This window comes from Eurosta solidaginis, unplaced genomic scaffold (assembly GCF_040869045.1).
Source record: "Eurosta solidaginis isolate ZX-2024a unplaced genomic scaffold, ASM4086904v1 ctg00001395.1, whole genome shotgun sequence".
Lineage (NCBI taxonomy): Eukaryota > Metazoa > Arthropoda > Insecta > Diptera > Tephritidae > Eurosta > Eurosta solidaginis.
In genome coordinates this window covers 54,851-126,939 of record NW_027137169.1, presented here as the reverse complement: position 1 = coordinate 126,939, position 72,089 = coordinate 54,851, and the positions used below count along the sequence as shown (strand labels likewise).

The 72,089-nt window shown below is 38.5% G+C and overlaps 1 long non-coding RNA gene and 2 pseudogenes across 1 annotated transcript; 2 read left to right on the top strand and 1 right to left on the bottom strand.

The window, feature by feature from the left end:
- Window positions 1-14,370: 14,370 nt before the first annotated feature.
- LOC137236260 (putative nuclease HARBI1) lies at window positions 14,371-15,714 on the top strand (annotated as a pseudogene).
- Window positions 15,715-17,811: 2,097 nt separating this feature from the next.
- LOC137236259 (putative nuclease HARBI1) lies at window positions 17,812-19,155 on the top strand (annotated as a pseudogene).
- A 16,391-nt stretch (window positions 19,156-35,546) lies between these two features.
- Window positions 35,547-43,832, bottom strand: LOC137236261 (uncharacterized). The gene is made up of 3 exons (XR_010948342.1): window positions 43,662-43,832; window positions 43,232-43,608; window positions 35,547-36,292 (listed from the first exon to the last, which is right to left on the bottom strand). It is a non-coding gene; the product is annotated as an uncharacterized lncRNA (long non-coding RNA).
- Between the last annotated feature and the right edge of the window lie 28,257 nt (window positions 43,833-72,089).

Below are 72,089 nucleotides of genomic sequence, written 5' to 3'. Positions count from 1 at the left end.
GTGGGTTGCTGAGCAGCAGAGCTACTGGAAGGTAGTGGGGGGCGCTAAGGCGTAGACTACGGGACGCCCTTGGGCGTGAACAGCAAGTAGCCACAAAAGATTTATAGAAGTTACGGGGACGTCGGGTTTTGGGATCTAGCCTAGAACAACCTTTCCGATGCAACCATCCATTGCACGTGACACACTGACAAGAGTATGACCGTCCTAAAAAGATTATTTTCCGACAAACGCAGCAGACCAACTTCTCAGGACCGGGTTCACGAGTCGGACCCGGATTGGGTTTGATACCTTCCGGGAGCAGGAGAATGGAGCAGTCCCGCTGCACTGAGCTGCTGGGAGGATGACAATTTGTGGGAGGGACACAACAAATTAAATGGGGTTACACTGAAATGACAGTCCTTGGTCGGGAAAAATACCGAGTCGCTCCGGTACATAGAACCGACTGCCTTGGAAAAGTTCTCCAAACCCAATTGTCAACCTCACCTACCCGTGGCGAATCCTGTTTCATTAACAGCCGATGGTCTGGCGATCCCGAACTCCTCGCGGATCTAGGGGGTGGGATGAAGGTCGCATTTGGTCATAACAAATCGCGTCCTAGATGGTACCGGATCTGCATCCGGCAAAGGACGATCACCATCGATAACGCTCCCCAAGGCTGAACAGGCAGGACACCCTGACAAACAACTAGCCCCACTTTACGGGGGTTTGGGAAATCTCCTTAAGCACTATGCTGATATCCGGCACCTGAAAAGACAGCCGTTTGATCCAGACAAGCATAAGAAGGCCCTAGCAAATTTCCAACAGAATCCGTAAACGCCTTTGCCAGGAATTTCGCAAAAAGTATAAACTGACGTCTCTTTTTATCTTTACCCTGTCTGCTGTTTTTTTAAAGTTGAGGCAACAATGGAAAATTTGAACATAAAGCTTAATCTCATACATGCTACTGCTAACCAAAATAAAGTGGCCAAATTGGCAGGATTATTAGTTAACGTTTATAGTTCATACTTAAACTCAAAAGACAGGTCTTACACAATAATCCGGAACAATGACATGTTGTGCATGCGATCCCTGAAAATGCAACGGAACAACGCCCCAAACTCTGTCACCAACAGTCAGCCTTTTATTGACATCTATTCCACATTGAATAACTTCGCCACAAAACTCTCGACCAAGGATTATAGGAAACTCGATAGAATTAGAAAGTTTACAGCGCATCATGTTGAGAATTGTAGCTCCATACCCTCCTAAAGCGAATAACACAATTTATTATAGAATTTTTCAAAGTTAATTTTCTATACCGAGCATTGCAACATCTATAGGATTAACAGTTGTCGCACGAACACGTACCAAACAAGCAGATGCGTTTTGGATACATGGAGACCTCAGGTCAGTAGCAACCTGCAGCTCCTCAATGTTTCCATAATTATGAATTTGCCACGCAGACATTTTTAATTTATAATTTGCTTTAGACGCATTACTTGTGTTCGCAGCTTTGCTTACTCCCCTATTTAAATTGGAGGTATTAATGTAAACTGCCGACGGCAAAAAGCTGCATCGTTTCCAAGTTATGTATCGTGTTTGCATTTTATCTAGTGTTGGGAACTATCGAATGAAAACTATCGAGTTATTCGATAGTTCACTAATTTTCATTCATTCGATAGTCATTTGAAATTCGTTCATTACTATTTTTTCGAATTACTAGTTTTAGGTATGAATGATTCGTTCACTACTATTTTTTCGAGTTACTAGTTTTAGGTATGAATGATTCGTTCACTACTATTTTTTCGAGTTACTAGTTTTAGTTATGAATGATTCGTTTACTACTATTTTTTCGAGTTACTAGTTTTAGTTATGAATGATTCGTTCATTACTATTTTTTCGAATTACTAGTTTTTGGTATGAATGATTCGCTCATTACTATTTCTTCGAATCGTTCGTTCTATTTAAATTTTTGCTGTGCATATATCAGTGTTAAAAAGATATTAAAATAAATTTAGCATACGTCAACCTAATCGACAAACGTTTTAAGCGTGGTAATTATTAAATATTTTTAACTGAGGAAGTGATTTTAACGATTTCATTTGTGTAGATATTTATAATACGGCCTGAATTGAAGAGATCTTCCGTTTGGGAGTTTTTACCAAAAATGGCAATGAAGTTAAATGCCATATATGCAAAAAAAATTTTAAATTTTCTGGCAACACATCAAATTTAAATGACCATCTACGCCGTAAGCATCCGTCTTCCTCAGAACCATGGTGGAATAACCAGGTAAAGTAAGCCGTCAATTGTCTCGCTCTAAATTCTTCTTTGTTCTATCATTCGGCTATCTGAAAATTTTTCACCAATGTTGTCCCCGAAAAATGTGGTTTTTTTGCATTTTTCAGGAGTGAAATATGGTAGTTTTAGTCATTTTTTCATCTAAACCAGTAGGTGAATATCGATGGACCTTTACCGGATTTAATTACAGAGATTCATATTTGGGTATCTTTGGCGTGGGCTTCCATAAGTAAGGTCGTGCTTAACTATTGCGTTTATATTATTGATGTTTCCATCATATAAGTATGTTTAATTTGTTCCAAAAAAATTGGAAACAGGTCTTTGTTAAAACAAACTATTTGAATTCGCGTCATATCCAACAAGGATTTTCGCCTGTGCAGCGCTACTGAAGACTTTCGAAAAATGTGCAAGAACAACAAAACTATCGTATTACACCTTATTTATGTAAACACTTCGCTAAAACAATGGATTTCTAAATACAATTACGAAAAATTGTTACTCACTATGTTTGTTTTGGCCTAAAAATTAGACCACTATGATAAGAAGAATGTTGCTGTTATGGATTGTAAATTAGAATATATGAATCCGGCTCGCTTGGATTAGCACCTTCTGGTTCTAGGCCGACTCCTATTATATCCCCTGACATATTTTAGTAAATAATAACTTGGGTACATTAGTAATACATCATGAATTAACTGTCAAGAGCTTATGGGAGATCTTCTTATCAAGTTTGTATGATATATTAAAAGGTCATATGTTTTACTTCCAACTCTCAATGTCAAATCAACAGAGCAGATGGAAAGAACAATGAAATTTTAGAGATCGAAACACATTTAAAAGTATTACGATCACTTCCAAGTGTGACTGTAAAACTTTTCATCAAACTCGAAACCCATTTAAGTGCGCAAAGTTCCTACAGTTCAACTATATAATGGATAACACCTCTCCCACTTATGTCCGGTTTTTCGATAAAAGCTTCAACTGAAGTTGAAGTTGAGGTCAGTTTACTTTAGACGCATTCTTGAATTTTACTACTCATCGCAGTTTAAGTTTTTAATTTTATTCGATGCCTAAAGTAATATAAGTTCGCACTGGTCTTGTGTATCCCTTTTGTATTGGCATTAGGTTGCACTGATATTCTGAAAAAGAAACAGTCTGTAATGGCTTTCGTATCGTTATCAACAAAGGAAATCTTAGGAAATCATACCTCCCAAAATATAGCTACAGAATTGAAGTTAATATTTGATGAGTGGTCCGTTTTTGACAAAATAGTTACTGTAGTAAGTGATAACGGGGCTAATATTAAAAAGACTATAATTGAAATGCTACAGAAGCACCACCACCCATGTGTAGCGCACACATTAAATTTATGTGTAATTGATGCCATCAAAGCTGTTCCACAAGTTACTGCCAAGTGTCGTGCCATAGTCACTTACTTTAACCATAGTTCTCAAGCGACGGAAAAATTAAAAAATATGCAAAAGCAAATGGGCGTTACTGAACTGAGGTTAAAACAAGATGTCCCTACCCGGTGGAATTCCACCCTTATAATGATGGAGCGCATATGCTTGGTAAAAAAACCACTCTCTGCCATAATAACTTCTTTACCAAATGCTCCTGATTTCATCAGAATGGGAAACATTGTTGGACTACACTAATCTGTTCAAGCCCGTAGAGGCTATGACAACCGAATTGTCAGGAGAAAATTATTCCACGATGTCACTGGTAGTGCCCCCTGATCAGAGGTCTTCAATACGCAGTACGAAATCGCAAAATGAAAACTGTAGAGGGAGAAAGTTTGAAGAGCAGATTGTTAGAGGTAGTTTGGATACGATTAGGGCAGTTGGAGTCTGACAAAATGTGCGCCAAATCAACATTCCTAGATCCTAGGTTTAAAAAAATTGCGTTCGGTAATGAAATTAATGCAAATAATACAACAAAATGGCTAGTGGAGGAGTAACTTCCCTAATACGGAAACAAAACACAAGTGTTTCTACCAACACCCCAAGAGAAGCATCGGTCGATAAAAGCGAAGTATCTCTCTGGGACCTTCTCGATGTAAGAGTTGCTGAAGCAAAAACAATTTGTCAAAACGCGCCCAATGTCAATGCAAATATTCAGTTGGAGCAATATCTAAGGCAAAATTTTGTTGATCGCTCAAATAATCCCCTAGACTATTGGAATCGTAGCCAGTCAACATTTCCGGAACTATATATGCTTTCGAAAAAATATTTATGTATACCCGCAACATCGGTTCCGTCAGAACGAGTTTTCTCGAAAGCAGGGCAAATAATTAACGACAGGAGAAACCGACTTAAAGGAGATAAACTAGATATGATAATATTTTTGAACAGCAATTTAAACATTGAAGGTATTTTTCATGTCAACTCGATGTACATACTTGTGTTATTTACTTTACAATCAATTTTTTTAGGGGTTTAATAACGCAATCAGTTGCCATCTCTGCGGCGAAAATTTAATATAGACCCTCATGCACTATCCGATTTTGGCTAGAATAACTATAGCGACTTTTAGTATTTAAGTGCTTGAAATATTTGTTTTATGTTTCTTTTATAAGTGAAATTTAATGTGCAATTTTTATATTAATTAAACGTGACCTGAATTTTGAAAAAAAAAAAAAAACAGTAGCTTATGTATAAGTTAAGGCAATCAATAATGCCTCTGAAACAGATTTGAATAATACAGATAAAAAACCATCTTAAGTAACCCTCTTTCCTGTTGTTGTTGTTGTAGAGGCATAAAATCTCCCCACAGGTTTGGGGAGACCAAAAAACTCAGTGGGTTGCGAACCAAGGTCATTTGCATATCATTCATGCGCTTTGCATAACATGTAACAAAGGCATTTAAATTGAATATTTTCATTATTTACTTGAAGCAAAATTTACACCATTTTAGTCATATTTAACGTTTTTGTTACGTTCCAATGTAGCGTGATCCAGATACGGATAGAAATTTAACATACAAATGCAACAACAAATTGATCCATATGGTTCACATTGTTGTCGCATTTGCATGTTAAATCTCTAGCCGTATCTGGATCACGTTTCATTGGAACACGACGTTTTTTGTCTTATATAGGTTTGTTCTTTAGCTACCCCGAGGGGTAACTAAAACAATCCAGAGATTGTTCTTTTGGCTTCTGGCAAGCTAAAGAACAAATCAAATGAATGAATGAATGAATGAAAAAATTCGTTCGATAGTTAAAATCATTCAGTAACTAACTATCGATAGTTGAATTCATTCGATAGTTCCCAACACTAATTTTATCATTGTGATTAGGGATGCAAACGATACATCGATGTTTTCGAAACATCGATGTTTCCCTATTAATGTCGATGTTAACATCGATGTTTTGCTAGACGATACATCGTCGATACATCGGATAAAAAATCGAGAAACATCGCCATCGTCCATTCCTAACTATTTATAGAGAAAAACGCGCGGTAAATCTTTTCGATAGAATGACACTGCTAATACTTGTAAAAAAATATCGAGAGAGGTATCAAACTTTCTGATTTTGGACACGAGTCTGTGCGGTCTCGAGCGCGCATTATTTTTGTGATTAAAAATTTTAGTGTTCTGTGCAAATTTATTGTGCTAATCTAACTGTAATTTTGATATTAGATATAAACGCATTAATGCAATTTCCATAAATAACAAAAGCTGCAATCATGTGAGTGATTTTGGCGTCCCTTAAAGAATTTTTGTAAATTTTTGTGCTTAATAAAACGGCATTAAGTGCTTTAAGCACTACTGACAAATCATTTCAAAAGTGTTGTGGAAAAAAAGGCTGCATATTGCCTTCAAAAAAGAGGAATAAAGTGCGTTTAGCACTGCCGAGAAGTACAAGACCGAAAATGGCGTCGCCGGCAAAAAAGTCGGTGGCGTCACTTTCTAGTGAAGATAAAGACAAAGCCACTACGGCAAAAAAGTCTAAAATATTGGAGAACACCAATATTACAGGTTTTTATGAATTATCACCAAATGGTTTAGTGGAAATGAAAAAAATGGAAAATGATCAATTCGCAACCGATGTAACTGTACAAAGCAGCGACATGGAGACAAAATACTTCCCAAGAAATACAAATCGTTTTGATATATTAAGTGAAGATGAAGAAGTGTTTCCTGTTTTAGTGCAGGATAATGACATTTTAGACACAAATAAATATATAAATAGGCATTTAACTAAAAAATAATATAGCTCTATAGTAAAGAAGACTAGTCCGGCTAAACCAAAAAGGGAAAATTACAAAACGGTAAATCCAAAACCACAAATCATTCCAGTTTTTAACTCTTTTCATTACCAAAAAAACTTGGTAACACAATATGAAAAACTAATGAGTGAAATTATCAATATCACTCAAAAACTCTCACAACAACACTTTCGAGGCTCTAAACTATTCTTACTCTAATCATGATGATGATGCAATATAATTGTCAAAGCCCTAAGGCAAATATAGATACAATAGATTATTATATAAACACGTATAATATAGAAATTGCAGCTTTTAGAGAAATTTTCTTTTCAACAAAATCAACACATAGAAAACTTAAATTTTAATATTATTAAAAAACTTAGAAACGATGGGTACGGTGGCGTTGCCATTGCCCTTAGGAAATATATCAAATTCAAAAAAATAACTTACAATACTGACTATGATATTTTAATGATAACAACATCAAATCTTCAACCTAATATCACAATAGTTTCAATTTACCTTCCTCCTAATATCACTATAGGAAATTTTAAATCAGAAATTCACAGACTTGGAATTTCTGGAACCTTTTTCAAACACCTTCATTCTTGGAGATTTCAATACAAGAACTACCTTGTTTGGTGATAGAATTGGCAACTATAAGGGTAAACATTTGGTTAGTATGATTCAAGAATCCAATTTTCATCATTTAAATAATGGCAATCATACCTTCTTAATAGATCCACGCATCATGAACACATCAGTGCTAGATCTTTCTTTTACCAACTGCACCTTACTACACGAATAGGAGGCAGTCACCATCTACCTATCTTAATTGAAACTGACCATTGTGCAATCAAAAAATCGGTATTTCTAGCTAGAAATAAACTTTTACAATCTCTAGAAGTTATTGGAAATTATACTACAATCACGGACTTAGAAAGCAAAATCCAAGATGAAATTAGAAAAGCAACTTACACGATTGATAACACCATAAAACCAAAACGAAAGTCTTGACAAGAGCTACCGCTTCCTCAGAATAGCAAGTCCGAAAGTAAAAGCTTTACCGAGTCTGGAAAATATGGATAATATGATAGCTGAGAGAAAGAAATGGAAAAAGGCATTTAAAAAGGCCAAAAAAGAAAATTTCAAGAAAAAAATAGAAGAAATAAATACCAATATGGGAAGGAAATCTTGGCGCTTTGTCAAGTCATTAAGGGGAGATTTTAATCAAATAGAAGTAGGCATGTGGAATGAAGCCAGCAACCAAAATTTTTTAAATATGCTTAATCAACAAGTACCAGTTCTGGTTCAAAGACTATCTCTTAACAATGAAGTAGAACCAAATACCAATCTCACGTTTTCATTTTTTTTAAAAAGAACATAAACTCAGAAGCCGGTGCTGATAAAATATCGTACAGGATGTTAAGATTACTTACTGATATAACCCTAAACAACATCAAAACATGTTTGAATGACATGTTTATTTCTAATACCATTCCAGAACACTGGAGACAAATTAAAGTAGTACCTATACCCAAAAAAGGTAAAGATCTCAACAATTTTGAAAATTTCAGGCCAATAGCCTTAATAACAGTTTTTCTTAAAATAATAAATTCTTGTCTTAAAGATAGAATTAACTTATACATTGAAAACAACAAAATATTCCCATCCACAACCTTTGCCTACAGGAAAAACATGTACATCAACCTGTTTAAATCACATAATACATCAAATCACTCTACTCAAAAGTGATAATAAACATGTAATTTTTTGCACAACTGACATTTTAAATGCATATAACTGTGCGAATATAAATATTTTAAAAGATCAACTTTTTGATATCGGCTTAGAAAATTTGTATACTGAATGGATAATAAACTTCCTTAGCTATAGGACTCTCATAATTGGCGATAAAACAACTGAAATTTTCAATGGTATTCCTCAAGGCAGCTGCCTTTCACCACTTTTATTTAATATATACACTGCCAAACTCCATGATGTTCAAGATGAAAATATTCAAGTATACCAATTTGCTGACGATTTCTTTTTCATATCCTCAGGATTTGCATTAAAGTCATGCATATAACCAAAGGTCCAACGAAGGAAGTCAATGTAACATAAATGGTTCAACACTTGAACAAACAAAATCAGCAACAATTTTAGGTAGAGTCATAAACAGTTTCTTAACTGCAAAAGCACACTATCAAAAAGTAATAGAATCATCTTCAAACAACTTAAAACTTTTTAAATACATTACCAATATCAAATCAGGTTTACACCCACAAAAGGCATTAAATATCTACAAAGCAATGGTCAGATCAAAGATTGAATATTGCAGTACCACACTTGCAAATAGTGCCAATGCATCATTTCGTAGTATACAAGTCTTACAAAACAAAATCTTGAGAAGATGTTTAGGTCTAACACCATCAACACCAATACCATTAATATATGCTTTAGCTAATGAACTACTTCCCAATGAACGAGCCCTATGGCTAGTTGCCAAAGAAGTAGTGAAACTAATTGCATTTAACAATACAATAGCAGAAACTATAAAATCTAACTCACACCTCAATACCAGTTACGCAATTGCATACAACACTTTCTCCAACGTCCTTGATGACATTGATGCGCTTCACCCCTATCCCCCGATCTCCAACCTTGTCATTTTTGAAAAAACTACCAATACTAAAAAATCTAACATGACACAAGAAAAAATTCTTGCCCAGCACTCATCAATGCTGGCAGAATACAGAAGTACAAGTTTTAATATAATATATACAGATGCCTCAGTAGGAGAAGATAAAACAGGCTGTGGAATTTATTTACTAAACACAGACACCGAACACTCTTTCCATATTCCATTTAAATCATCCTCAGCTTTTGGAGAATTACTCACAATAGAAGAAGCCATCGACATTTCAATACGAAACAATTACTCATGCGTCGTTATTTTTACAGATAGCCTAATAGCATGCCAAACACTTAAAAAACATACATCTACGAATAGCATTGCAGCCAAAATTCTTAATATAATTTCAAATCACAACTTCAACAATGTACATGTCAGATGGATACCCAGTCACAAAAACATATTTGGCAACGAAAAAGCGGATGCTATAGCCAAATCAGCTATTATAAACAGCTCTTGTAAAACAGTAAAACTTACGATAGATGAAGCTTGCAAACGCATCAAGAATTATATATACGACCAGTCTTTTCAAAATTTTTTAAATTACTCCAATACAAGCCAAAATCTGTATGCCACCATCTTCCCTTCTAGGAGGAATTTTGCGTGGTTCAAAAATCTTAAATTTAACCCAAAAGATATCAAAACCTTAAACCGTATACTAACCGGACATACATATGATAGGAAATATTTAGTCAAGATCAAAGCTACAAACTCGTCTCTATGTCGCTGCGGTGATACAGATTGCTATGAGCATCAAACCTGTCACTGTCCACTTTTGAACAACATTAGAGTCACCTTCAATGTCTTTAATGAAGCACATAATTTTAAGGAAGTCTTTAAAGACAAAAACAACGCCAAAATCACTCAATTAGTAAATTTTCTCCAAAACGCCGATCTTAAATATTGAAAAATAAATTAATATAAATAAAAAATTTATAACAATAATAATAAAAGCAGCTATCATAAATACACATTAAAACTTTTACTTTTTTTATATTTTTGCGTTCGTCTTATATGTTTTTATGTTTTTTGTACACAAATCTCGATTCCACCTTACTCATAATTTTTTTTTTTATGAATAAAACTATTCGAAACAATTTTACATAAATTTCAAACTGCAATCTTCATTGCATTCATCATTAACTGCAATTCACATTGCATTCATCAAAATGCAATTTTTCTTTGCAATCATTAAATAACTGCAATTGTCATTGCAATCATCAAAGAACGCAAAGGGTCATTGCACCTTTCATACAAACTGCAATCCTCATTGCATTCATCATAAAACTAACAGCTGAATTCAAACAAGTACATGAAGGAGAAAACACATATATAAATCACCAAGCAATACATTTTGCATTCATTTCATCTACAACGCCCTGTGGATCTCAAAATCAATACATTTTACATTGTTTTTAATCATCAACACACTCATTGTGAAATAGTACAAATAGCAAGCTGCTACACAGGGTTCTGGCCTCGATGGTATTACCATTGTGTACTAGTGGAGCCTAAGTACACATACACATTGGAAAGTTAATCCAGTAATTAGTCATTACATACTTTGGACAATAACCTGGAACTGGGACTTTCAAATATAAGAAGGGCCTCTTCCATGCAACCAAATCTCGAAAAAAAGAGGTATCAAACGACGCGTCTTCACATCAGTATTAATAATCCGAAGGCGGAAATAAACATTTTAACTCGTTCAAAAGATATTAACGAAAATCCGAAAAAAGACCCGCGGGTACCTCCGAAACCGGGGGTGGTATCCATAGTATTTTTACGCAGAACACCTTTCTGCGTCCGGAGATATTTACAGTTGAAGTTGGCGATTTTCATGTGGTTGTTGTTGTGTCGTACCCACAAAAAAAATTGTGCATCACCGTGGCGGTAGCCACGGTTATACCACACACCCGGACATGGCATGGCGTACCCCAGGGTTATTTTTTATAAGCGCGGCCGGGTTGGATTTTACATAAGGTGCCACGATTTTCAAACTTTTGATGATTTGTAGGGGTAGAGGGGGTCCTAAAATTCACTAAAATCGAATCCGCAGCTCTAGGAAACTAATAGTTTATGAAATATAAGCTTTTTAATTTCCAAATTGGGTAATAGTATAGTTGAGGGGTCGAATGCTAATACGCGTCAAAAAATACTATTTCGCTTTTTTCGTTGTTGCAGTTAAACAAACGAAAACATATGAATGTGGTGAATAGTGCCAGCTCCGCAACAATGTCTTTTTATCTTGGTAGAACATTATGAGGTAGGGGCACGTCGACATAAATGCAAACAAACATACACTATCAATGTATTTAGTTTTTGTAAAACTCTTTGAATATTTTGTAGTCTAATATTATTTGGGGTGTTGACATTGCTCGGGTTTTCAGATTCAGTTGTATGCGTAAAACTGCTTGCAATTAATTGATTCACTCACTGTATTGACCAATGAAATGTCACTAAAAATGAACTTCTTTTCCTTTCTCTTCTCTTCTTTTCTTTTCTTTTCTTTTGTTTTCTTTTCTTTTCTCTTCTCTTCTCTTCCTTCTCTTCTCTTCTGCAGAAGGTTGTACTACGCAGAAGGACATCACCGTGGCGGTAGCCACTGTTATACCACACACCCGGACTTGGCATGGCGTACCCCAGGGTTATTTTTTATAAGTGCGGCCGAAGGCCGCCTATGCAGAAAGGTGTTCTACGCAGAATTACTGTGCATGGTGGATCGGCTAGCATAAAAATAAACAAGAGTTATAAGGCTCGTTCACGAATACAAAAAAGAGCTTTTTCAAATTTTTGGTAAATAAAGGCTAGAAAAGTTAAAGATATATATACATCAAATGAAAGGTTTTTATAAGTTATTTTTCGATTTTTTAATTTTTGAAATGCATCCACTAGTTTCGGAGATATTCACCCTTATTGTCATTGTCGTCGTTTTTCAGTCGACGTCATATCGCATCGACGTCGTCGTCACTTCGACACCAAATCGATATTGGCTAAGCTTGTTGAGACGACGTCGACAGTTTATCGATAAAACGAAAGGAAAATATACCATCTCTGCCATTTCTGGATCAGCTGTTCGATATTTCATACTATTTCTGAAACTTTTTTCGCGATTTAAGCTTTGTTTAAATATTTTATTTCAAGATTTTACAAAAATGTTTTTTTATGACAGTAGTGCGAGCTCTAGTGACGAAAATATTAAAGAGGAGCTTATAGTCTAAGAGCTGGTAAGCATTTTTGAGCAGGTATTTGAGGCACAATGAAAATTATGTACAATGCTTTTTTAATGGTATCTAAGTATAGAAATGGAGAACTGGCTAAGGGGTGGTGGGCCTGAGACTGCCCTTGAATTTAACAAAAAAATTAATTTTTGCATTCTAAAAATGTTTTTGAGGCACTTTGAAAATTAGATATGTTAAAATTTAATATTTGAAAAATATAAAAGAAATAAGCCAGATTATTAGGTTGGGTCTAAAACTTTGCCAGGTCATTGCAAAATATTTTTTTTTTTTTAATTGGAAAAAATATTCTTAAGGCACTTTGAAAATTAAATATGTTAAAATTTAATATTTGAAAAATATAAAAAGAAATAAGCCAGATTATTAGGTTGTGTCTAAAACTTTGCCAGGTCATTGCAAAAAAAGACAAAACCGTTGAAAATCTTACAGAAAAATCAGGATAATCAAACAGTATTAATAAATCTTGGAGTTGCCCATATATCCGGTTCGCGAGAGGAAGTATTTGAATTTCTAGAAAAATACGTTTGTGAAATCTATGGCTTCCAGAACTGCACAAACATAAATGAAGCAAGGTTTAAACAATTTTGTGCTGTTTTCAAAGCCAATAAAAAAGACGAGCCGTTCAAAAAATTATTAAAAAACTGTGAACCTTCTGGATTGCCTCCGTGTAAATCCGAATTATGTGAACACCTATTAAGATCACAATACATAACTAGTATTTGGCGTACTGTGTATTTACGTTTTCCTACTTCTTTAACACCAGACAGAAACGGATGGGAACAGAATGCCGATTCACTGGAATTTCATTGGTTTGATGGAGATTGTGCTCCAAATTCAATAATTAATGCTATTATAGACGAAGCGAATACTGTCGATGACAACAGCACAGCAGGTGAGCAGCAAGAATTTTTTTATAACAGAATTTTAATAGTTTATCAGTTAATAAATATTAAATGTACACTTATTATTATTCACAGATAATTCCGATGACTTCGAAGAAGACGAGTATTCAAGCTGTGACGAACAGAACGATGAAGATACAAATTCAGATTTTGAATAAAAAAAATCAATATGTTTTTTACTTTTACAAATACTTATATTATACATTTTTTCAATAAAAAAAAAATATTTTGCTGTGGCCCAACCTAATATTCTGGCTTATTTCTTTTTATATTTTTCAAATATTAAATTTTAACATATTTAATTTTCAAAGTGCCTCAAGAATATTTTTTCCAATTAAAAAATAAAAAAATATTTTGCAATTACCTGGCAAAGTTTTAGACCCAACCTAATAATCTGGCTTATTTCTTTTTATATCTTTCAGCTATTAAATTTTAACATATTTAATTTTCAAAGTGCCTCAAGAATATTTTTTCCAATTTAAAAATAAAAAAATATTTTGCAATTACCTGGCAAAGTTTTAGACCCAACCTAATAATCTGGCTTATTTCTTTTTATATTTTTCAGATATAAAATTTTAACATATTTAATTTCCAAAGTGCCTCAGGAATATTTTTTCAATTAAGAAAAAATTATTTCGCAATGACCTGGCAAAGTTTTAGACCCAGCCTAATAATCTGGCTTATTTCTTTTTATATTTTTCAAATATTAAATTTTAACATATCTAATTTTCAAAGTGCCTCAAAAACATGTTTTCCATTAAAAAAAAAAATTATTTTGCAATGACCTGGCAAAGTTTTAGACCCAGCCTAATAATCTGGCTTATTTCTTTTTATATTTTTCAAATATTAAATTTTAACATATCTAATTTTCAAAGTGCCTCAAAAACATTTTTAGAATGCAAAAATTAATTTTTTTGTTAAATTCAAGGGCAGTCTCAGCCCCGCCACCCCTTAGCCAGTTCTGCATTTCTATACTTAGATACCATTAAAAAAGCGTTGTACATAATTTTCATTGTGCCTCAAATACCTGCTCAAAAATGCTTACCAGCTCTTCTACTATTAGACTAAATAGAAAAAAAATTAGGAATAACTCCGATGTATTTCGTTTGCCAGACAACAAGTATGTATAACAACTTTCGGGGGTTTAGAATGTATTAATATTTCAGCTGGAAATATTTTACTTTATTTCAGATTTGAAGACTATTTTCGTCTCAATAAAGCTGCCTTCAGATATGTTTTGGAAACAATTCAGGCGCATATGAGAAACGAAATCAGGACAACAGCGATTTCAAAAACCATAAAATTGGCAGCAACGTTGCGGTTTTTGGGGCAAGTTTCCTATCAACTAAGTGTGGGAAACGATTTCCATCTTGGACTTTCCCAGCCATCCGTTAGTGCTGTACTTGCTGAAACACTCGACGTTTTGGAATCCGTTATATGTCCTCTTTAGATAAAATTTCACATGACAGAGGCTGAATACACAGAATGCAAGGAGTATTTTTTCGAAAAAACTGGCTTTCCAGGAGTCATTGGCTGCGTCGATGGAACTCATATAAAAATTTTGCCTCCTAGAAAACAAGACCAGCATCTATACTACAATAGAAAGGGATTTTTTTAGATTAAATGCCATGATTGTAAGAACAGATAAACTTTTAACCGGCTAAATAATAATTTTTTAACAAACAATTTAACAGATTTGTGATCATAAGTTGCGAATAAGGTATATGGATGCTAGGCATGCGGGTTTGGGCCATGATTCCCTAATATGGAACATTAGCCATGCTAGAAGAATTCTGCGAGAACGATACGATGCTGGAGAGCGTAAATTCTGGCTTTTAGGTAAAAACCAATTACACACAATTTAAATCATGTAAAGGTTATATAAACTTTTTTTTATATTTGTAGGCGATGCGGGCTATCCTCTAGAACAATTTATTATGACACCGTATCGAAGCACAACAGAAGGAAGTCCCGAGGCTATTTACAATACCAAGCACGCCAAAGCTAGAAATATAATTGAATGTACAATTGGCGTACTAAAAAGCCATTTTCGCTGTTTGCTAGCTGCACGTCAACTTCACTATACGCCATCTAAAGCCACGCAAATTCCTAATGAATGTGCAGCACTTCACAACATATGCATTGATTTTAGTTCTCGCTCTGCAAACGAGGACGTACACAGTCAAGAGCAGAACTTAGAGAATTTTGAAAATATTGATGATGGAGAAAATATCGCGAATATGGAAGCATCACAAATTAGAGAGCAAATCAAAACCAGCTTTGTGAAGTTTCAGACTGAAAATTTCAGTTCATTTTTTATTGTGTACATATATGCATTAAATTCAGTCGTCTTAATAACTAATATCACGAAACAAAAATAATTCAGTTCTTTAGAAATAAAAAGTAATTCAGGTACTTAAAATAAAATATGTACATCAAACAAACGGAAAAAATTAATTTTCTTAAAAATAAAATATGTATGTACATAAAAATCAGTCTTCTTCTTTTTTTTCTAAATTCTTTAGTTTAGTTTTCGCTATTTTAATTTTTATGGCTTTTAAAACCATATTCATTTTATGAAGTTCTACTTTGCTACATTCTTTTTTCTTCAGCATCTTTAGCTTTTCCTCCTCAATCGCGAGCATTTCTTTTTGGTACCGTGCTGTATCTCGTAAAGGGTGCTTAATTGAATTTAGCCTGTTCGTGGCATCGGTAAGGACCCTTGCATGCTACTGTGTTTCTCTAAAAGATCGTCTCTGCCCTTTTTTTTGGATTTGCGTACCCTAGTAGCAGCGGGAGTTTGGGATCTGCTTCTTCCGACCGCTGAAGTACTCGGGCCATCTTCGGAAGGAAAATCCGGTAGATGCAGTTGAACATCTGAAATTATTTGCGGATCATCCTCGACAACACAATTTACGTAAGCTTCTATAGTTTGCTCAACCTGCACACCTTGTACAATCCCTTCCGGGATCAGCTGCTTGTCGAATTGCAGCAAGTTGGCCACTGCCTCTTCCAACGGACTTAGCGTAAATTGTTTATTCATGCCACCACCTGTTGCATTGCTTTCTTCCCTATTTTTCACCAGTTTTTTCTTCACTTTAAATTTTAAATATTGCCATACCTGCAGAGTATATTTTGATTAAAAACTATGCTCTATTAATTTAATTACTTTAATTACTTTTTGCCAACCGTCGCTGTCTCTTAAAGGTGGTCCCATAGAATTTAATTTTATGCTGATAGCTTCCCACTGTTGTTTAAAATTTGCTGGTGCCATACCACTTTGGAACTCTTTTGCTAGGCAAGGATTTTTTTCTAGCTCAGCTATAAGGACCTCGAATTGTTGCACACTCGTTAGTTTCATTTTGAATATCTAAAAAAACAATGCATATTACATGCTTGTGTATTTAAATAATTAAGAAAGAAATGTTTTACTTTTTTTTTTTTTTTGGGTTCAAGTTCTATGGCCGCCAGGATCAATTGAATCTCTAATAGGCCAGGTTGTATTGCAAATGTGTTGTGATTCCATTAGTGTTGTGGATTCCAGGTTTGCGTTTTAGTTTTAAGGTTCCAGGTTATATTCGATTCGTGTGAGGTTTTGTAGTCTATTACAAAAAGTTTTACTTTTACAAATACTTATATTATACATTTTTTCAATAAAAAAAAAATATTTTGCTGTGGCCCAACCTAATATTCTGGCTTATTTCTTTTTATATTTTTCAAATATTAAATTTTAACATATTTAATTTTCAAAGTGCCTCAAGAATATTTTTTCCAATTAAAAAATAAAAAAATATTTTGCAATTACCTGGCAAAGTTTTAGACCCAACCTAATAATCTGGCTTATTTCTTTTTATATCTTTCAGCTATTAAATTTTAACATATTTAATTTTCAAAGTGCCTCAAGAATATTTTTTCCAATTTAAAAATAAAAAAATATTTTGCAATTACCTGGCAAAGTTTTAGACCCAACCTAATAATCTGGCTTATTTCTTTTTATATTTTTCAGATATAAAATTTTAACATATTTAATTTCCAAAGTGCCTCAGGAATATTTTTTCAATTAAGAAAAAATTATTTCGCAATGACCTGGCAAAGTTTTAGACCCAGCCTAATAATCTGGCTTATTTCTTTTTATATTTTTCAAATATTAAATTTTAACATATCTAATTTTCAAAGTGCCTCAAAAACATGTTTTCCATTAAAAAAAAAAATTATTTTGCAATGACCTGGCAAAGTTTTAGACCCAGCCTAATAATCTGGCTTATTTCTTTTTATATTTTTCAAATATTAAATTTTAACATATCTAATTTTCAAAGTGCCTCAAAAACATTTTTAGAATGCAAAAATTAATTTTTTTGTTAAATTCAAGGGCAGTCTCAGCCCCGCCACCCCTTAGCCAGTTCTGCATTTCTATACTTAGATACCATTAAAAAAGCGTTGTACATAATTTTCATTGTGCCTCAAATACCTGCTCAAAAATGCTTACCAGCTCTTCTACTATTAGACTAAATAGAAAAAAAATTAGGAATAACTCCGATGTATTTCGTTTGCCAGACAACAAGTATGTATAACAACTTTCGGGGGTTTAGAATGTATTAATATTTCAGCTGGAAATATTTTACTTTATTTCAGATTTGAAGACTATTTTCGTCTCAATAAAGCTGCCTTCAGATATGTTTTGGAAACAATTCAGGCGCATATGAGAAACGAAATCAGGACAACAGCGATTTCAAAAACCATAAAATTGGCAGCAACGTTGCGGTTTTTGGGGCAAGTTTCCTATCAACTAAGTGTGGGAAACGATTTCCATCTTGGACTTTCCCAGCCATCCGTTAGTGCTGTACTTGCTGAAACACTCGACGTTTTGGAATCCGTTATATGTCCTCTTTAGATAAAATTTCACATGACAGAGGCTGAATACACAGAATGCAAGGAGTATTTTTTCGAAAAAACTGGCTTTCCAGGAGTCATTGGCTGCGTCGATGGAACTCATATAAAAATTTTGCCTCCTAGAAAACAAGACCAGCATCTATACTACAATAGAAAGGGATTTTTTTAGATTAAATGCCATGATTGTAAGAACAGATAAACTTTTAACCGGCTAAATAATAATTTTTTAACAAACAATTTAACAGATTTGTGATCATAAGTTGCGAATAAGGTATATGGATGCTAGGCATGCGGGTTTGGGCCATGATTCCCTAATATGGAACATTAGCCATGCTAGAAGAATTCTGCGAGAACGATACGATGCTGGAGAGCGTAAATTCTGGCTTTTAGGTAAAAACCAATTACACACAATTTAAATCATGTAAAGGTTATATAAACTTTTTTTTATATTTGTAGGCGATGCGGGCTATCCTCTAGAACAATTTATTATGACACCGTATCGAAGCACAACAGAAGGAAGTCCCGAGGCTATTTACAATACCAAGCACGCCAAAGCTAGAAATATAATTGAATGTACAATTGGCGTACTAAAAAGCCGTTTTCGCTGTTTGCTAGCTGCACGTCAACTTCACTATACGCCATCTAAAGCCACGCAAATTCCTAATGAATGTGCAGCACTTCACAACATATGCATTGATTTTAGTTCTCGCTCTGCAAACGAGGACGTACACAGTCAAGAGCAGAACTTAGAGAATTTTGAAAATATTGATGATGGAGAAAATATCGCGAATATGGAAGCATCACAAATTAGAGAGCAAATCAAAACCAGCTTTGTGAAGTTTCAGACTGAAAATTTCAGTTCATTTTTTATTGTGTACATATATGCATTAAATTCAGTCGTCTTAATAACTAATATCACGAAACAAAAATAATTCAGTTCTTTAGAAATAAAAAGTAATTCAGGTACTTAAAATAAAATATGTACATCAAACAAACGGAAAAAATTAATTTTCTTAAAAATAAAATATGTATGTACATAAAAATCAGTCTTCTTCTTTTTTTTCTAAATTCTTTAGTTTAGTTTTCGCTATTTTAATTTTTATGGCTTTTAAAACCATATTCATTTTATGAAGTTCTACTTTGCTACATTCTTTTTTCTTCAGCATCTTTAGCTTTTCCTCCTCAATCGCGAGCATTTCTTTTTGGTACCGTGCTGTATCTCGTAAAGGGTGCTTAATTGAATTTAGCCTGTTCGTGGCATCGGTAAGGACCCTTGCATGCTACTGTGTTTCTCTAAAAGATCGTCTCTGCCCTTTTTTTTGGATTTGCGTACCCTAGTAGCAGCGGGAGTTTGGGATCTGCTTCTTCCGACCGCTGAAGTACTCGGGCCATCTTCGGAAGGAAAATCCGGTAGATGCAGTTGAACATCTGAAATTATTTGCGGATCATCCTCGACAACACAATTTACGTAAGCTTCTATAGTTTGCTCAACCTGCACACCTTGTACAATCCCTTCCGGGATCAGCTGCTTGTCGAATTGCAGCAAGTTGGCCACTGCCTCTTCCAACGGACTTAGCGTAAATTGTTTATTCATGCCACCACCTGTTGCATTGCTTTCTTCCCTATTTTTCACCAGTTTTTTCTTCACTTTAAATTTTAAATATTGCCATACCTGCAGAGTATATTTTGATTAAAAACTATGCTCTATTAATTTAATTACTTTAATTACTTTTTGCCAACCGTCGCTGTCTCTTAAAGGTGGTCCCATAGAATTTAATTTTATGCTGATAGCTTCCCACTGTTGTTTAAAATTTGCTGGTGCCATACCACTTTGGAACTCTTTTGCTAGGCAAGGATTTTTTTCTAGCTCAGCTATAAGGACCTCGAATTGTTGCACACTCGTTAGTTTCATTTTGAATATCTAAAAAAACAATGCATATTACATGCTTGTGTATTTAAATAATTAAGAAAGAAATGTTTTACTTTTTTTTTTTTTTTGGGTTCAAGTTCTATGGCCGCCAGGATCAATTGAATCTCTAATAGGCCAGGTTGTATTGCAAATGTGTTGTGATTCCATTAGTGTTGTGGATTCCAGGTTTGCGTTTTAGTTTTAAGGTTCCAGGTTATATTCGATTCGTGTGAGGTTTTGTAGTCTATTACAAAAAGTTTTTGTATGTACAAATGTGTTGAATGAAACGAAATGACATTTGGTCAATTGACGTTTGTTTAGCGAGCGCATTTCATATGACATGTTGAAGTCATAATGACCGAGTAACCGTCGTGCATTGGTTTATGCTTGGTGGATGGCATACAGGATTACAAACAAAATTTTGTTGTATCCTTTATACAAAAAATTATAACATACATATACGGTACAAAACATGTTATTACATGAAATTTATTAAGCATTGATAGCTAGTCAAGTTAATTAAAATTTAAAAGTGGCTTTTTGGAAAAAATATATGAGCTCAGTGATTTTGGCTAAATTGTTATCACATAGAATATCTTTAAAATTATGATGATTTTTAAAAAGATTGAAGGTGTCACGGGTGTTGCTGAGAAGTCTACATACGAAAGTTTGATGAATGTAGTCATCAATATGGCCGCATCTACATCTTTCGGATCTGTTGGCGCCAATTTTAAATAAATAGGACTTGTCATATGTGTGACCTGCCAAGATTGTGTTTAGTCTCTTCAGTTCCGTTGTCGGAAATTTTAATTTCCTGAACCAGCAGTGATTCTTCCTAGTTCTATGTATGTCTGCATATAAATTTGGATGTTCAATTGAAAATTCCAAAAATTCGTTGTACCAAGTGTCGTATATTTCATTTCGAATGAGTCTAAGACCCTCTTGTATGGTAAGTTTAACATCTTTGAAGATGTCAGTTTCGGTTGCTTTCTTGGCAATTGTAAGGGGTCTCTCATTTCCTGGAATACCCATATGACTGGGTGTCCAGATTATGTGTACTTGATTGAAATTGTGATTTTGAATAGTACGAAAAATATTTTGAGCTATATAGTTGTTGGTTCGACGGTCTTTTAAAATGTGACAAACCGCTAGACTATCTGTGAAGATAGCTATAGTTTCACTTTCGTTTGTAATGGCCAAATTAATGGCTTCCTCTATGGCTAATATTTCACCAAAGGCAGAAGAGGATTTGAAGGGCAAACAAAAAGAGTGTTCGCTGTTGGTGTTTAAATAAAAGATACCACAACCAGTTTTGTTTTCGCCAAGAGAAGCATCTGTAAATATAATGTCGAATGCTAAATTTTTGTAATTGTCAATTATTTCATGATAGTTTGCAACAGCATATTCATTTGTCATATTGGTTTTTTTTAAGTTTAAAATTTTGTCTCGGATGATGATCTTGGGGTAAGGGAAAGAAAAATCCACCGTACCAAGACTGTCGAAAATCCATTTGAATTGGTTGTAAATTGTTGTGTAATTAGTGTTTAAATGAGAATACTCGGTTATAGAAGATCTTATTGGATCATTTGTAGTGAATATCGTAACCATTTCTTTTGCCATAAGCCACTTACATCTTCCTTGGGGTGGAAGTTCGTTTGCGATAGCATAAAGTAGAGGTACCGGCGTAGACTGAGTGAGACCTAAAGCTCTACGTAAGAATTTGTTTTGCAGTGATCGAACTTTGTTGTGTGAAGATTGAGCAGCATTTACACAGGTTGTGCTACAGTACTCAATTTTGGACCTTACTAAGGACTTATATAAATTTAAACCAGTTTGCGGATGAAGTCCTGATTTGATATTTGTTAGACATTTGAATAAGTTGATATTGGATTTTGATTTTTCCATGACGTTTGAGAAAGGTTCCTTCGCACTAAGGGATGAATTTATGTACCGCCCTAAGACTTTAATATTACGGACTTGAGCTATATTGATGCCATTTACTTCAACTCTCAATTCTTTCTTACTGCTTTGGTTGATGTACATGGCTTTAGTTTTGTTTGGATTGAAACTGAGGTTAAGTAGATTGCATTTTTCCATTAGAATGTCTAATTTTGATTGAAGATTGAAATTTGCTTCAATGAAATTGTTTCCTGATGAGATTATAAACAAATCATCAGCAAATTGGTAAATATGTGTGTTGTCATCACTGAGATTGTGTAAGGAGGCTGTATATAAATTAAATAGAAGAGGCGACAGACAGCTGCCTTGAGGAAGGCCATTAAAAACTTCAGCTTCGTCATTACCTAGCCTTAATTTCCTATATGATAAGAAATTACAAATCCATTCTATGTATGCTTCATTGATTTGCATGTCCAAGAGAATGTTTTTAAGAATATGTATATTTACACAGTTGTAAGCGTTACTGAAATCGACTGTACATAGAATGGAGTGAGCTTTATTACTTTTCAGGACTTTAAGTTGATGCAATATGTGATTTACACATGAGGTTGCCGATCTATTTTTCCTATAGGCAAACGTTGATAAAGGTAACTTGTTGTGTTTTTCTAAGAAGTTATATATTCTGTCTTTAATGCATGTATTTAATAATTTGAGAGGGACAGATATTAATGAGATAGGTCTAAAATTTTCGAAATTATTTAGGTCTTTCTCCTTTTTTGGGACTGGAACAATTTTTATTGTTCTCCAGCTGTCTGGTATTTTATTGGACAGGAAAATGTCATTTAGTGCTGCTCGGAAATTATTTAAGGTAACATCAGGGAGTGACTTTATCATGCTGTAGGAAATTTTATCCGCTCCAGTAGCTGTGTCCTTTTTCTTTTTCTTAAGAGCATTTTGCAGATCTTCGTATTTTATGATTAAGTTTGGGTCTGTGTCTGTGGCAATGTTAATTTCTAGTCTGGTAGATATTTGATGAACTTGATTTTGTAACATGGTCAGGAAATTTAAGTTATTATCACTGTTCCATGCATTTTTACTATTGGAACTATAATCCCCCCTGATGGCTTTAACGAACTTCCACCCATTTTTATCAATACCGGAGTTCAGTTCTTTAATTTTATTATCAAAATTGGCTTTTTTGGCTCGCTTTATTTCTTTTTTCCAACGTTTCCTCGCTTCTGTTAGAGCATGATAGTTTTCGGGATTTGGATATCGTTTGGCTTTTTTGAAAGCAACAATGAGAAACCTATAAAATTTTTCAGTATTGTCATCCCACGAGCTTTTTAGTACTTTTGAATCACTTTTTGTGACAGTAGCATTATTAATTTCTTCCTGCAATTTGTTTTCAAACATTTCTAAATTTGATTCGCATTCAAGATTGCTTAAGTTTTTTAATAACTTTTTTTTGGACAAAAAGGTGGTAATGTTTGTTTTGATGTTGTTTATGTCAATAGTTATAGGATAGTGGTGACTACCCCCAATTCTGATTTTATCCACTGACCATTTAAAAGGGGCATTGAAATTGGAAAAAGCGAGATCAAGTACAGATCCACCTGGTGATCTGATATCTTTTTGGAACGTGTAGTCTCCATTATTAAGTATTTGGAAAGTAGATTCCTGAATCAAATTGAAGAGATGCTTTCCTTTGCTGGAGCTTAATGTGTCACCCCAGTTGCTATGCCTAGCATTAAAATCTCCAATGAATAGAGTATTTGGAAGCGAGTCAAGAAAATTTAGAGTTCTTTGGATTTCAATGCTGAATTCGGAGGTATTTACGCTGGGTGGAAGGTATGCTGTGCATACAGTTAGGTTTGGTTTAAGATTTGTTGTTTGTATAACTAAAATGTCAAAGTTGGTAGCAAAATTTATTTTTTTGAATTTTATGGTATTTTTGAGGGCTATTGCGACACCCCCATAACCATCTTCTCTATATTTTTTGATTAAATTGAATCCTATAAGTTTTCTATGAGTACTAACTCTAGTTAAAAAAATTTCATTAAAGCAAGCTATATCAAAGTTGTATTTAGATAAATAAAATTCAATGGCATCTAAATTTGCCTTAAATGATTGGCAGTTTAGTTGTAAAATTAACATTAAGGTTTTTTGGAATGTGACAAGGCATTAATTTTTTCCTCGTCCAATTTTATCATTAGTCTGTCATATTTGGATTTAACTTGGAAAAAACATTCCAAGACTTCCTTGTTATTAATTTGGAGGGATATTGTTTGGGTGACTTTCATGAGATCAGTCATGACTTTTTCAAATTCTTTTACAATACCTTTTTGGTATTCATCGGTTTCAAATGCAGGTTTAGTTGATAGTTTCTTTTCTCGTTTTTCAGCAGATTTTGGAGTTATTTGTCTCCTGACAGCTATTTCATCACCTTTGCTGGCTATTTCGCTATATAACTTTCTTGTTAAGCGTTTGTTTACTACTACTTCCCTGTCATGAAAATCATCAGAATTGTGTGGAATTGTTGGAAAATGTGTTTCCTCATCCAGATCAAATATGTCGAACCTGTTTTTGGTAGGGAAATACGTATTTAAAACTCCCTTCCTGCTGAGACTCTTGACTGTCTTGATACGGTTTATTGTAATTTCCCTCTCCCACATTGCACATTTGTTTTTTTCTTTGGCACTGTGGCCAGTTTTACCGCATAGAATGCAATTGTTACTTTGGCAATTTGCGTTTTTGCATTCATTACTGCCGCAGTTTATGCATCTTTCCTTGGCTTTGCATCCTAACATGGTGTGGCCAATACGACCACATTTTGAACATTGCCGTAAGGGCGGGATGTAGTAATCTACATCAAGTTTAGTATATTCGAAGAAAATTGATGTTGGCAGTTCTCTTCCAGTAAACCCAATTTTTATTGAATTTAATGGAGTTTGTTCACCAGTTGTGGGATCTTTTCTGATAAATCTGCGTACAGACACTATTGGTACACTCGACTCAGCTTCTTTTAAAATATCTTGTTCCGAGTAGCATGTGGGAACACCTCTAACTACCCCATATATTTCTAAGGCTGTTCTGGGAACAAATTGCCTTAATCCTCTTTTGGCTAGGCGTTCGTCCATTATGAAGGAGTTTGCCGAATAGGTATTCTTGAAAATTACTTTATAGAGCGTTCTTCCTAAGGCCTTGACATGATCAATGTCACGAAAACGTAAGTCTTTTATTTGGCTACATAAAGTAAGCCCAGTTGTAAATTTTTCGTTTTTTAAGCTGGGGAATTGGGAGCTATCTACTAATACAAAAATTTCACCAGTAAATCTGGGAGGATATAAAATTTTTATTGAGTCATGGTTGTTGTTTTTTGGTACATCACTGTGCTGTTGTGTGTTGGCAACACTGCTTTCTGCAGTAGTTTTGTCATTTGTTGTGTCCGTTGTTTTTTGTGTTAATGTTTCGTTTGTCTTTGTTCCTGTAGCTAACGGAGTCTGAGAAGACGCAACAGAATCCCCGTTACCTACATTTTTTTCTTTTATTCTGACGATGCCGTTATTCGACATTTCAAAGAATCTCGTGACATTTTCATCGTTTAAAATTTTAGGCTTTTTTGTAGGCCCACGTTCACCATCTTTACTTAAAGACGATGAAGATGCCATTTTGGTGTTTCTTTTTCGTGTCCCAACGGACAATCTATCTTTAAATTTACCCAGGAGTGAGCTTTGGAGCTGCACTCTAGGGTTGAAATTTATTAATCTTTTCTAGAATTTAACAATTTAGCCACTTCACTTACCCAGAGTTTTTATTATGCTTGTCAGCGTTTAAAAATTGTCCTTTTGGTTTGTAGCACTAACGCGCAGTTTATTTATAAAACATATTAAAGCACTTTCGTGCATATAAACGCACTACATACGTTTTCAAGACTTTATTTTATTTATTTTGTTTCGATTTGCGACACATAAAACAATTGCGAATACAAAAACAATAAAATTTATCACTTAGTGTGCAAAGAAGAACTGTAATTCACAATTTACAAGTTTCACTTTAAAATTTAGTTAAACCATCCACACTCGCTAAAGGTTGCACTCGGAATGAATGTTTTACTTACAAATTTTCCTTCTGTCGTCAGTAAAAACAGCGTCGACGAAAATGGCGTCCTGTGATGGCGAGAACGACAGCAAATTTGCTTAGCCAATACCAAAAATGTGTCGATAGTCGTCAATAGTTATCGAAAACGACAATGGCAATACCGAATTTAACACGTCGTCGTGAGTCGTCGTCGTTTAGTGACGACAACGACAATGGCAATAAGGGTGATTTTGATTGAAAAATTCATAATTTCGCCTTTTGACATGGAATTACCCCCAAACCTTTCATTTGCACCAAGAAAAAAATATATCGTTGCAATCAGCATAAAAATCTCTATAAAGTCCGATTTTTAATTTTTTTTTGACAAATGTATGTATTCTGCACTTGCTCCAATTAAAGCCGCATTCTTTTCTAAGACGGCCCATACATGACACAAAAGCCATGCGCAAATATAAAACGAGGGAATTTGTGCAAATGAAAAATTTGACATACACGGCTCAAAAACACTGCGCAATATTCATTTTTAATGTAGCGCAACAAATGAAACATGTGTTTTAATTGTATAAAAAAGGCACTAATTGTATAAAAAAAACACTATTTATTTTTCAAAGTGCTGGCAATTCACAGTATAAGTCGAAAAACTCGCACCAGAAGCGTTTATTTTGCATTGTATTTATAATTTTTATATTTTAGTTGCAAGACCAGCTCAACTCATTGCAGCACTGTGCAATATTCATTTTTCAACCAGCGCAACAAATGAAACATGTGTTCTAATTGTATAAAAAATTATTATGTATTATTGAATTTGTGTGAATTCCTGTTACAAGCTAGAGATGGTCCTTACGCCTTCGATATTAACATTTTTAAGCAATAATTACTGATGTTATATTATCAGGAACCACAGCTAAACTGTGTAAGATTCACCACACACGAAGAAAAAAGCATGTGCAATATTTGCAGACATGCGTAAATATCAAAATCGTTTTGATTTTAGCGCAGTTCTCTGCGCAAATAGCGCAACCAGTACACACACCGGCAAATCCTTGTGCAAATTGCTAATTGGCACAAGGATACTTGAGCCGTGTAATTGGCGTATAAGCGAGTGCGAGAAGAACGCCAAACTCTGTTAAAATTTCCCTGCATGTATGTATTTAACAACACTGGTAACATTTCAGCTGTCAAAATCATCTGTTGTTTATTATTGACGTTTTCTTTGTTATTTATATTACTGTAATGTCCGATAATGAGGATGATTTTATATGCGAAGACGACGAATTTTAGTAAATAATGAGTGATTCTCAACGTTTGGTAATAGCAGAATGTGAAAGCACATCACAGGGGCCACCCATAGTGGCAATGGACATAGATGAGGTAGAGGTTGTTTGGGAAGATGCTGATGACAAGGAATTCGAAAAGCTGCTGTGGTCTATTGACGATGATACATTATTCCAGCCGCTTCGCTTGACCAATCATGGTACAGATGCTGGAAAGACGGTTTTTGTAACATGGAATGATGAATATTTGCTTAAATTTGTATTCAAAGAGCGTGACGTACAAAGAAAAACAATTTGACCAAATTGCGAACGATATATTCATACTAGAAATGAATGCTTTGTTACTTATGCGAAGCGGTCAGGTTTATTATTTTAGTTCGGTAAAATCAATACATGCAGTTGACTGGCTAAATGATGCTGGAGGTGGCGTACGTTGTATGGCTCCTGCACCGAATGTAGGATTTAGCTGTATACGTTACGTAGCAAGTGAAAAGGCACGGTAATAGTGCAGTTTACGGTACCCACCGAAATTTGGGCCAACATTTTCGAGTGAGGTATCAAAAGACGCGTATTCGCGTCCAGATTAAGAATCCGAAAGCGGAAGTTAACTTTTTTTACCCGTTCAAAAGATATTAACGAAAAACCGAAAAAATACCCACGGGTCCCTCCGAAGCCGGGGGTGAAATCCATAGTATTTTTGCGCAGAACACCTTTCTGCATTGGCGGCCTTCGGCCGCGCTTATAAAAAATAACCCTGGGCTACGCCATGCCAAGTCCGGGTGTGTGGTATAACCGTGGCTACCGCCATACAGGAGCACAGTATAGTCATTACGTATATGCACCAGGTAGGCGTTGCTTGTATTTTACAGATGAAGAGCAGGTGGCGCAATTGCATTTCAGCTACGATAACCAAATGGAAACTTGTTTAGTTCAAGAAACGTACAAAGCCATACCTGGGATTGTGGCATGTACTTGGGTTGAAACACAGCAACATTTAATATGTATGAGTTGCAACAATATATTTTATAAAATTAATTTTGAAAATCCTCCCAGTTTTCACCAGCCCTTAACGCATTCGTCAAGTGTATTTTAAAGTTATCTTGCTGTTAAACTAATGGGTTATGAATCAAAAATTATAAGCAGAAAATAAAACTAAATAACATTATATAAACTGTAATAAATGCAGTTCCATATAATTATTTAAATAAGAGATTAAAATTAGTTAGCAACTACGTAAGTATATGTGGATTAGAGGTTTACGGAGTAGCTCCTTGCGGAGGGATTGTCCCTCATTCACTTACTCCAGAGAGGCTTCGAACATAACCCCGGTCTTTGGAAGTGCAGCGTCTGCTGAAAAGGAATAGATACATAAAATGGTCACACTTTTGTCTGTATATTTCGGCGCAGTTTGTGGCTCCTTGGCGGTCACGCACAAAGGCGACTTACCGTTGCTATTATGGTTCTTTTAATACGCCTCTAGTTGCACAGGTAGCCTCCAGTTTTTTCGGCTGTTTTTAGGAGCTACAATTCCCGATGTGCGAACAGTAGCAATCCCGACCACCAGTCGCTAACCCCAGCGGGTTAGGGGGTCAGAATATTCCCGCGATAGGTATGCCTGTCGTAAGAGGCGACTAAAATATCAGATTCAAGGGGATGTGTAGCGCAACCCTTCAGGTTGCCAGCGCAATATATAGCTTCTCCAAACCCAATTGTCAACCTCACCTCTCCGCGGCGAATCCTGTTTCACTAACAGACGAGGCTCTGGCGACCCCAAGCTCCTCATGGAATTTGGGGGTGGGAAGGGAGGGGATGGCATGAAGGTTTAATGTGGCCGCATAAATCGTTCCCGAGATGGTCGGGCTAGCACCTTAATGGTGCTGTGGTACCGGAGCGTACCGGATCTGTATCCGGCAAAGGACCATTACATCGATAACACTCCCCAAAGCCTTCGGGGAGCAACCTTATCGCTACAACAACAACAACAATCACACCTCCTGATCCTCACACCATATGACAGCACGGAAGCTATAGGACTACGACTTCGAACTCATAATTAAGATTAATAAACATCAAACATTTTAATAATGAACTAACACCTGCGAACAGAAAAATAGCAGTCTCAATTTTTAATAAATTTCGTCAATTAAATACTTTTTTTTATTTCCGATACTACGCGAAAAAACTTCCCTGATTTTTTTTAACTGAAGCTATGAAAAACAATATCGAAAGCGTTTTCGAAAAACGCAAAAATTTACCGAAATTTTGAACTTCTTATTTATGGTTCTGTGCATTTTTGGAGTATACAATTTTGTAGCAAAATCAATTTTACTATAACAAAGCACATGCATGCTATAGGTCTCTAAAAATTCTCGTTGATTTTTGAGGTTTTTTGAAGGGTGTTTGAGATTTTCTTCTATACAAATTGTGGAACAGTTTTTTTATGAAAGAAAATCAGAAAGACTTTTCGGTAAAAAAAATACTCAAAAATCAATGCAAAATAAAAATAAAACGTGTACTTTGTTATACTAAAATTGACAAAACTGTATACTCAAAAAAGTTCTAAGAACCCCAAATAAAAAGTTCAAATTTAGGTAACATTTTCTCAAATTTTTGAAAACGTTTTTGAGATGGGTTTGCAAAGTTCATAGAAGCTTTTCTTCAAATATCGGAAATAAAAAAAAAGTATTTAATTGACGAAATTTGTTGAAAATTGACGCTGCTATTTTTCTCTTCACAGGTTTATGTTTATCGCAAGTATTAAAAATTTGATTCAACTTTTTTGAAAGTAAAACTAAGCTTAAGAAAAAGGTATTCAGTCCAACAAATTTATTTAAAACATATCATTAGATTTAGTAATTTTTTTCCACATAAAGAATATTATATATGAGGCGCCTAGATGCAAAACCAGATTTTTTTAAATAATATTTAAATTGCGACAATATTGCATCGCCTAGCAACATTCTAAAAACCCGTATTGAAAATTCATAACAATTTTCATTCATAACAAATTTAAATTTTTTTTTGTGCTTTTCTAAGTTTTACATATCATTCAAGCAATAATTCTGCAACCCTTAGGAGGAGTATTGAATCGTTTCAAATCTAATTCCGACAGCAATCGTATCACGACATCCCTTATTATATATGCACATGAAATTGCAACTTAAATTAATACAGTTGATATAAAGAAAAGTAAGTACTTTAATAATAAATAAACTATCTTAATTGGTTTTTGTTTTCCAATTGAAATATTTTCCTGTGCAAGCACATTTTCGATTTGATTATGTATACTATCGATTCATTCATATACTGTGAGTATTTGAGCCGTAGACGCAATGGCAGATATTTTGATTCTTTTTGAAGTGTAACATTTGTAAACAGTTGGGTTTTTCTGCTGTCACCATCACCACTAGAGAGCTATTGAAGAGACGCTCCGAGTCACGGCATACCTGGGATTGTGGCATGTACTTGGGTTGAAACACAGCAACATTTAATATGTATGAGTTGCAACAATATATTTTATAAAATTAATTTTGAAAATCCTCCCAGTTTTCACCAGCCCTTAACGCATTCGTCAAGTGTATTTTAAAGTTATCTTGCTGTTAAACTAATGGGTTATGAATCAAAAATTATAAGCAGAAAATAAAACTAAATAACATTATATAAACTGTAATAAATGCAGTTCCATATAATTATTTAAATAAGAGATTAAAATTAGTTAGCAACTACGTAAGTATATGTGGATTAGAGGTTTACGGAGTAGCTCCTTGCGGAGGGATTGTCCCTCATTCACTTACTCCAGAGAGGCTTCGAACATAACCCCGGTCTTTGGAAGTGCAGCGTCTGCTGAAAAGGAATAGATACATAAAATGGTCACACTTTTGTCTGTATATTTCGGCGCAGTTTGTGGCTCCTTGGCGGTCACGCACAAAGGCGACTTACCGTTGCTATAATGGTTCTTTTAATACGCCTCTAGTTGCACAGGTAGCCTCCAGTTTTTTCGGCTGTTTTTAGGAGCTACAATTCCCGATGTGCGAACAGTAGCAATCCCGACCACCAGTCGCTAACCCCAGCGGGTTAGGGGGTCAGAATATTCCCGCGATAGGTATGCCTGTCGTAAGAGGCGACTAAAATATCAGATTCAAGGGGATGTGTAGCGCAACCCTTCAGGTTGCCAGCGCAATATATAGCTTCTCCAAACCCAATTGTCAACCTCACCTCTCCGCGGCGAATCCTGTTTCACTAACAGACGAGGCTCTGGCGACCCCAAGCTCCTCATGGAATTTGGGGGTGGGAAGGGAGGGGATGGCCTCAAGGTTTAATGTGGCCGCATAAATCGTTCCCGAGATGGTCGGGCTAGCACCTTAATGGTGCTGTGGTACCGGAGGGTACCGGATCTGTATCCGGCAAAGGACCATTACATCGATAACACTCCCCAAAGCCTTCGGGGAGCAACCTTATCGCTACAACAACAACAACAATCACACCTCCTGACCCTCACACCATATGACAGCACGGAAGCTATAGGACTGCGACTTCGAACTCATAATTAAGATTAATAAACATCAAACATTTTAATAATGAACTTACACCTGCGAAAAGAAAAATAGCAGTCTCAATTTTTAATAAATTTCGTCAATTAAATACTTTTTTTTATTTCCGATACTACGCGAAAACACTTCCCTGATTTTTTTTAACTGAAGCTATGAAAAACAATATCGAAAGCGTTTTCGAAAAACGCAAAAATTTACCGAAATTTTGAACTTCTTATTTATGGTTCTGTGCATTTTTGGAGTATACAATTTTGTAGCAAAATCAATTTTACTATAACAAAGCACATGCATGCTATAGGTCTCTAAAAATTCTCGTTGATTTTTGAGGTTTTTTGAAGGGTGTTTGAGATTTTCTTCTATACAAATTGTGGAACAGTTTTTTTATGAAAGAAAATCAGAAAGACTTTTCGGTAAAAAAAATACTCAAAAATCAATGCAAAATAAAAATAAAACGTGTACTTTGTTATACTAAAATTGACAAAACTGTATACTCAAAAAAGTTCTAAGAACCCCAAATAAAAAGTTCTAATTTAGGTAACATTTTCTCAAATTTTTGAAAACGTTTTTGAGATGGGTTTGCAAAGTTCATAGAAGCTTTTCTTCAAATATCGGAAATAAAAAAAAAAGTATTTAATTGACGAAATTTGTTGAAAATTGACGCTGCTATTTTTCTCTTCACAGGTTTATGTTTATCGCAAGTATTAAAAATTTGATTCAACTTTTTTGAAAGTAAAACTAAGCTTAAGAAAAAGGTATTCAGTCCAACAAATTTATTTAAAACATATCATTAGATTTAGTAATTTTTTTCCACATAAAGAATATTATATATGAGGCGCCTAGATGCAAAACCAGATTTTTTTAAATAATATTTAAATTGCGACAATATTGCATCGCCTAGCAACATTCTAAAAACCCGTATTGAAAATTCATAACAATTTTCATTCATAACAAATTTAAATTTTTTTTGTGCTTTTCTAAGTTTTACATATCATTCAAGCAATAATTCTGCAACCCTTAGGAGGAGTATTGAATCGTTTCAAATCTAATTCCGACAGCAATCGTATCACGACATCCCTTATTATATATGCACATGAAATTGCAACTTAAATTAATACAGTTGATATAAAGAAAAGTAAGTACTTTAATAATAAATAAACTATCTTAATTGGTTTTTGTTTTCCAATTGAAATATTTTCCTGTGCAAGCACATTTTCGATTTGATTATGTATACTATCGATTCATTCATATACTGTGAGTATTTGAGCCGTAGACGCAATGGCAGATATTTTGATTCTTTTTGAAGTGTAACATTTGTAAACAGTTGGGTTTTTCTGCTGTCACCATCACCACTAGAGAGCTATTGAAGAGACGCTCCGAGTCACGCCATACCTGGGATTGTGGCATGTACTTGGGTTGAAACACAGCAACATTTAATATGTATGAGTTGCAACAATATATTTTATAAAATTAATTTTGAAAATCCTCCCAGTTTTCACCAGCCCTTAACGCATTCGTCAAGTGTATTTTAAAGTTATCTTGCTGTTAAACTAATGGGTTATGAATCAAAAATTATAAGCAGAAAATAAAACTAAATAACATTATATAAACTGTAATAAATGCAGTTCCATATAATTATTTAAATAAGAGATTAAAATTAGTTAGCAACTACGTAAGTATATGTGGATTAGAGGTTTACGGAGTAGCTCCATGCGGAGGGATTGTCCCTCATTCACTTACTCCAGAGAGGCTTCGAACATAACCCCGGTCTTTGGAAGTGCAGCGTCTGCTGAAAAGGAATAGATACATAAAATGGTCATACTTTTGTCTGTATATTTCGGCGCAGTTTGTGGCTCCTTGGCGGTCACGCACAAAGGCGACTTACCGTTGCTATAATGGTTCTTTTCATACTCATGCCTCTAGTTGCACAGGTAGCCTCCAGTTTTTTCGGCTGTTTTTAGGAGCTACAATTCCCGATGTGCGAACAGTAGCAATCCCGACCACCAGTCGCTAACCCCAGCGGGTTAGGGGGTCAGAATATTGCCGCGGTAGGTATGCCTGTCGTAAGAGGCGACTAAAATATCAGATTCAAGGGGATGTGTAGCGCAACCCTTCAGGTTGCCAGCGCAATATATAGCTTCTCCAAACCCAATTGTCAACCTCACCTCTCCGCGGCGAATCCTGTTTCACTAACAGACGAGGCTCTGGCGACCCCAAGCTCCTCATGGAATTTGGGGGTGGGAAGGGAGGGGATGGCCTGAAGGTATAATGTGGCCACATAAATCGTTCCCGAGATGGTCGGGCTAGTACCTTAATGGTGCTGTGGTACCGGAGCGTACCGGATCTGTATCCGGCAAAGGACCATTACATCGATAACACTCCCCAAAGCCTTCGGGGAGCAACCTTATCGCTACAACAACAACAACAATCACACCTCCTGACCCTCACACCATATGACAGCACGGAAGCTATAGGACTGCGACTTCGAACTCATAATTAAGATTAATAAACTTACACCTGCGAACAGAAAAATAGCAGTCTCAATTTTTTATAAATTTCGTCAATTAAATACTTTTTTTTATTTCCGATACTACACGAAAAAACTTCCCTGATTTTTTTTAACTGAAGCTATGAAAAACAATATCGAAAGCGTTTTCGAAAAACGCAAAAATTTACCGAAATTTTGAACTTCTTATTTATGGTTCTGTGCATTTTTGGAGTATACAATTTTGTAGCAAAATCAATTTTAGTATAACAAAGCACATGCATGCTATAGGTCTCTAAAAACTCTCGTTGATTTTTGAGGTTTTTTGAAGGGTGTTTGAGATTTTCTTCTATACAAATTGTGGAACAGTTTTTTTATGAAAGAAAATCTGAAAGACTTTTCGGTAAAAAAAATACTCAAAAATCAATGCAAAATAAAAATAAAACGTGTACTTTGTTATACTAAAATTGACAAAACTGTATACTCAAAAAAGTTCTAAGAACCCCAAATAAAAAGTTCAAGTTTAGGTAACATTTTCTCAAATTTTTGAAATTTTTTTGAGATGGGTTTGCAAAGTTCATAGAAGCTTTTCTTCAAATATCGGAAATAAAAAAAGAAGTATTTAATTGACGAAATTTGTTGAAAATTGACGCTGCTATTTTTCTCTTCACAGGTTTATGTTTATCGCAAGTATTAAAAATTTGATTCAACTTTTTTGAAAGTAAAACTAAGCTTAAGAAAAAGGTATTCAGTCCAACAAATTTATTTAAAACATATCATTAGATTTAGTAATTTTTTTCCACATAAAGAATATTATATATGAGGCGCCTAGATGCAAAAAAAAAAAAATTATATTTAAATTGCGACAATATTGCATCGCCTAGCAACATTCTAAAAACCCGTATTGAAAATTCATAACAATTTTCATTCATAACAAATTTAAATTTTTTTTGTGCTTTTCTAAGTTTTACATATTATGAATTCATCTGGTTTTGCATCTTGGAGCCTCATATATACATGAAATTGCAACTTAAATTAATACATTTAATATAAAAAAGAAGTAAATACTTTAATAATAACATAAAAATATATTAATTGCTTTGAGCTATATTGTTGCAGCAGCTAACTTTATATTTGGACAATTCAGAAGTGTGTTATATTCATGTAAAATTTGAGTTGTTTCCATGGTTTCGAATAAAAAATTTGATTATTTGAATCAATTTAAGCCTACAACTTAAAGCTAAGTAGAAATTTTTATTAGATTTACTCTTTTTTCAGATCAAGAATATTAAAAGGTGTCGTGGAATCCGATTGCTGTGGTAATTGAATTTAAAATTAATAAGTAAAGTAAAATATGAACTAATCATTCAAGCAATAATTCTGCAACCCTTAGCAGGAGTATAGATTCGTTTCAAATCTAATTCCGACAGCAATCGTATCAAGACATCCCTTATTATATATGCACATGAAATTGCAACTTAAATTAATACAGTTGATATAAAGAAAAGTAAGTACTTTAATAATAAATAAACTATCTTAATTGGTTTTTGTTTTCCAATTGAAATATTTTCCTGTGCAAGCACATTTTCGATTTGATTATGTATACTATCCGTTAGGCAGACAATTAGGTGCGTTCGATTCATTCATATGCTGTGAGTATTTGAGCCGTAGACGCAATGGCAGATATTTTGATTCTTTTTGAAGTGTAACATTTGTAAACAGTTGGGTTTTTCTGCTGTCACCATCACCACTAGAGAGCTATTGAAGAGACGCTCCGAGTCACGCTGTGGCCACCTTGTCACAGTTACTGACGGAGATAATGCGAAACCATCTTTACCATCTAATAAGTAAATTGCACTGTAGAGGAAGAAACATTTTATAAAATTTAATAAAATCAAAAAATGATAGTTGTGTTAAAATGGGGTAAATTATTGTATGTTAAAGTATAGCGAAGTTTGAATAGGTCCCATTCTTCATTCTTAGAAACATGTACGAAGGTACCTCGTAAGATATTAAAAATCCTCAACGCTTTTTTTGCAATAACTTAAAAAAAAAAAACTCATATTCAAATTTCTGTTTAACTTCTACATATCAATAGCTACCTTTACCACCAGAAGGAGTCACTATTGTTTCTACGCCTATGCTATTGTTTCCTACATCGATGAGCTTTGTAATAAAATAAACAGCTATCTCTCCAATCTCTCCCTCACTAGGGTAGGCACCTTGTCGTTGGCGTGAGGACTTAGCCGATGTCCATAGCGCCCGACTAGGTGGCGGAGCTGTTTAGGACTGGCATCTACACCGTTTCGCCTCATAGGAGGGCGGCGGGATGTCGGTGATCAAGAACTGCCAACCCCCTAATCCAGGGTGTTATGCGGACCGTGCCTTTTGGACGATTTGCAGCCAGGGGATAAATTCGGCTGTATTCGAACGGAGCCTTCCCGAAACCGGACCACCTCGGGAAGTATTAATGGCCTTACCACCGTAAGGGGCGCTGCTGTGGCTGACGGTTCTTTCCCCGTATATAATACTGGACCGCTGAGTCGGAATGGTGGTCGTACGACCAAGATGAACGATTCATTACCAAATTGTAATAAGGAATGATAAGAGGAGGACTGAGTCGCAAGCCAAGGACGACGAATACGCATTAAGCGATGCGTCGGACTCGGCGAGCGAGAGTAGTGCTGATTCAAAGAATTCCGGAAAAGCACACAAATGAGTAGAAGAGTGAAGAAGAGTACGGAGCTGGGGAAGTAAAAGAGCTCTCTCGCAGTACCGTGCATCACTAAGAATTGTCCAATGCTTGTGGGCAGTGGTCGCCCCAGCAGAAGTGGAGATCGAGCGCTTGGAATGGGTCCATGAGGCGGTAGAAGTAGGTCGAAAGCAGTTCAAAAGTTTTGCTGCTAGAAACCCTCGGTTCTGCAACCGGTACGAGGAAGAAGCGTCGAATGGCAGAATGAAGAGGCAACATTCGGCGGAAGGCGACAAGCCTGCTTTAAGAGGCAGAAAGGACCCAGTCCCAGAGCCGAGAGGCAGGGCAGTCGCATAGACAAGACAAGTAGGCCCAAAGCTGTCAGACAGATGGGCCCCAATAGCCTCGAAAGCTGCGAGTCAGAGGGAAGTTCCAACTACGGAAGTAGGAGATAAGCCAAAGGGAGATAACGCTAAGACTCCGACTTTCTCGGAGGTGCTAAAGGGAGTTAAAGCTAAGACTCCGGCTTTCTCGGAGGTGCCAAAGGGAATTAACACTACGACGCCGGCTTTTCCCGAGAAGATGAGTGATGTGGGAAAGCAGTCACTGACTGTGGCGCTGGTTGATCGTAGCAGTCCTTTCGAACAGATGACTAGTGAAAGGTGGAGATCTGTAGAAAGAGAGCTTATTAACATAAAGTCCAACGTGGATGAAAAGCTGCTCTCCACAACACAACAGGCGTACACTAAAGGCAAGTCAGTAGACACCACATTGCATAGGGTGGTAATAAGCATAAAAAAGCCCTGGAATATAAGGAATATGCTCTAGAAATCTTCTTAAGCATTGCCGGGGCTTTCAACAGTGTTTCTAAATGGCCGATTATGGCTGGTCTTAATTACGTGGAAGTACATCCAGCCTTACCCATATGGATCGACTGCATGTTAAACTGCAGTAAGATTACATCGCAATGGGGATTGTACGCGGCCACGAAATTAGAGGCCAGGGGCACTCCGCAGGGAGGGGTGATATCACCTCTGCTGTGGACGTTGGTCATTAACCAACTGCTCAGGGGATTCTACGAGGGACCAGCAAAACTTACGGTTTACGCAGATGACGTTGCATATGGTCTTGTTTACAAAGAGGTACAAAGTCTCTAAGTTAGGAGCGACTCGGGATTTTTCCCGACCAAGGACTGTCATTTAAGTGTGACCCCATTTAATTTGTTTCGTCCCTCCCACAAATTGTCATCCTCCCAGCAGCTCCTTGCAGCAGGACTGCTACATATTCTCTTACTCCGGGAAGGTATCGAACCCAATCCGGGTCCGTCTCCTGACCCCGGTCCTGAGAAATGGTTTTGCTGCATTTGCCAGAAAATAATCTTTTTAGGACGGTCATACTCTGTTCAGTGTGTCTCGTGCAAGGGATGGTTGCATCGGACAGGTTGTTCTGGGCTTGATCCCAAAACCCGACGTCCACGTAACTTTTATAAATCTTTTGTGGCTCCTTGCTGCTCACGCCCAAGGGCGTCCCGTAGTCTACGCCTAAGCGCCCCTCCACTACCTTCCAGCAGCCTCGCTGCTCAGCAAGCCACAACAAGTACCCGCTGCTGCTCGCGCCACACGGCGCCAACAACTCAAACAGCTGATAACACTCATAACTACTACCTTCGTAGTAGAGCTGGTAGCAATGCTGAGCATCAGCCCCTGCCCCCGTCTTCTTCTCCCCCCTCTTTTCTGGCAGCAATCGTGCAGGTCAGGGAAACAGACTCTTAGTCCCTACCTCCGTTTGCACCGTCTGCCAGCACAGAATATATAGGTTTGCGACATCCGCTCAATGCAACTCCTGCCTTGGGTGGTGCCACTTTCCTAGATGTTCTGGTCTCCGCGACGGCAACACCTCGACGGGTTTCATCGCGCCATGTTGCCAGGTCGCAAACCCAAATCATCCGGGTACCCCAATGCTTGCCCAAGGGCGCCCAGTCCCAAGGCCACAACAGCAATTGAGTCCTGGCCTTCCACAACCTAGGCGTAGTCACCCGTCACTTACCCCTAGAGTGGCGGCGTCACCCCTCATTCACTTCAGAATTCTGCAGTTAAACTGTAATGGACTAACTGGGAAGATTACGGAGATAGTCGATTTCATGAAGCGGCACAACATCCGCATTGCTGCGATTCAAGAGACTAAACTAACAGCAAGATCTGCATTGCAGACCTGCTCTGGGTATAATGTCCACAGGAAGGACCGCGAGAACGGAAATGGAGGCGGCCTCGCGTTTATTATACACCACTCTGTGCAATATCATATATTTGATCCTGGCATCGACCGCAGGGACAATCATCAACATCTACATCCCTCCTGTCACCTGTTGCCCCAGTGGATACCGCCCTAAAATCGAGGCCTTACTCACTGGCAACAATCGCATTATCTTAGGCGATTTCAATGCCCATCACGACCTATGGCATTCAAACTTGCGGGCGGACAGTAGGGGTGAGATGTTGGCGGATCAAATAGAAGAAACGACGTTCTGCACAATAAACGGAGACGCCCCCACACGTATGGTAGGAAGCTGTCATAGCTCGCCAGATATCTCAATCGTGAGCGCAGAACTCGTAAACTGCGTCAACTGGCAGCCGATGGTAACATTGGCATCCGACCACCTGCCCATACTTATTTCGTTCGAGCGTACCGCCGACTTCATCGTCACCGAAAAACGCACTTTCATAAACTTCAAAAAAGGAAAGTGGGAAGAATATAAATCTGCAACAGACAGCAGCTTTGCTGCCCTCCCTATCCCGACTGATGCCCGCCAAGGGGAGCGTGCCTTCCGTAAGGTCATTGAATCCGCCTCGGCACATTTCATTCCCGCCGGGAGAATTCCCGAAATTCGGCCCCACTTCCCGGCGGAGGCCGCGAGCTTAGCGAGGGAACGCGACCTTATAAGACAGCTTGATCCATGCGACCCCCAAATAAGGGATATAAACCAACGCATCAGATTGCTTGTGGATGAACACAAGCGGGCGAAATGGGAAGAGCACCTAAGAGGTTGTAACCTCTCTACCGGTGTAGGTAAGCTTTGGTCCACCGTAAAGTCCCTACCGAATCCGACTAAGCACAAAGACAAAGTTTCCATCGCCTTTGGCGATAAGGTGCTGTCGGATACGGAAAAATGCGCGAGCGCTTTCTGCCGACAATATATAATGCATCCTACGGTCGACAAAGATAGATGGAGAGCCAATAGACACGCACATAAACACAAATTCAGCACGTCACCAATCACCATCACCGCTAGAGAGGTTGAGGACGCCATTGGTCGCGCTAAACCATCCAAAGCAGTGGGCCCAGACGGCATAGCCATGCCGATGCTTAAAAACCTAGGGAAAGAGGGTTTCAAATATTTATCGCATGTCTTCAACCTGTCTCTCTCCACCTTTGCCATACCCGAGAAATGGAAAATGGCCAAGGTGGTCCCGCTACTAAAGCCTGGGAAACCAGCTAACGTAGGTGAGTCATATCGTCCGATATCTCTCCTATCGCCAGTGGCAAAGAGGCTTGAAGTCAGTTTGCTCCCTTATTTCCAAGCACATTTGCAGCTAGCCCCTCATCAGCATGGCTTCAGAAAACTCTATAGCACTACCTCCGCGCTAAATGTCATTAGCACCCAGATAAATTGCGGTTTGAATCAATACCCCCACCATAGAACAGTACTCGTAGCGCTAGACCTATCAAAAGCCTTTGATACGGTCAACCATGGCTCATTACTGCAAGACCTGGAAGGGTCTACCCTTCCCCCATGTCTTAAAAGGTGGGCCGCAAATTATCTGGGTGGTCGGCAGGCATCGGGCAATTCAGAAACGAAACATCAAAACCAAGGAGAATTAAACAAGGGGTGCCACAGGGTGGTGTCCTATCCCCACTTTTGTTTAATTTCTACATATCTAAGCTACCTTCACCACCGGAAGGAGTCACAACCGTTTCCTACGCCGATGACTGCACAATAATGGCCACAGGCCCAGGCCCAGAGATCGATGAGCTATGCAATAAAATAAACGGCTATCTCCCTGATCTCTCCAGTTTTTTCGCCTCGCGAAACCTGGCATTGTCACCGATTAAATCTTCCGCGACGTTATTTACAACATGGACGCCCCAAATGTCGACCATATTGAACAGCCACGTCGATGGCACTACGCTACCGACTGTCCTACACCCCAAAATCTTGGGTGTGACGTTTGATCAGGATCTACATTTTGGTGCGCACGCAACCGCAATTGTTCCGAGAATTCAGACCCGTAATAAAATCCTCAAATCCCTTGCTGGCAGTACCTGGGGAAAAGATAAAGAAACGCTCATGACCACATACAAAGCAATTAGCCAGCCGATTACGTGCTACGCGTCACCCATATGGTCGCCAAGCCTAATAACTACCCACTGGAAGACTCTACAGGCCTGCCAAAATACTGCTCTCAGAATCGCCACGGGCTGTCTTCTTATGTCCCCAGAACACCATCTGCATAATGAGGCGAGAATACTCCCCATCAGGGAGAGAAGTGAGATGCTGACCAAACAGTTTCTGTTGAATACCCAGAAACCTGGGCATCCCAACAGACATTGACGAACCAGCACCGCCTAGGGGCCTAAGGAGTCATCTCCGTAAGCATTTTGAGGAAATACGGCACCTGAGAACCCAGCCGTATGAAGCGAAAAAACACAAGCAGGTCCTTGGTGAACTCCATAGACAGGCGTCGGACCTTTATGTCGGGAATTGCCCGGTGAATCCAGTACTTGAAGAAAAATATCCAGAACTCGCGGAAGAGGAACGCATAAAAATAAAAAAAAAATAAATGTAAGGCGCGATAACCTCCGAAGAGATCTAAGGCCGAGCTTCTCTTCCAATTTGCGTCGTGCTCCTCTTGATTTTCCCTACAAATTGGCCGGAGGGGACCTACATGTTTTATGCCGACTCCGAACGGCATCTGCAAGGCAGATGAGTTTTCACTGAGAGCTTTTCATGGCAGAAATACACCCGGAGCGCTTGCCAAACACTGCCGAGGGGCGACCCCGCTTAGAAAAATTTTCTTCTAATTGAAAAACCTTATTTCTAAAATTTTGATGTTGCTTTGCCCGGGAGTTGAACCCAGGGCATACGGTGTGATAGGCGCAGCACGCTACCATCACACCACGGTGGCCGCAAGAGGAACGCATACTCCCCAGGGAAACGCGTGTCACTCTTGCTCAACTTCGTTCTGGATACTGTAACAGGTTAAACTCTTACCTATCCAGAATCAACCCCGACATACAAAATGTATGCCCCGCTTGCAATGTGTCCCCACATGACACCAACCATGTCTTTAATTGTAATGTGGAACCAACGCCTCTAACACCCCTTTCCTTATGGTTCACCCCTGTTGAAACGGCAAGTTTCCTTGGACTCCCGTTAGAGGATATTGATGACAATTTGTGATCGGTCGCGGCTATTAGGTGGGGCGAGCATTGCTACAACAACAACAACAACAACCAATAATTATCATTTCACTGACACAAATATTATAGTTTTTTTCTTCGGGAGTTGGACACAATCTTTTCATTATATTACTTAACAATTTAAAGGCTTCATTCTGTATTGCGAACGATAGCTCAGACGAACGATTCGCCGCATAATCATTATAGCATCATGTAACGAAGCTCAGTTTCTTCCAAAAATTGTTTAGCAGCGCCACGTAAAATCAATGTACATGTTCTAGCATTAACGCAACCTTTCAATAATTATAAACTATGAAAATAAAATCTATGTCAAACCCACAATCAAAGCTTGGAAAATGTTGAAACGTTCACCACCAACTTAACGTTCTTCAAAGTAATCACAGTGACCCAAAACACTTGAATTAATATCATTAGCTGTAGTCATATCAGCACCACCACAAGCTTTCATTGTACGTTCCAAATCTTTTTCTGGTACACGAACAGCACAGAACATATCACAACCTGAAAAATACTGTGTACCAACATCACCAATTCGTAGTTTAGATAACACTAGAACGGCGACTTACTTAGCTAGTTTATTGTACAGAATACGCTATTCAGCATTCTTGAACATTATCAATACGTACTTCAGATTTATCACGCTCAGCCTTGAATTCCTATTCTATATTTAATAATACGATTTAAATTTTTTGTATGACGTTGGATCCATCTAAGAAAAGTACAGCGTCCACAACCATTTTAGAAAATAAATCTTTTTGTTGATGAATAAGTTTGGAGGACATTGCTGTGGCAGCGCATTTTTCCAATGAAGCACATTGTTGTTGTTCCTTCGATTGGCGCTTCGACATGTACAGCCATGTCATATTTTGGTCATGCATAATTGTAATGCTTTACATATAGCTTTAATGATGATACGTGCATGCACGCCTTCCTCAACATATGGCTTAACTTGTTTTAAGATTTCACCTGCTTCAAGTTCTACTGAAGTGGTGCCATCGCCGACCTGATAAGAGAAACATTTTTATTCCACACATTCTAATATAACAAAAAACTTACCTCAGCATCTTGAGATTTGGCGATGTCGACTAGAGTTTTACGGCTGGATATCCAATAGTTTCATAATGTTTGCACCATCATTTGAAATTGTGGCCTTAACACTGCAATCAACAATATGCTTGTCCATACTGCGTGGACCCAATGTAGTGCGTACAGCGTTGATGTTGGACATGATCGGCTTATATTCACCCTCAACCGTGCGTGCCATTGGTGAGATGGTAAGTGTAAAGGACAAAGCTGTTGTTTTTAATAAATCAGCTGTTGCAAGTATGCAATACAAATAATTGCCAAACAAAACATTAATTTCGAATATCAATACCTAACGTAACGTGGCGAGGAGTTACCCTGATCTTCTACCAATATTTTGTGGTGGTAATAAACCCTGTTGATTAGTAATAAAAGCATAACCAGCGCTATTTTGATTTTCAAAGATTTCGCTTATCGGATTTGGCATCTGATCGGGATCCAAATGGCGTTGGGCTTCATCATACTGTTGCGGCTGTTGATATATACCAGACCAGGTGCAGGTGGTTGCTAAAGAAAATAATAGAAAAATAATCGTCAGCAATATTTGAAATATATTAGTTGTATGAGCATACCTTATAACCAGGACTTCTGGGTATTGGGGTTGACCCGGCATGGGTGGCTGTCTGGGCATTGGCGCCTGTCCAGGTTGTGTTGGTGGTATGATTTGACCCATGTAACCACCTGGTTGTTGTAGAGGATAACCTGGCAGCTGAGGTTGTGGAGGATAACCAGGTGGACCAGGTTGTGGAGGATAGACCGGCTGTTGTGGCATTATGCAGCATAAAATATATATGCAATTAACAAAAGATTTATTTTCTTTTGTTTTGTTTTGCGCTTTTTGAGTGAAGTTGGCTGCGATAGTTCTATATGTCAAAATATTTCCTTGGTGTATTTTAGACTTCATTCACAATAGAGCATTTTTTCTATTTTCAACACTACCTCTCAACTCGGTTATTGATTAGCCGACTTCGCGAGGACTGGATAAAATAAGCGAGTTACACCCATATTATGAATTTTCATACGATAGACGATAAACGCTTCCTAGCGTATCGTAAAAAATCAGCTTTCATATTGCGATTTGTTACGGTCTGCTGCTACGGTCTACGGCTACGACCCACTTGGGAGCGTGTTCACGCGAACACACCTAGCGATGTGGTGAAAGTGGCGATAAAAAGAAAAATATCGAAAAGAAGGGAACAGACAGACCGGCCATCACTAGAAGACGGGAGAAAAAGAAAAAAAAAAGCGACCACGAGTTTCCGAGAAAGGAAAAAGACCTTTCCTTTTTGCTGGCGGTCTGAAGCGGTAGAGCACACAACCCTCGTGACCAAAAAGTGGCCAAGTGAAAATTACAGGATACTTAAGTGCATCCACATATAGTTGGTGGAACTGACGAGCGCGTTCTCAAATACAGATAGTTCACCATCAAAATTTGGGCGGTTTATAGCAATCGTAAAACACTCCTCTACATATGTTCATCGTATTTTCGGAATTCCTCAAAGCCGTGCTTATATACATAGCCAAATTTTGAAAGGCTAAGGAGCTACATACGGGAAGTTTACATTTTAACATTTTAACCCGAAAATTGTCTCCGAAATGAGTGAATTCAATTAAAAACGAAGTAAGCTAGCCGGTGGCCACGTTGAAATTGTTTTAACCTACTCTCAGGACGTGCTAAATTCCCAAACATCGTGAATACTAATAAATAGTAATTGGAAGGCATCGGCGTTGCCTTCTCCGCGTATGCGAGGAGCACGGGAATGTTGGAATATTCCCAACGATTGCCACGTAATATACACGGTTCCTCAACTTAGCAATAGTGGTGTTGGCTTAGCGGTGTCATTTCCATCCACACCAACTACAATAGCACCAACCATATCCAGTGACCCCGGCACCGTCATATGCCAAGACGCCAGACGTACCACTCCTAGAGTGACATATCGACAATAACAGCGTGTGCAGTCTTTCGAACAGCAACATCAACAATTGATAGCACCTCAAAATCCACATTCCTCACATCTGGACGTTCGCGGAGCCAACAGCATCGTCAGGCCTAAGGGCTGCCACCATTATTGCGTGCAATACCGCGCGCTAACAAATCAATTGCGCCAACAACGAGCGTAACCACCACCGATTTTAGTAACAACAATAGCAGGGCCGCCGCATATAGGCCTGCTACTACCACCCAGCTGTGACAACTTACCGGCAATGACCAACAGTACCAACACCAACTACAACAACAACGTTTGAAACTGGGTGAGTCCGTTCCAACTCGGTGAAATTGTATTATGTATCTATATGAAGTGATAAAATTCGTCACTTACAGATTATCGTTTCAAATTTTTGTAATTCATTCCAAGCACGCTTAATGAACCTAAAGACCCCTTTCTGTAACTCGATTCGAACGTACGGTATATGAATTCGGACACTTTGGTGCTCTTAACTCTGTTGACCCGTCGGATAAGTGCAATGTAAAACCCGTTCTGTAATCTTGCGAATAAGAACCATTGTTCTGTAAAGCTTGTGAAAGGTCAATACAGTCAAGAAATAGAAAACCAAAATTATGAAAGTTTGAGTTCTGCAAATAATTTTATTCCAGTCGAGTTACAGAATAGTGTCACTAGTATATATAGTACCTTACATATTTGAATGTGTCACTCGGAACCATAAATTTTTTTTTATATACTTACCTGCGAAAGCCATGTAAATGGGTAATGCATTACACATTAGCGACATAGGCCTTTCTGCGAGAGTTATAACCTAGATGCAACAAGGGTTGGGGAGTGATGTCCTTTTGAACCTGGAACAATAAACTCGTTTCAGACGTTTTTTTTTGTATTTTCAAATAACGTCGCGAATGAACCCTTGCACAAAAAAAGAAGAAGAGGAAGAATTCCCCAAATTAAATGAAATACATAAAAATGAATTTAATGTAATTGCACTAGTAATTAAAAACCAAAAGATATTTAGTACATTCAAAATATTTTCTACACTATATACGAAACCATTAGGCTGTAAGACATATAAGGAGTTGAATCCGAATAATTGTATGCGATGTAAATGTAATTCGGAATAAACGTAAACTCTAGCATCACAAGTGAAAATTAGAAAATCTCGATAGAATCCTAAAAATTTAATGCATAAGTTATTAATTAGTATGAATTGTCAATAAATCTAAATTGTAAATGGGAATGCTGAGGTCTCCTTTCTTTTAGAGGGCACCTAAGGTATACAGGTAAGGGGCCACCGAAATTTTAGGTGCGTCGGTGGCCATGGTTATTTGAGGGTGGGATAAAGCACCGGGCGTCGCAACACCACCCGCGGCGCCCCTATGTATATTCGGCCCTTTTATTTGTATTTTTATTTTTCAGCCTGTTTTTTTTCCGAGTTTGATTTTAACAGTTAGTAACCGGTCATCTCCGGTTCGGTAATTTTTTTTTTGCGTCGATTTCTTTTTGCGGTTAATTTTTTTGAATTTTAAATTTTTGAATTTTTTTGAATTTAGATTTTGAATGTCAACGGTCTGTCCGTGACATCCGGTTCAGCCGGATGTTGTTTTAGTTTGAATTATAAGCGTTTTGAGTCGGTCTCTGCGCTTCTGTCAGTTTGTTTTGAATTTGACAGCTTTCAGCTTTGATAGGCATGATATGACCTTTTTCTGTTTATGGCGCAGGAACAGTAAGGTTGGCAAGGACCGCCCCAGCCGACAATGACTAGCCACTGTGCACCACTACATCATGCCGACCGCCTTCCTTACTGATTCCATCGTAGATGCGTTACCATAACAGATGGCGCCCAACGGGGCGCCTGAGGCGCTGGCCGCGGGGGTCAGTCGGGTCAACCTGTGAAGTTGACCATCCCACCAGTCCGAGTGAGCAGCCACAGCAGCTGCCACCTACGTTGCGGTGGGATGGTTGGACAGATCAGGTTGTCCGGGCTGGTCATCGGGGGCAGTGGCCGAAGGAGCCACGGACTTAACGTCGTGTCCTCCGGATTTTTGTATTCACCCGATGAGGCAGTGCTGCACGCACTTAAGTTTTTTTTGTAGATTTTGGGGTTTTTTTTTTATTTTCCCGGAATGTTGTCCGTTAGTCGGCATTGGAAAAATGTTTGTCCGCTAACTGGGTTTTTTAATTTTTTTTTAAAGTAAATAGTTTTTTTTATTTTTTTTTATGCCGAATTTGTGTTGTCCGGTGTGAGAGTGGGTGTGTGTATTATGAGGACCCCAGCTCATCCCACGTCTCAGGTGGTACCATAGAATACCACCTGGATTGTGACGGGTTGAGCTGGGATTCAAAGTGACACCCTTCCCTGTCCCACCAGTCTGGGGAGTGGCCCTTGAAGCCGCTCCACCCATAGCGGCGGAGGCAGGAGGGGTGTCCAGGGTGAATGGACGGGAGGCCTCAGCACCCCCAGCCAGTCCCACTAGCGCGTCCCCAGAGACCGCCTCTGCGTTGCGGCTGGGTGTGTTGGGACTAACCTGCGTGTGTAGGACATTGACCCTAGTGGCCCCAACCAGTCCCAGAGGCAGGTCCTTAAGACCCCCTTATGCGTTGCGGTTGGGAGCACTAGGGACAAGAATGAATGAGTTTGTGTTTTTTTTTTCATTTTTTTTTGGAGCCCGAGTGCCTTCGGGGAATGGGATGTCAGTGTTCCCATTGACTACCCAAATATTTTTTTTTGGCCTTCTGTGGGGGCGATAACCACTAGCCTTTCGGAGTTTGGACGAGTTCTCCATATCAAAATGTCTACACCTTTTTTTTTTGTTTTGGCCTTCTGTGGGGGCGATAACCACTAGCCTTTCGGAGTTTGGACGAGTTCTCCATATCAAAATGTCTATACTATTTTTTTTTTGTCTTGCCTTTTGTGGGGGCGATAACCACTAAAACCTTTCGGAGTTTTGACGAGTTCTCCATAACAAATGTCTAATTGCCGCAAAGCCCTTATAACTAGGAAACAGAAATTATTCCCAACTTGACTTAATTTTTTTTTGATGAACCCATGTTGCCCGGCTAGCTTCGTAGTAGGACTTTGAGACTCTTATCTCAGGGGTGAGTCGTGCCCCACGTTGCTTGTCATCGGAGATCCCTGGCAATAGCTTCCCACAGATGATCCGGTTCCCTGTTCGCTTCATCGTCAGGTCTTCAAAGCGAAGCAGGTTTGTTACGGTCTGCTGCTACGGTCTACGGCTACGACCCACTTGGGAGCGTGTTCACGCGAACACACCTAGCGATGTGGTGAAAGTGGCGATAAAAAGAAAAATATCGAAAAGAAGGGAACAGACAGACCGGCCATCACTAGAAGACGGGAGAAAAAGAAAAAAAAAAGCGACCACGAGTTTCCGAGAAAGGAAAAAGACCTTTCCTTTTTGCTGGCGGTCTGAAGCGGTAGAGCACACAACCCTCGTGACCAAAAAGTGGCCAAGTGAAAATTACAGGATACTTAAGTGCATCCACATATAGTTGGTGGAACTGACGAGCGCGTTCTCAAATACAGATAGTTCACCATCAAAATTTGGGCGGTTTATAGCAATCGTAAAACACTCCTCTACATATGTTCATCGTATTTTCGGAATTCCTCAAAGCCGTGCTTATATACATAGCCAAATTTTGAAAGGCTAAGGAGCTACATACGGGAAGTTTACATTTTAACATTTTAACCCGAAAATTGTCTCCGAAATGAGTGAATTCAATTAAAAACGAAGTAAGCTAGCCGGTGGCCACGTTGAAATTGTTTTAACCTACTCTCAGGACGTGCTAAATTCCCAAACATCGTGAATACTAATAAATAGTAATTGGAAGGCATCGGCGTTGCCTTCTCCGCGTATGCGAGGAGCACGGGAATGTTGGAATATTCCCAACGATTGCCACGTAATATACACGGTTCCTCAACTTAGCAATAGTGGTGTTGGCTTAGCGGTGTCATTTCCATCCACACCAACTACAATAGCACCAACCATATCCAGTGACCCCGGCACCGTCATATGCCAAGACGCCAGACGTACCACTCCTAGAGTGACATATCGACAATAACAGCGTGTGCAGTCTTTCGAACAGCAACATCAACAATTGATAGCACCTCAAAATCCACATTCCTCACATCTGGACGTTCGCGGAGCCAACAGCATCGTCAGGCCTAAGGGCTGCCACCATTATTGCGTGCAATACCGCGCGCTAACAAATCAATTGCGCCAACAACGAGCGTAACCACCACCGATTTTAGTAACAACAATAGCAGGGCCGCCGCATATAGGCCTGCTACTACCACCCAGCTGTGACAACTTACCGGCAATGACCAACAGTACCAACACCAACTACAACAACAACGTTTGAAACTGGGTGAGTCCGTTCCAACTCGGTGAAATTGTATTATGTATCTATATGAAGTGATAAAATTCGTCACTTACAGATTATCGTTTCAAATTTTTGTAATTCATTCCAAGCACGCTTAATGAACCTAAAGACCCCTTTCTGTAACTCGATTCGAACGTACGGTATATGAATTCGGACACTTTGGTGCTCTTAACTCTGTTGACCCGTCGGATAAGTGCAATGTAAAACCCGTTCTGTAATCTTGCGAATAAGAACCATTGTTCTGTAAAGCTTGTGAAAGGTCAATACAGTCAAGAAATAGAAAACCAAAATTATGAAAGTTTGAGTTCTGCAAATAATTTTATTCCAGTCGAGTTACAGAATAGTGTCACTAGTATATATAGTACCTTACATATTTGAATGTGTCACTCGGAACCATAAATTTTTTTTTATATACTTACCTGCGAAAGCCATGTAAATGGGTAATGCATTACACATTAGCGACATAGGCCTTTCTGCGAGAGTTATAACCTAGATGCAACAAGGGTTGGGGAGTGATGTCCTTTTGAACCTGGAACAATAAACTCGTTTCAGACGTTTTTTTTTGTATTTTCAAATAACGTCGCGAATGAACCCTTGCACAAAAAAAGAAGAAGAGGAAGAATTCCCCAAATTAAATGAAATACATAAAAATGAATTTAATGTAATTGCACTAGTAATTAAAAACCAAAAGATATTTAGTACATTCAAAATATTTTCTACACTATATACGAAACCATTAGGCTGTAAGACATATAAGGAGTTGAATCCGAATAATTGTATGCGATGTAAATGTAATTCGGAATAAACGTAAACTCTAGCATCACAAGTGAAAATTAGAAAATCTCGATAGAATCCTAAAAATTTAATGCATAAGTTATTAATTAGTATGAATTGTCAATAAATCTAAATTGTAAATGGGAATGCTGAGGTCTCCTTTCTTTTAGAGGGCACCTAAGGTATACAGGTAAGGGGCCACCGAAATTTTAGGTGCGTCGGTGGCCATGGTTATTTGAGGGTGGGATAAAGCACCGGGCGTCGCAACACCACCCGCGGCGCCCCTATGTATATTCGGCCCTTTTATTTGTATTTTTATTTTTCAGCCTGTTTTTTTTCCGAGTTTGATTTTAACAGTTAGTAACCGGTCATCTCCGGTTCGGTAATTTTTTTTTGCGTCGATTTCTTTTTGCGGTTAATTTTTTTGAATTTTAAATTTTTGAATTTTTTTGAATTTAGATTTTGAATGTCAACGGTCTGTCCGTGACATCCGGTTCAGCCGGATGTTGTTTTAGTTTGAATTATAAGCGTTTTGAGTCGGTCTCTGCGCTTCTGTCAGTTTGTTTTGAATTTGACAGCTTTCAGCTTTGATAGGCATGATATGACCTTTTTCTGTTTATGGCGCAGGAACAGTAAGGTTGGCAAGGACCCGCCCCAGCCGACAATGACTAGCCACTGTGCACCAACACATCATGCCGACCGCCTTCCTTACTGATTCCATCGTAGATGCGTTACCATAACAGATTTCCACACGCCCGATAGATGTGCTATTGTGAATGACAGCAGAGTTATCTATACGAAACAGATAGCAAAACAAAACGTAACTACTAACAATTCATGTGTCTTGTACGTAAAAGTGGCAAAAGTTTTTAAAAGCTGTTATAATAAAATGTTTTATGCAACCTCTGTTACCTTTTATATAAACTCAAATGAACAAATTGCCGGAACTTGCATAAATTCCACAGAAAGAAGAAAATTGAGAGATCAATCCAATCTTCTTGAAATGAACTCTACACTGTAAGTACTTGACATACTAAAAGTAAAAAAAGTTTAATAAACAAAATTGATGTCAGAGTATGTCTTGCAGTTTGCGCGCCCGTAAAAATAGGCCATCCATCCCAAATATTTTGAAGGTTTGTGCCACTTTAAGGCTTCTTGCCCAGGGTGTTGCAACAGAGTGTTGGGAATGAGGCTGTAGTTGGATTATGTAATAATTGTATATTTACTTTTATTTAAATAGTTCCCAACGTATCGTGGAAAAATTTATCAGCGATAGCTAGCGTAGAAAATTGAACAGCGTATGCGATAGTTAGCGTATGGCAATACCACGATAAACGATAAACGCTAACGATCGAGTTTCACACGCTAGAATTTATTTCATAATACGGTAAAACAGATTGCAATCGTTTATCGTGTATCGTACGAGTTCATAATAGGGGTGTTAGTGTTATTGCTTTGAATGTAATTCGATGAATAAGCGAGTGTTCTTTTCGTGCTCGCTTAGAATAGAACGCGCCTATTGTTACGAATATCTAAGGGGTGCTGCTATCTCTAGGCCGATGCTAAGCAGTGACGTGAATTCACATCAATAATTCAATCATTATGAATCTACATAAACGAAACAATAATTGTGTCTACACATATGTACCATGTACCTATACGAGCAGCGGAGAGTCAATGCACAAACACATGCATATATCTGAGATACTCCTGAAAGTATGCAATGAGAGAAGCTATAAAATCGTGCAATTGTAGTTACAGCTGAGAAGTTTGAGGGCTGATGGCAACCCGTAGATTCTGGAAGCGCCTAGAAGATGCGAACGTTGAAATCAGAGAGTATAAAAGGCAGCAAATGTAGAGGCGCTGAAATTCAGTTTGATTTGATCTATCAAGCAGTTTCGATTAAGACGCTATCTAGCGAGCCATAGTAGTATTAGTTTGCAAGAGTTTTCATTTGAGCTATCAATCATTTTGGTTATTAAGCCAGCTAGTTGCAAAGTATAAGTGTTATTGTGAAGTACTTTAATAAAGGCCATTTTTCCATTATTCAATATTGGAGTTATTTATTCAACAGTTTAGTGATTCGAGCTTAGCAGAAGGGCAAATAAGAGGATTTGCAAGTAAATTCGTTACAATTGGTGTCAGAAGTGGGATTGTTGAATAAATTCCAGAGGACAACAAGGACATGGCAAAGTTCAGTGAATTGAAGATCCAGCAACTAAAGAAGGAGTTGGAGAGCCGTGGATTGAATACAAGCGGCGTTAAACTTGAACTTCAGGCACGGCTACGAGAGGCAATGGAAGCAGAAGGAATTTATGTGGACGAGTATGTCTTTTCTCCTGATGGGGACGAGACAACAACAAAAATTGAAGAGAAAAATGAAACACCGCAGACAATGGCGAACACAGACCTGAACATGATATTGGTTGCAATATCGGCACAAATGTCCGAAATGTCATCACAGATATCTACTAACATGTCATTACAATTGGAATCGCAGGAGACACGCATAACATCGAAGATTAAAGTACAAGACACGCGTATGGCAGAGATGTCGACACAGATAACATCCAAGATGGAAGCACAGGAGGCACATATTGCAGAAATGTCGTCAGAAATAACATCTAAGGCCCCTATTATGAGACAAATTCGATCTTCGACTGTGGTCGAAAGAGCTGATCGAACGAATTTTCATTCGGTATTACGACGCGCGTTCGATGAAGGCAAGCATTATTGTGAATTTCGATAAATTCAAAAGTTCACAATAGCACATTTCCAATACTCTGTCAAATAAAATAGAATAAATAAACAAAAGCAGAACTAGTTATTAAATGCAAATATTAAAAATAAAAGTATGACTACAACGGAATTGTGGTTTGGTGATTCGTCAGATGAAGAGGAAAGCTTACTGGAGCTAGCCAGAAGTAGGAGACGGGTAAGATGCTTCAAATCCTTTGGAAGTGAATTCCACCACGTAAGTGTAGCTTTCTAAATAAGTTGTTAAATTGTTGAAATTATAAGATTTGCTTATAGATTTATTCAAAATTTCAGACTATCCAAAGAAGCGTTCATGGACTTGTTGTCCAGTACAGATGAACTGCTGCAGGAATGCACAAGAGCCGAGTCTATTCCTAATATTTTTTAATTTTGGCAACAGTTCTCCGATTTTGCGCTCAGGGATCCTGCCAACCGAGCGTTGGAAACGAAAATGCACTGGGACTTGCCCAGCCGACTGTGTCTGTGGTGCTATCAAAGATGTTGAATGTCTTGGAAAATTTTATTTGTGAAAGATGAATAAAATTGAATTACGAGGAGGCTGAGCTGCATCAAGCAAAGTTGTATTTCTATAATGTGAACAGTTTATCCGATTTAATCATGTTGTCAATACTGACTGTCATATGACAATCAAATGATTATCACGGTTGTTTTGTTATTTTTTAAATTCCGCCATTTTCAACCGACGAAAACCATATAAAAAGTAAATGAAAAAGAGAGCATTTCAAAGCTCCATCGAAAATAATATTAAACAAGTAAGGAAGGCTAAGTTCGGGTGTAACCGAACATTACATACTCAGTTGAGAGCTATGGAGACAAAATAAGGAAAATCACCATGTAGGAAAATGAACCTAGGGTAACCTTGGAATGTGGTTGTATGACATGTGTATCAAATGGAAGGTATTAAAGAGTATTTTAAGAGAGAGTAGGCCATAGTTCTATGGATGGACGCCATTTAGGAATATCGCCATAAAGGTGGACCAGGGCTGACTCTAGAATTTGTTTGTACGATATGGGTATCAAATGAAAGGTGTTACTGAGCATTTTAAGAGGGAGTGGGCCTTAGGTCTATCAGTGGACGCCCTTTCGAGATATCGCCATTAAGGTGGACCAGGGGTGACTCTAGAATGTGTTTGTACGATATGGGTATCAAATGAAAGGTGGTAATGAGTATTTTAAAAGGGAATGGGCTTTAGTTCTATAGGTGAACGCCTTTTCGAGAAATCGCCATAAAGGTGGACCAGGGGTGACTCTAGAATATGTTTGTACGATATGGGTATCAAAGGAAAGCTGTTAATGAGTATTTTGAAAAGGAGTGATCCTTAGTCCATAGGTGGCCGCCGTTTCGAGATATCGCCATAAAGGTGGACCAGGGGTGTCTCTAGAATGTGTTTGTACGATATGGGAATCAAATGAAAGGTGTTACTGAGCATTTTAAGAGGGAGTGGGCATTAGGTCTATAGGTGGACGCCTTTTCGAGATATTGCCATTAGGGTGGGCCAGGGGTGACTCTAGAATGTTTGTACGATATGGGTATAAAACGAAAAGTGTTACTGAGCATTTTAAGAGGGAGTGGGCAATAGGTCTATAGGTGGACGCCTTTTCGAAATGTCGCCATTAGGGTGGGCCAGGCGTGACTCTAGAATGTGTTTGTATGATATGGGTATCAAATGAAAGATGGTAATGAGTATCTTAAAAGGGAGTAATCCTTAGTTCTATAGGTGGACGCCTTTTCGATATATCGCCATAAAGGTGGACCAAGGGTGACTCTAGAATGTTTGTACGATATGGGTATCAAACGAAAGGTGTTACTGAGCATTTTAAGAGGAAGTGGGCATTAGGTCTATAAGTGGACGCCTTTTCGAGATATCGTCATTAGGGTGGGCCAGGGGTGACTCTAGAATGTGTTTGTAATATATGGGTATCAAACGAAAGGTGTTACTGAGCATTTTAAGAGGGAGTGGGCATTAGGTCTATAGGTGGACGTCTTTTCGAGATATCGCCATTAGTGTGGGCCAGGGGTGACTCTATAATGTTTGTGCGATATGGGTATCAAACGAAAGGTGTTACTGAGCATTTTAAGAGGAAGTGGGCATTAGGTCTATAGGTGGACGCCTTTTCGAGATATCGCCATTAGGGTGGGCCAGGGGTGACTCTAGAATGTGTTTGTACGATATGGGTATCAAATGAAAGGTGGTAATGAGTATTTTAAAAGGGAGTAATCCTTAGTTCTATATGTGGACGCCTTTTCGAGATATCGCCATAAAGGTGGACCAAGGGTGACTCTAGAATGTTTGTACGATATGGGTATCAAACGAAAGGTGTTACTGAGCATTTTAAGAGGGAGTGGGCATTTCGAGATATCGCCATAAAGGTGGGCCAGGGGGACTCTAGAATGTTTGTACGATATGGGTATCAAACGAAATGTGTTACTGAGCATTTTAAGAGGGAGTGGGCATTAGGTCTATAGGTGGCCTTTTCGAGACATCGCCAATAGGGTGGGCCAGGGGTGACTCTAGAATGTTTGTACGATATGGGTATCAAACGAAAGGTGTTACTGAGCATTTTAAGAGGGAGTGGACATTAGGTCTATAGGTGGACGCCTTTTCGAGATATCGCCATTAGGGTGGGCCAGAGGTGACTCTAGAATGTTTGTACGATATGGGTATCAAACGAAAGGTGTTACTGAGCATTTTAAGAGGGAGTGGGCATTAGGTCTATAGGTGGACGCCTTTTCGAGATATCGCCATTAGGGTGAGCCAGGGGTGACTCTAGAATGTGTTTGTACGATATGGATATCAAATTAAAGGTATTAATGAGGGTTTTAAAAGCGAGTGGCCCTTAGATGTATATGTGAAGGTGTTCTAGCGATATCGACCAAAATGTGGACCAGGTGATCCAGAAAATCATCTGTCGGGTACTGCTAATTTATTTATATATGCAATACCACTAACAGTATTCCTGCCAAGATTCCAAGGGCTGTTGATTTTGCCTTGTAGAACTTTTTCATTTTCTTCTACTTAATATGGTAGGTGTCACACCCATTTTACAAAATTTTTTCCAAAGTTATATTTTGCGTCAATAAACCAATCCAGTTACCATGTTTCATCCCTTTTTTCGTATTTGGTATAGAATTATGGCATTTTTTTCATTTTTCGTAATTTTCGATATCGATAAAGTGGGCGTGGTTATGGTCGGATTTCGGCTATTTTTTATACCGAGATAAAGTGAGTTCAGATAAGTAGGTGGGATAGGTTTAGTAAAGATATATCGGTTTTTGCTCAAGTTATTGTGTTAACAGCCGAGCGGAAGGACAGACGGTGGACTGTGTATAAAAACTGGGCGTGGCTTCCACCGATTTCGGCCATTTTCACAGAGAACAGTTACCGTCATAGAATCTATGTACCTACCAAATTTGAGAAGGATTGGTAAATTTTTGTTCGACTTATGGCATTAAAAGTATTCTAGACAAACTAAATGAAAATGGGCGGAGCCACGCCCATTTTGAAATTTTCTTTTATTTTTGTATTTTGTTGCATCATATCATTACAGGAGTTGAATTTTGACTTAATTTACTTATATACAGTAAAGATATTAAATTTTTTGTTAAAATTTGAATTAAAAAATTTTTTTTTTTAAAAAGTGGGCGTGTTCTTCATCCAATTTTGCTAATTTTTATTTAGCACATATATAGTAATAGTAGCAGCGTTCCTGCCAAATTTCATCATGATATCTTCAACGACTGCCAAATTACAGCTTGCAAAACTTTTAAATTACCTTCTTGTAAAAGTGGGCGGTGCCACGCCCATTGTCCAAAATCTTACTAATTTTCTATTCTGCGTCATAACGTCAACCCATCTGCCAAGTTTCATGGCTTTAATTGCCTTTGGCAATGAATTATCGCATTTTTTCGGTTTTTCGAAATTTTCGATATCGAAAAAGTGGGCGTGGTTATAGTCCGATATCGTTCATTTTAAATAGCGATCTGAGATGAGTGCCCAGGAATCTACATACCAAATTTCATCAAGATAGCTCAAAATTTACTCAAGTTATCGTGTTAACGGACGGACGGACGGACGGACATGGCTCAATCAAATTTTTTTTCGATCCTGATTATTTTGATATATGGAAGTCTATATCTATCTCGATTCCTTTATATATGTACAACCAACCGTTATCCAATCAAACTTAATATACTCTGTGAGCTCTGCTCAACTGAGTATAAAAATACCAAAAGCTGTCGGAATGTATGGGGCGCACTCAAAAAATTGATACGCGAAAAGTAAAGCTGGAGTCATTGGTGCCGTATGTCGTATCGCTGTATCTGTATCCCTAACGTAATCAGCTGTTTATCGTTACGACGGTAAACCAAAACCCAATTGGTTGGCTACGATACGGTTACGACTTTAGCGGCACCAATAATCGATTATATTGATTCTCATAAGGTTGGTCGAATCAGCTGTTAAAAGGTTACCGATACGGTTACCGATAAAGCACCAATGTCTCCAGCTTAATAGTGGTTAGTGGTGATTCATTTTTAAATGTGTTTCCGCATGAGGAAAGCGCTCTTCTGTTGTTTTGTTATTTTCTGAACTTAAATTGAACATTCTGAAGTCGAATTCTTATAAAACTATTTATTTTAAACAAATAAGAAACGCGTATGCTTTTATCACGTACAAAATTAAAAACGTAATGAAATAAAGTAAATAAAAAGCAAAAAGCATTGTTTCATTTTTGGCGGAATATAACAATTGTCATTTATGATAGTATAACAGTCAAACCTGATATCTACAGTAAACTATCATTTATGACACTTTTTGATAGTGTCAGCACTGATCCAGGAAAAGGAATGAGAGTGAGCAGTACGGCTATATACTTAATCAGTAGGCGATGTTGGTGTATAAGAAGGAGACAAAAACTCACACGTACACAGTTGTTTACATCACATTTGCGCAAGTCCCCTTAAGTTTGTGATGTAAAGTTTGTATGAGGCGCTGATCGTTAGGTTGACGTTGCTGACAATCAGATGATAGTCATATGATAGTCAGTATTCTTGTAGGGAAACGCATATGCCAGAAATTTCGACACAGATTACATCCAATATGGCATCCCAACTGGAATCGCAGGCGACACGCATAACATCCAAGATGGAAGAACAAGAGGAGCGCTTATCATTGCAGGTGGCACAAATGTCTTCACAGTTAGAAGCGCAGGAAGCAAGGGTAACATCAAAGCTGGAGGCGCAGGATGCAAAACTCGCTCAATTTCAGGAAGAAGTCGATGATTTGAAGGGTCGTATGGAGCAGTTATAATTAAATCGCCCAGCTGTTTCAGCGAGTAATCCAAAGGTAAAAATACCATCCTTTGACGGGTCTGTTCCTTTCCAGGTCTTTAAGCTACAGTTTGAGAGGACCGCAACAGTGAACAACTGGAATGCTGAAGATAAAGTTCCTGCACTCCTCGTAGCATTGAAAGAACCAGCTGCCGAAATCTTACAGACTATTCCAGAGTACGAACGGAACAGCTATGAAGCATTGATGGCCGCTGTCGAGAGACGTTATGGAAACGTGTATTAATCTCGAGAACAATAATCCGAACCACATGAAAATCGCCAACTTTAACTGCAAATATCTCCGAACAGGGATACACTTTTTCTTTTCCGCCTTCGGATTATTGTTCTCGAGATTTATACGCGTCGTATGACACCTCTCTCGATATTTTCTGACGCAGTGTCATGCTGTCGTAAAGAATTACCAAACGCGCTTTGGAAATATGGGTTTACATCATTAGTTAGCTTTAAGCGGGAGTCATTGGTGCCGTATGTCGTATCGCTGTAGTCGTATCCCTAACGTAATCAGCTGTTTATCGTTACGACGGTAAATCAAAAACCAATTGGTTGGCGATACGGTTAAGACCTTAGCGGAACCAATAATCGATTGCATTGATTCCCATAAAGTTGGTCGAATCAGCTGTTATAAGGTTACCGATACGGTTACCGATAAAGCACCAATGTCTGCAGCTTTACTTTGCGGAACTACATAATTTTCTGTTGGTAGCACCTGGGTTCTTTCGTATTCATTGCGTTGTTGGTAAGTTATATATTGTAACGAATTTACTGCAAATCCTCTTATTTGCAACCTTCTGCTTAGTTCGAATTACTAAACTGTTGAATAAATAACTCCAATATGTAATAATGCAAAATGGCCTTTATTAAAGTACTTCGCATTAACACTCCAACTATTTTTAAAATAATACTGCTATTGCTCGCTAGATAGCGTCTTAATCGAAACTGATTGCAGCGCCTCTACTGGTATCGCCTTTTATACTCTCTGATTTCCTCGGTCGCATCTTCTAGGCGCTTCCATTTCCAGAATCTACTAGTTGGCAATCAGCTATCAAATTTCTCAGCTGTAACTACAATTGCACGATATTATAGCTTCCCTCATTGCATACTTTCGGGAGTATCTCAGATATATGCATGTGGTTGTGCGTTGCTTCTCAGCTGCGTGTATGTACATATGTGTAGACATAATGATTGATTCGTTTATGTAGATACAAGTGACTGTCTGCCTTATTGTTGGTGTGACTTCATTTACTTAGCATCAAACCAGAGATGTGAGTATCACTTAGTGTCACTCATATTCGTCACACTGCCCTCCACCTAAGTCTGATCGTCCAGATCAGACAAATCTTTCGGTCTAAACGCAGCCAGCCTTTCCAAATGAACCACTTTCATTTTGGTTCGTGGTTTGCCAATGGTTTGTATGCGGTACACTATATCGTTGATCCGTTTTACAACTGTGTATGGGCCTTCCCCATTACACTGCAATTTCGGGGACAAACCTTTTTTTCGTTGTGGGTTGTATAACAGCACCAAATCTCCTTCCTGAAACCCTTCCGAATTAATTGCTTTATCGTACCTCGCTTTTATCTTGTCACTCATAATCTTTGATCGTTGCCTTACAAGATCGTGTATCTCTCTTAGCTCTTCTTCCAAGACGCTAGCGGATTTCTTGACATTTGTCTCCGCATCGGCATCTACCCCAAACTTCAAATCAGCTGGCAGTCGAAGGTCATTGCCAAAAATTACCTTCGCGGGGGTTCGGCCCGTTGTCTCATGCACTGCCAATCGGTAAGCCATCAAGAATAATGATATATGTGTATCCCACTCCTTATGGTACTTGTCTACAACTTTCCTTAAATGCTCCTCCAATGTTCTATTGAATCGTTCCACCATACCATCGGACTGAGGATGCAATGCAGTTGTCCGTGTTTTTCGAATTTCCAATGATTTACACATTTCCCGGAACATAGCTGATTCGAAATTCCTGCCTTGGTCAGAATGTAACTCCATTGGTACACCATACCTTGCAACCCAATTGTTTGTAAACACTTCTGCTACTGTTTCCGCTTCTTGATTTGGGATTGGGCCCACCTCTGGCCATTTGCTGAAATAATCCATAACTACCAGTACATATTGGTTTCCGCAGCTGCTAGTAGGAAATGGACCTGCGACATCCATAGCGATCCTTTCAAATGGCGCACCTGAGTTATATTGCTTCATCTGGCCATGACTTCGGGTTGGGCCTTTTCGCTCTGCTGCAAACCTCGCAGTTCGCAATCCACTCAGTGACCGACTGACGGCAACCAACCCAATAGAATCTCTGTTTAATCTTCTCGAGCGTCTTCGTGATTCCAAGATGACCTCCGCTTGGACCATTCTGCAGCTCGCTGATCACGTCAGGAATCCTCTTTCTGGGAACAACTATCAGTTTCTTCTTGCATTGACCATCCTCACTCTCCCATACTCGATGCAAGCAACTGGATATCAATTTTAAACTGTCCCACTGTGCCCAATATGACTTCGCAATGGGACTCACTGCTGACATCTCCTCTCTATTTGGTTTTCCGTTTCGTTCGAGCCCTTGCATAACATGTGACAGATCTGTATCTTCTAGCTGACACTCCTTAGCTGTTCCTTGTCCCATTCATCCGCACATAGTTATTAGCCGGACATCTATAATGTCTTCTTTTTTAGCCTCGGGCTTTGAACAGTGCTTGCATTCCAAACTACATGGTCTTCGTGACATTGCATCGGCATTCCAATGGGTACTACCTTTCCGATGCTCAATGGAAAAGTCATAGCTTTGTAGCCGCTCGATCCACCGTGCCAATTGTCCTTCTGGATTACGGAACTGCAGAAGCCATTTCAACGCTGCGTGATCTGTCCTGACGCGGAATCGCTGGCCGTAGAGATATTTGTGAAAATGTTTAATGCACTCTACCAATGCCAACAGCTCTCTCCGTGTAACGCAATAGTTCCTCTCTGGTTTTCCAATCGTACGGCTGTAGTATGCAACTACCTTCTCCTGTCCATCGACCAGTTGTGATAAAACGCCTCCTATAGCATATCCACTCGCATCTGTATCTAGAATAAAGGTTGTTCCTGGAATCGGATATGCCAACATTGGGTCAGTGCACAAACGCTCTTTCAATGTTTGGAAAGCCACTTCTTGCTCTTTCTTCCATTCAAAAGGTATATTTTTTCTTGTAAGCTCATGGAGGTTATGGGCTACGCTCGAAAAGTTTGGTACAAATCGCCGGTAATATGTGCACAGCCCAAGAAAACTTCTTAATTCATGCAAGTTCTGTGGTCTTGGCCAATCCTTTACTGCCTCTATCTTTTCATTTGCTGTACGGATACCTTCTGTCGTTACCCTGTGATCCAAATTATTTACTTCCTTTTTAAACAGCGCACACTTTTTGGGATTTAGTTTCAGACCAGCACCAGCTATTCTCTGGAAAACTTCGTTCAAGTTTTTAAGATGTTCATCGAAGTTCTTGCCCAATATGATGATGTCGTCCAGGTATACCAAGCATGTTTTCCAGTGCAGTCCTTTCAATACCTGATCCATGAGTCTCTCAAGTAGCTGGTGCATTACAAAGTCCAAAAGGCATTACTGTAAATTGCCAAAGACCATCTCCTACGCTGAAGGCTGTTTTTCTTTGTCTTCCTCCTTCACCTCCACTTGCCAGTAGCCACTTTTCAAGTCCAGTGTGGAAAATCATTTCGTACCAGAGAGCGAGTTCAGAGTGTCGTCAATTCTTGGCAATGGGTAGCTATCCTTTTTCGTGACGCGGTAGTCCACGCAAAACCTTATTTTTCGATCCTTCTTCTTCACAAGTACCACAGGTGAGCTCCATGGACTAGCTGATGGTTCGATGACGCCGCTGTCGTTCATTTCTTGTACGATTTGACTCACAACTTCCCGTTTTGCCAGTGGAACACTACGAGGAGCTTGACGTATCGGCCTCGCGTCTCCAGTGTCAATTTGATGTTTCACAACATTGGTGCGGCCTGGTTTGGAACCATCCTGGTCAAATATGTTTGCGTATTTTAGGAGCAGTTGCTTTGCCTTACTCTGATAATCTTCGTCTAGCCCCTCCGTCCATGCCGTGATTTCATTTGAAAGATCAGTATTAATAGATGAAACGTGTTCCTGGAGCTGTTCTCAGTTAATAACTACTTCACCCTCTTACAATCTTCCCAAAATAGCTCCTTTGGTCAGTTTGAGTAGTGACTTGAACTCATTGAGTACTCTTACCGGAATACGTCCATCTTGTTTTGTCATAGCCAGGGTTTTTCCTACAAGTATGTTCGGTGCTGATTTGTTTGCTGCTTCGACAACCCAAAATTTGTTTGTCCCACAATCTCCATCAACCTTTGCCCAGATGACTGCTTTGGATTTTGGTGGTATTTGCTGACTCTCTTCCACCAGAACTCGTTTACTGCTGTATCCTCTCTCGTAGCCGAAATTAAGCGGCACATCCATGTTCTTATATGGCATCGTCTTGCTTTGCATATCAATCTTGATGCCTTGGTCGATTAAGAAGTCCACTCCAATTATGATTTCATCAACAATTTCTGCCACTATAAAATTGTGTAGTACCGTGCCTTTCCCAATTGCTACTTCACATGCTACTTCTCCAATTACTTGGGTGTCCTCTCCCGTGGCTGTACGTTAGCTTGCTCCAATCAATGGTCTTATCTTATTATTGACTAAATCTGATCGAATGATGGAATGGGATGCACGCGTATCTACAGTCAGTAAACGTTCCTTTCCATCCGCATGTCCTCCGACAGGAAGATTGCTTGACCTTCTTCCAATTTGCGAGATAGAGATTATGGGGCATTCAATTGAGGGCCCAGCTGTCGCTCCTTGCGGCTGACTCTCTTTAGTTTAACGATTGAGTGGATTTTGAGATTTGCTCATCTCCTTCAGCTCTGCGTTTACGACCACCCACATTGTTGGAACTGTTAGGGTTGGTGTTGCAATAACGCGCAATGTGCCCTGGCTTTCCACACTTAACTGCATCATTATTCTTCTGCTGCGTACCCTTCAATGCTTCCAAAATTGTGTCTACCCACTCTGGTCCTTCTACTTCCACACGATGAACCTTATATGCTCGTTTACTCAATAGGGAGGCAGTTTCCTGAGTCAATGCATGTGATACCGTTTCAGCAAATGTTGGCTTTAGGCTTGCGTATGTGGCTCGCTTCGTTTCGACGTCCCGTATGCCATTTATAAAACTCTGGATTTTTACCCTCTCAGTGTATTCCACGGGTGCGTCCGCATTTGCCAAACGAGCGAACCTTTCAACATCCGAAACAAACTCTTGCAAAGTCTCATTAGCTTTTTGGTAACGGTTTTGCAACTCTATTTGGTGTATCTGCTTCCTGTGTTCGCTTCCGTATCGCCTCTCTAGAGCACTCATCAATGTTTCGTAGTCTGTAGGATTTCAGCAGCAGATCCTTTCAAGGCCACGAATAGTGCAGCAATTTTATCTTCAGCACTCCAGTTGTTCACTGCTGCGGTCTTCTTAAACTGAATCTTAAACACCTGGAAAGGAACATAGCCGTCAAAAGATGGAGTGTTTACCTTCGGATTGCTTGCTGAAGCAGCTGGGCGATTTAGTTGCAGGTCCTGTATACGACCTCTCAATGTTTCAATCTCGGCATCGATTTTGTCCTCGAGTTGTAAAATTTTTGTATCTTGTGCCTCCAGCTGCGAGGATATGCCAGCCTCTTGTGCTTTCAACTGTTCAGCCAACTGAGATGTCATATATGTCTTCTGTTCTTACAGTTGAGTTTCCATCTTGGATGTAATCTGTGTCGACATTTCTGAAATGCGTGCCTCCTGTAATTCCAATTGTGATGCCATATATGTCTTCTGTTCTTCCAGTTGAGATGACATTTGCGACGACATTGATGTTACTGTCGATGTTTGTGCAGATATTGCAGCCAATATCATGTTCAAGTCTGTGCTGGTAACTGTCTGCGGTGTTTCGTTTTTCTCTTCAATTTTTGTTGTCTCCTCGCCATCAAGATGAAAGACATACTCTTCCACGTTAATTCCCTCTAATTCCATTGCCTCTCGTAGTCGTGCCTGAAGTTCGAGTTTATTGCCGGTTGTATTCAATCCACGGCTGTCCAACTCCTTCTTCAGTTGCTGGATCTTCAATTCACTGAACTTTGCCATGTCCTTGTTGTCCTCTGGAATTTATTCAACAATTCCTCTTCTGACACCAATTGTCACGAATTTACTGCAAATCCTCTTATTTGCAACCTTCTGCTAAGTTCGAATCACTAAACTGTTGAATAAATAACTCCAATATGTAATAATGCAAAATGGCCTTTATTAAAGTACTTCACAATAACACTCCAACTATTTTTAAAATAATACTGCTATTGCTCGCTAGATAGCGTCTTAATCGAAACTGATTGTAGCGCCTCTACTGGTATCGCCTTTAATACTCTCTGATTTCCTCGTTCGCATCTTCTAGGCGCTTCCATATAACTCCAATATGTAATAATGCAAAGAATCTACTAGTTGGCCATCAGCTATCAAATTTCTCAGCTGTAACTACAATTGCACTATTTTATAGCTTCTCTCATTGCATACTTTCGGGAGTATCTCAGATATATGCATGTGGTTGTGCGTTGCTTCTCAGCTGCGTGTATGTACATATGTGTAGACATAATGATTGATTCGTTTATGTAGATACAAGTGACTGTCTGCTTTATTGTTGTTGTGACTTCATTTACTTAGCATCAAACTAGAGATGTGAGTATCACTTAGTTTCACTCAATTTCGTCACAATATGAACTGTGCATAAGTTAAATGCGCATATTTGTTAATCTTTAGATTGCTTTTATACAGGAAGCAATGGCTCCCATAAAATTGAAAAGTAAAATTTGGAACTATTTTTCAAAATTGAAGAGGCTGTGTGTAAATTATGCAATAAGAACCTAAAAACATCAGGCAATACATCTAATATTCGTGGTCATCTGCACAAAGTACATTCACTTGAATTTCAAAATGCAGAGCTACCAAGCAAGCGGGCGAAAGTGGCTATTACTGAATAGACGTAGATGATGCAACGCCTGATAGCAGTGGTTTAAATAAGCACGAAGCTCATTCAAATGCTAGCAGCTGCGTAGATGTCAATCCTTGGAGCAGTTCTGAGAGCGGTATACCTATACTTGTATCGAAAAATTCAGTTGCTGGTACGAGTACATCACACACACTTGGTCATACTACAGTCAAAAATTTTACACAGCCGAATGTTGATGACTTCATTAACAACATAAAAAGCATAACCACATATGATGGAGTAAAGTCCAATAAAATTACCGATGGTATAGCAAATTTTATAATCATTGACAACAGACCATTTTTCCATTGTGGAAGGTAAAGGCTTTACGCAGTTAATGAAAGAAGTTTGTCCGCTATACAAAGTACCATGTCGAGAGACTATAAAATCTAGGATTAATGATAAATACGAGGCAATGAGTAATTTTTTTAAAGCGTATATAAATAATGCTGAAAACTATTGCATTCCCTATGATATTTGGACAGAGACAATGCAGAATAAATCATTTGTAGGTGTTACAATACATTTTTTGGATAAGCTTAGATTCCTCAGCGGAACCCTGTGAATTTTTGAATTGACAGAATGTCATATATCTGCATATATAAGGGGGAAAAAAAAAAAAGAAAAGCTTACAGATATTTTCGCAGAGTGGAACATTTCTATAGACAAAGTTGCGGCAATCATTATGGATAATGACCACACGGTGAAGAAAGGCAATCGTGAAATGTTTGGAGAAAAAAGGATTTTTCCTCGCTTTGCTTACACGATTAATTTAGTCGTAACTAAATCTATTGACGAGTCAAGGGACTGCGCCGATTTGATAAATAAAGTTCGAGAAATTGTAAAGTTCATAAAAAAGAGTGTTAGTGCATGCGACGAAATAAGAAAACGACCAAAGGAGATGGGGTTAAAAGAAGGCCAAATCAAAAAATTGATACTCGATGTTCGCACACGTTGGAACTCGTGCTTTTACATGTTGCAGTGATTCATTGAATTGGCCCCCATTGTATGAGCACTACTTTTGACTAGACCCCTAGCTCCCGCAATGATCTCAAGTCACGAAGAAGACTGCCTTAAAGAAATTCTAGAATTACATTCTCCATTTGAAAGACTAAGAAAAGAAGTTTCTGGAGACAGCTACGCCATGGTGAGCAAAGTCATTCCAGTAGTAAATTGCGTAAATAAAGTCATTGAAAATATTTAACCGAAAAATAAAACAATTTTGAATTTCAAAGAGGAAATTAAAAAGAATTTACTAAAAAGATTTGCTGATTTGGTACATTCTGCAATTCTTGCAATTTCAACTGCTCTAGATCCTAGATTCAAGTTTATGCATTTCAAAAATGCCTTGGCCAAAGCTAAAGTAATTAACTATTTAAATAAATATGTGCGCGAATACAGCGAACCTGTAGCTGATTGTTGTGAAATATCTGATGAATCTGATAATGATGACTCCGAATTTGACATCTGGAAGTACCACAAACAATTGACTCCCAAGAACATGAAACATGACTCACCTTCTGTTTCGAAAAATTCTGGTGAAACTAAAGTTCATATGTACCTTTCGTCTTCTGTTACAACAACAAAATCAGATGGTATTGAAATTTGGTAGGATATGAAATCCGTGTTCCCAAAACTTGCGAAGATTGCAAGGACATACCTCCCCATCGTCGCTACATCTGTGCCAAGTGAACGGCTGTTCTCAGAACCTGCCGAAACCGTCACTGAGGATAGGAATAGGCTTTTGGGAAGTACATTGTCAAAACATATTTTCCTAAACTCGATCTCAAAACTTTTTATATAATTAGACAAATAACATTTGTACCTGGGCATCATAATCATATTGATGAGTGCAATTAATGTTAAAGTTCCTTGAAGGAAATGCCTAAAGATACATATGTATATAAAAACGTTCCTATTTTATTAAGAATGTGTGTGTTGTTTGTTTGGCTTGTAAGTATTGATAATTTTACACCGACATTTGCGTTACACTAATGGGCTTTTCCATTCAAACCCTATTTTCGTGTAACGCGAGCTAGTATGGAAAAGCCCGTACTTTCAAAGTTATGCAAGGTGCACACGAGGCTACGCGTCATAGACGCTGCAGGCGAAATTTGTTCGCTTTGATGCCGAACACATGTATTTGAATGGAGAGCTGCATACGAGGCGTCAGCTGCATGAAAGCGACAAAGCATGAAATTTTCGTGTAGCTAAGCGTACAGCAATGTTGGTCGCTGAGCGTGTGTGCGCTTGAAAAATGAAGAGCAAGATGTTTGTTTACATTTTTTTTGTACGCAAATTTGTTTAATTAGTTAAAAAATGTTACTTTAGTTAATAAAAGTGTGAACAAATGCGTGGTGGCAACGGCGCGCCCACGTTTTTGTTATAGATTGATTAAGGCGAAAAAAAGGAAGAAAATAAAAACACCAAAAAAGTTTCGTGTTAATAAAAAAAGGAATTCACAGTGGGTTTTATTAAATGTATATAAAAGAAACAACAAGTGTTAAGAAAGGATTTTAACAAATGTTGTGAAAATATATGAACTTTTGAAAGTATTTGAAAATATTAACACTTACGTGACGTGGGAAAACGTGTACCTTCGCTGGCTGCTCGATTCAAAGAGGGCGAGCCTCTTTGCGACATGAGCCGATGACCCCCGATACAGCTCCTTCGTTGGGTTTCCCGGCAAGAAAGTTGCTGTACCGCGGGCTCACAGCGGTAAAAAGTCTAAGATACATACGTACTACCACTCACAGATGCTTGTGTGTATTAGTGATCACAAGCATATTTGGATGGTAGTAAACGAAGGAAAATAAAGTAAAGAAGATTATGCTACGAGGGGGGGGGGGAGATATATTTAGGCCTGTGGCCTAAACAAACCGGCCCCCTTGCCGCATATTTACTTAAGTTTATATAAGGTTGCGCATGGGTGAGGCGTGAAGATCGGAAATTTATTTTTGGCAGGCTCCCAGGACCACCACCCCGAACACGGTCGTTTGGGATAGGAGACCGCCAACTGTCGATGCCGGTTTACCGCTCACCATCATTTCGGCGTATATATCAGCACCGAGTGTAATCCGTATTGGTGATGAGCGGTAGAATTGCGGATCCGCTAGCCGCATGAGATGAAATGGCGCGGAAATCTTCGGGTCCACATTGGACGGTGGAGTCAACCGGTAATGGCTTTCGACGACGGCTGCTTGAGTTGTTATGTGCGTCGATGACCCGAATTTGCCACGCAGTACGAGTGTGCATTGCCCATGTCCTTGACGCTCCAATTGCAAGTCGCGTACCAGCTCTGCATCGACGATGGTGCTGGTGGCGCAGGGATCGATAATGGCATGAACCAAATGTAAGTGTCCGCGCGATTCGATGCGTACAATGGCTGTCGGCGCAATGGGCACGACAGACCGCATGATGGGCGCTGGAGTAGCTTGGAGGAGTGGACCTGTACGAAACCCCGGTGCGTCGCACGATAGTGCTCTTATATTTTGGGCGTCCGTACGATATGGCGGTGATTTGTTTCGTCGTTGCTGCCTTTCATGATGGGTGTGTGATTTCGTCGGGCCGCGTTGGAGCCCGACGTCACGGTGCCGACGATTGTTTGGTTGATTTCGCATTTGCTTTACCTTCTCCGCGTTTCGTTTATGCTGCAAGAGCGGCCGGAAGCTGCGCATTCCATAAATGCTTGTCGACGGTCTCGCCTCCGCTTCCGCCTGCTCTTGTTCCGCTGTCGCTCTCTCTTCCTCCATCTCTTCTTCCTCCACTTGCTGAGCCCAGGATTTTGTCGGTCCCGTTAGATTGATGGTCAACGTGTCGTCGGATGGGTTGCCGTCGCTAATTATGAGTGTGTCGTCGTGTTTCGACTGCCGCTCATCCAAATGGAGCGTGGTGTGGTGCTTATCTTGGCACCGTTTGCAGCGATACTTGCTGCTACACTTGTCCACGCGGTGAAAGGGTGACAGACAATTTGGACAGTATTTGTGCAGCAGCACGGCCCGCAACCCCTCCTCCGGGGATTTTTTTCTGTATTCGGAACATAGTCGGAGACTATGGTCCCAGCCGCAGAGCTGGCACGCGACGTCGAAACACTTTGCGCCCCCCTCTGACTTGGCCAATAAGGTTTGGTAACGGGTCATGATCTGAAAAAATATTGGTATCATTGATCATGCCCAAATTGAGGTTGGCGGAATGTTGTTTGGGTGGCGTAATCCAAAAAATATTATCTCTAATATATTTTCGCAAAAGAAAAAAAACATTTTATTGAAATAAAATTTAATTGAAATAAAAAATTGAAGGCCATAAGTAAATACTTATGCGCGCAAAGAAACGAAGAAAAAACGGATGTAGCACGCATCCATGCGATGTGGCTGGTGCTTTAGCGCCTTTAGCACATTTTATAGTTTGATTTATGTCGGTATATGTCGCCGAAGTAGTTCTAAAAATTTATTTTTGATTTGTGGTGAAATTTGTTTTCACAACAAGTGGCCTGCCACCACACGGAATGGTCGAAACCTGGTATAGGTATTACAGAGTTGCACTTCCACCATTCAACATTATTTTCGACGTGCATTGTCGAAAATGTTGAGATTCGTGTAGTTAAGTGTTTTAAATCTCGACCGAATGAATGATTGATTGAGATATGTAATACGCGACATGTGTGGCGTGTAGCAGCGCATAAGGCATAATGTCGGTAACGCAGTGCATTGACAGTCAGAAGTTAATTGTAGAGATTTTGACTAGCAGATGTCGCTTTTCCATTTCCTGAATGAAAAAAATGTTATTCATTTAACACGCGGCGGTGAGTATTGCAGCTAATAATTTGTACTCTTTTTTATTAATTAATTTTTCTTTTCCTTTTCAGGTGGCTGCACGCAAAGAACATTTTTTAGCTGATTGGTTGCCGGCGGCTATCATTGGTGCGGTATACTGACATCATGTCTTTAACACTATAGTGCAACCGCCAGAACGTGAACATTCAAGCATTCTTTATAACGCTACGAGAGGCCGCATATTTGACTTGCCCAAACCCGTAAAGAATGCTTCAAATTTGCCAATAATATATAATGCCTTCGCGGCGGAAATGGGTACCAAATATGTCTGGTAGTTTTTGCATTATACTGTTTTCACACAGACGGCTTATTGAATAATAAAGGCAGTTTTCTACATTAAGACGCTTATTGAGCTCAATCTTCCCTACAAAATTCGAATCTATTATTATTTCATTAGTAGCTAATCGAATGCCTAATGAAGTCAAAAGCACAATGCAACTCTGTTGGCAGCGTTCCGCTTCCGTTTCCGCTTTTTAGTTTTCAAAGCAAATGTCATTGTCTGCATGGCGGAACGATACAAGGTGGCCGCATCGAACAGCTAATTATAACCTTTTTTATTTGATTTGATACATCAACTACCGGCGCAGTACGATTTTGACATTTGTCCATCGAATTTACAAGTACATGGATTTTTTTTGTTTGTAGGTATGTCACCATGCTCCCACCTTGTATCGTTCCGCCATGATTGTCTGTCTCATCCGTCATACTAATCGAGCAGTTACTTCTGTGTGAAAGGAAAAAATTTACGATTTCATTAGCAGGTGAAATGAGATCATTAAGTTTCTGTGTGAAAACAGTATTAAACTCTCTACCATTTGCAAAGCCCCAACACCAATGCACAAATCATTGCTGCCCATCATACCAGCTATGTGACTGGAGACTGGTTGATTCTTAAGCACGTCTCTCAGTAGCTCAGATGTGGCATAGTACACCATCCGCAAGAGCGCACTTAAACATTTGTACCGCACATTTGGTCCAGCGGATGAACAGTAAACTTCGTAAAGTACATAAACTAGATTCTTTATGAACTCTGCAGGTAATCCTCGTTCCTCTTCAAGGCAAGCTATTCGCGCATCAACTGATGCTCGACGTCGTTGCTGAGCACTATTTGCTGCAAACGTATTTGGAGCAGTGTTCTAAGTGATAGAATGTGCCGAGGTAATCACAGCTGTATTTGCTACTGTACTAGTTAAAGCTGTAATAGCTGTAGCCACTGCTGGTGCTGAGAAACC